A 72,089-nucleotide genomic window follows, 5' to 3' on the forward strand; every position below is an offset into this window, starting at 1 on the left:
CACTCTTAATCTTCCCTCAGTGAGTCAGCGGTTAGAGTGGCATTTTACTATTAATGACATTGAGGTAGCGAAAGGGTTTCTGATTTTCCCTTTGAAGATGAACATCCTTTTCCAAAGCAGCAGATTTCAATGTTCCAGTTCTACCACTGATTCCAATCTGTCCAACACGGTCTGCACAATTTCAAATTCAGAATCCCTGGGAGCTGCTATTCACACTGCCACACACTGCTGTTGGAAAAGCCCAGCTGCAGTTATCCATTCAAGTGGCCCACATTCTCCATGGATTTCTGTGGGGTGTTACAGTATCAGAACTCCATACAAATTGATACCAGACTGGGCTCCTCCACACTGTGCTGCAATAGCTCCCTAGCAGCCAAGCTTTGAGCAATTGGTGTTGCAGAGAAAGCATGTTATTTTTACAGATAATACTATATCCAAGCCCTTTTCATAAGCTAGTCCGCCAGTGAACTGATTCTCGGGCTGGCCAGTTCACTGACACTTGTTCCTGCTCACGTGCTTAGACCTCATAAACTGTGTGGGGTGTTGATATATGCGCTACTGCTCTGACAGGTGGGAATAGGTGACAATACATGTTCCACTCAGTGTGAGGGGCTGCAGGATACAAGAGTGCTGACAGACTGAGGAAAGACAGTAAGAAGTCTCACAGCACCAGGTTAAAGTCCAACAGGTTTATTTGGTAGCACAAGCCGAAAGCTAGTGGCTTTTGCTACCAAATAAACCTGTTGGACTTTAACTTGGTGTTGTGAGACTTCTTACTGTGTTTACCCCAGTCCAATGCCAGCATCTCCACATCAAGACTGAGGAAAGGGCAGAGACAAGGGATAAGTACGCAGTTGCCAGGATAAGCAGCAGAGGGACAGTGCAATGCACCATCTCCTTGACCTGTTGAGTCAATGAGTTCAATAAAAAAGAGAAAAAATATGGCAGCCTGCTGGGCCTTGCCTCCAACTCGCTGGGCCTTGCCTCCAGCTCGCTGGGCCTTGCCTCCAGCTCGCTGGGCCTTGCCTCCAGCCTGCTGGGCCTTGCCTCCAGCCTGCTGGGCCTTGCCTCCAGCCTGCTGGGCCTTGCCTCCAGCCCGCTGGGCCTTGCCTCCAGCTCGCTGGGCCTTGCCTCCAGCCTGCTGGGCCTTGCCTCCAGCCTGCTGGGCCTTGCCTCCAGCCTGCTGGGCCTTGCCTCCAGCTCGCTGGGCCTTGCCTCCAGCTCGCTGGGCCTTGCCTCCAGCTCAGTTACCTCACATTTTGCATGTTCTTTCCCTGTATGGATTATGTTCATGATGATTTCCTCCACCGATCTCAGAGTTTGATAAGCTGGAGACCTCCTCCTGTTAAGATGCCCCCCGCCACCCCCCACCCCCAGCACACCGTGTACCCTGTTTCCTTCTGACTCTCTTGCAGAAAAATGGAACTACATAAAATTTACAGAACAGAAACAGGCCATTCAGCCCAACTGATTGTTGCCGGTGTTTATGTTCAATGGGAAGCTCCCACACCTCTCTTCATCGAACCCTATCCTTCTATTCCTCTCTCCAATCGATGCTACTCAACTCTTTATCCCCTGTAAGAAGTCTCACAACACAGGTTAAAGTCCAACAGGATGCACAGAATCCTAGAATATTACAGTGCAGAAGAGGCCCTTCGGCCCATCGAGTCTGCACCGACGTGTGAAAGGTCCTGACCTGCCCACCTAATCCCACTTGCCAACACTTGGCCCATAGTCTTGAATATTATGGCGTGCCAAGTACTCATTTTATTTGGAATCATGAGCTTTTAGAGCGTTGCTCCTTCATCAGGTGAGTGGCGGTAGGTTCAGAAACATGGCATATATAGGCAACGACACAATTGCAAGATAATTACAGATTGTGAAGAATGGTTGGAATGCGAGTCTTCACAGGTACAGACAATGCGAGTGGAGAGAGGGATAGTCACAGGTTAAAGAGGTATGAATTGTCTCAAGCCAGGACAGTGAGTAGGATTTTGCAAACCCAGGCAATATGGTGAGGGTTACATATTGTGTGACATGAACCCAAAATCCCGGTTGAGGCCGTCCTCATGTGTGTGGAACTTGGCTATCAGTTTCTGCTCAGCGATGCTGCGCTGTCGTGTGTTGCGAAGGCCGCCTTGGAGAATGTTTATCCGATGATCGGAGGCTGAATGCCCGTGACTGAAGTGTTCCCTGACTGGAAGGGAACGCTCCTGTCTGGCAATTGTCACGTAGGGCTTACCCCTTGTGACAGTGAGATCCCTGTTAGTGGAGTAACACATGCCCTGTGAACACTTATTGAAGATGGAGGAAATGGATTAATGTAACATGCTTCATGACAGGATGTAGCAGCGAGTAGAACTGAGAGGAATAAATTGTTCTGAAAGCAGTGGGAGGTGGTACAGACAGGAAGGAGGTGCAGCAAAATGATTCTTGCTGACATGAGGAGAGGCATGTGAGACAGGAAATGGCAGTACTGATGGTGCTCTGGTTAGCGTGAGGTCTCACAGGGCTGTGTGATGGGTCCGAGAAATGTGAAGGTGAGTCCTGGTTAGTCTTGGTTAGGTTACAGTGCAGCCAAGTCCTAGGCACAATTACATAGAAACATAGAAACATAGAAACCCTACAGTGCAGAAGGAGGCCATTCGGCCCATCGAGTCTGCACCGACCACAATCCCACCCAAGCCCTACCCCCACATATTTACCCGCTAATCCCTCTAACCTACACATCCCAGGACTCTCAGGGGCAATTTTTAACCTGGCCAATCAACCAAGCATGTAAATACGGGTAGTATTTACATGCTCTGTCATGTTTCTCCATCCCCACGGTCAAATGTGGCAGCTGGTTGCCTGTTGAAGGTCTCATTCCTGTTGCTCACTGAATATGTGAGCACCTCATCACCTGTGGGCACAGGTGGAGGTTGTGTGGCCATCCACCACTGGGATAATGCACCTTTAAGGGTTTGCCTTTAAGCAACAGCTGTTCCACCAGATTTGCCAGCCTCCCAAACAGTGAGCGGCCAATTAGGTCCGGCCACAGCAATGGCACTAGGTCCGTGTGCTCGAGGGCTTAACCTCACCGCACGCTGCCCTCGAAGCGGCTGTGGGACTGATGAGACGGTCGTACACCTCCTTGTGGAATGTGCCTTTGCAAAGAAGGTCTGGAGTGAGATGCAGTGGTATTTGTCGCGGTTCGTCCCGGGCAGCTCGGTGACGCAGGACTCTGTGCTCTACGGGCTGTTTCCGGGAACGCACACCGAGACAAACATCAACTGCTGCTGGAGGGTCATCAACTCGGTGAAGGACGCACTTTGGTCCGCCCGAAACTTGCTGATTTTCCAGCTGAAAGATTTGTCCTCGACCGAGTGTTGCCGACTGGCACATTCCAAGGTCCAGGACTACGTGCTGAGGGACGCGCTCAAACTTGGGGCAGATGCTGCAAAGGCACAGTGGGGAAAGGCCACCGTGTAAAGCGTCTCAACCGAGGCAGACTGAGGGCCGGGTAACTGCAGAATACCCTCGACCTGCGTAACTGTGTGCCAATCTGAAAAATAACGGCACACAGAAAACTCTGATGTATGTACATAGTTTTAACTACTGAAATGTAATTAATGTAATGTCATGTAAATAAACATCATGTAGTACTGTAAAAATGACCTTTTTTTGCACTGTTTGTAGTTTTTGGATATGTCGTTTTACAATGGTTTATTTGAGAGTTTTTTTAAATGAATAAAGTATATTTTTGAAATTTTAAAAAATGCCATTAGCTCCGTGTTAATACCTTGACTTGGCGCAATGCAAACCTTGCCTACTCTGTCTGATCCATGTCGCAGTTGCAAATCAGGCTAGCTGTTGTTTTGGAGTTAAGTTGAAGCTGGAGGGACCAAGATCAAACGTTGATCTAAAGACGTTTCTTCTAAATCGTTTCTTTGTTTTGTTTCCTCCCAGGTTTCTGAAGTTAATGCACAGAAATAAACTGCGCTGCCAATGACTGTTAAGATGGGTCGTTTTGAGCGTGTCAAGTACCTGATGGTCACCCTTAATGTGTTGGTTTGTGTAAGTGTATCTGAAGGGATGTTAGCAGCAGTGTAATATCTCAGCGTGTGAGGGGAGCTGGAAACATAAACTATTTGCTTCAGTTAATCAATTCAGAATATGTTGGCTCCAGTCTGTGCAGAGTGTCTGTGTGCTGATAGATCCACCATCGACTGGCTAGCTCCAAACTATCAAATACCTTCAGTCACAATCAAATTCATGGGAGCTTTGCAAAGTCTATATTTAGCTCTGGTTAGAGGCTTGTGCTGCATGTGTTCCCCACAGGATTTTCGCTGATGCTCAGTAATAATCTGGGTGATGCACCATTGATTACGCAAAGACACGTTGTTGCAAAATAACAGGCTTTTATTTACGAAAGAACTGGAGCACACCCGAACCGATAGCTAATCCGAACTGAGGCAAAAGGGGCGGAGAGCAGTCGCCTTTATAACCAGAGAAGGGCGGAGCCCCGGATTGAGGCAGCAGGGGCGTGTCCAGGCATATCACACAAACAGACAATACTACAGTGGTTCACCACACTGGGTTAGATCTGTGTGATAATTATAGAATACTTGCAGTACAGAAGAGGCCATTCGGCCCATCGAATCTGCACCAACTCTCTGACAGGCCCACTCCCCCACCCTATTCCCATAATCCCACACATTTACCATAACTAATCCATCTAACCTACGCATCTTGAGACACTAAGGGTCAATTTAGTATGGCCAATACATCTCACCGAGACATCTTTGGAGTGTGAGAGGAAGCTGGAGCACCCGGAGGAAACCCACACAGACACGGAGGATATGCAACTCCACATAGACAGTCACCCAAGGCCAGAATTGAACCCAGGTTCCTATAATATAAAATGGCTGGTGGTCTCATTCACATTGAAATGATTGAATTAACAATGGATGAATGTGGAACAAGTTGCATTCACACATTGCACAGTCAAGATCTAGCCCTACGTTAATGGTAAGAGGTTTGGAGTGAACACGCTGCTTGATTCACTGGGATCTACTTTTGGTAAAAATCAGGCTCCCCTCACAGTAGTTAACCTGTTTGAGTTGTGTCAATGCAGCTTCACTCTGTGTCATGACTCTTTTCCTGTTTATTGCTTGCAAATGCCCCACAGAAGTGAGAATCCACAAAACCTTCATCCATTTAGACCTTTCTCAAGTAAATGCCTCCCTTGCACTTACACATGTGTTCTATTGCAGGAGCAACACCGCATGAGGCCGGGCTCGCAGGATTTGTCACATACCCCCCCTTGCTTTCCCCAACAGGCCACCCCGCCACCCCACACTGCGACCTCCACAAGCACCTTGGAGGAAACCACCAAGGAAAGCACTGACGAGGTGTCAAAGGCATCACCTGCACCACACCATGCACCATCGCAGAGACACACCCTGGTGGGTGAAATTAGCAGACAGGCTTTAGGGTCACTTAATGGTGAGCACCACACAGCTGCTGACACACATCAGATGGATGCTGCAACTTGAGGGATCAGCAGGCAAAGATCTCCCAGATCCAAGGATACAGCTGGACCCCAGCCAAATCCCTGGAATAGGTTCTCCAGAAGCTGCCGGAGATGCAGAAGCAAAGCCGAGGATTGCAGGAGAGGGTGTCAGCGACATTCCAGCAACTGCAAGGCTGCTTGGAGGAGTCCCATAGCCTTCAGTCACAGGTGGTAGTGTCGGCATTGCATGGTACCCAACACTGCAAAGGTGGCAACCGTTCATTCCAGCTTTCCCTCCATCCCACAGAGTGTCCCAGGGCCCTACGGGTGCCTCGTGGGAGGAGGAAGCACTGGAGCCCATGCCGGGGCCTTCCATCCAGGAAACCCTGGCCATCCCCTCCTTCTACATACCCCCCCCCCCCTTCCTGACACCAGTGCATTTCTTGGGCAGTGGGTAGAATGCGTTGGTACGGCTGCATCCATGACATCTGAAAGTCAGCTGGGGCCTCCCAGGCCCTGGCCCTCTGGGCGATGCCCGCCATGGGGTGTGGAACACTGTTGACCACCTCCATCTCTGATGTGCATCCTGGGGAGTCACCTCGACATAGTGCATGTCACATAAGATTAAGAAGTTGTAGGTTCACCAAAATGGCAGGCTCATCAAGATGGCATGGGTGAAAGCAGACACTAGTCAAGGATAGAGGAGTATGCACTGTAAATAATCACAATTATAGAGTATTGCATTCCAAAGCCATGACTCCTTGTTTGTGACCCATTTCCCACAGGGAGTTTCATACCCCAACAGCACCCCATAGAGGCATAGAGCATCATACACTCCGGAGAGGCAGTTCGGCCCATCAACTCTGCACTGACAATAACTACCACTGAGGTCATGTGAATCCCATCTCCCAGCACCTGTGCCATATCCCTGGGTGCCATGTTTCTCTCAGTGCTCAGCGGAGTTTATGGTAAGGGTTGTAGGGTTGCTGGCCCGCACTGCCATCCCAGGCAGTGCATTCCAGACCCCTGCCATCCGCTGGGTGCTAACTGTCCCTCACCCTCGTGATAGCGCTGCTCCCCCCCCCCACCCCCTGTCCACCCCCTTCCTCCCCCCACCCCCCCCAACCAAGGGGAACAGCCGCTCCATGCGCACCCTGACTATGTCCCCCACTCAGCCTCCTCTGTGCTACAGAAAACAGTCCAAGGCTGCCCCATCTCCCCTAACGGCACCAATGCTCCATCCCAGGCAAAATCCTGGAGACCCCTGCAGTAGCCCATCCACAGCAACCACACACTCCCTGTAGTGAGGTGACCAGAACTAAAAGTTTAAAGTTATTTATTAGTGTCACAAGTAGGTTTACATTAATACTGCAATGAAACTATTGTGAAAACATCCCAGTCGCCACACTCCGGCGCCTGTTCAGGTACACTGAGGGAGAATTTAGCGTGGCTAATGCATCTAACCAGCACGTGTTTCAGTGTAGGAGGAAACCGGAGCACTCGGAGGAAACTCGTGCAGACACAGGGAGAATGTGCAGACTCCACACAGACAGTGATCCAAGCCGGGAATCGAACCCGGGTCCCTGGCGATGTGAGGCAGCAGTGCTAACCACTGAACTGGACACAGTTGTCCAGCTGTGGCCTGACCACCATTCCATGCAGCACTGAAATGATCGTCCCGACCTTCGACCCTATACCAGGACTGATGTGACTGAGTGTCCCGTGTGCTCCTGCAACCACCCCTTCCATCTGCCAAACTGTTTCTCCATAATCGCCTATCAAAATCGCCAGGCATGACCTCCCAATGCCAAAGCCATATTTCCCATCCTGAATCAATCCACCCCCCGCTCCCCCCCACAATTTCTGCATCTTCGCCAACAGTCCCCTCATGGCAACACTGCCCCCACCTTACGACTCATCAGTCTGCAAACCTCTGGCTCATAGCACCCACCCCTCCCCCTCAACCCTCAGCCCTGGAACATTGGACCGCACCACAATGCCCCTGACCCTCACTCAGACATGGTACGTGTGTCTGTGTGCAGTCAGAGAACAGGCAAAAGTCAGACTTTGGCATCACCAGGGCAACATCACAGCTTGCCTCACAGCGAGTTGTCACCACTCTCCTGCCCAGTCATGTGACTCACTGGCATGGCCAACCCAGGTCAATTATCCTGGTGTGTTGTCAATGAAACCCTCTGGGGGAGGGGTAGAATGGAATGAGGACCTCCTTGATTCTCCTGGCATGCTGGACCATTGGCGCCACTGCCGGTCCAGCCCCCTCAGCCTCTTCCTCCTCAACATCCTGATCTGCCTCCTCTGCAGGGGGTGTCCGCCTGCCCTGCCTTGCCCCCCCCCGCCCCACCCCCCACCCTCCTCCAGAAATGTCACCCGGCTGCCGTGCAAGGTTGTGGAGCACACAGCAGATCACCAGAATGTGGGAGACCCCCTCTGGGGGCTGTACTGAAGAGCATAGCCAGAGCGGTCCAGGCAGCGGAACCGCATCTTGAGTAGGTCTTGCACCGCTCGATGACAGACCAGGTGGCAATGTGGGCCTCCTTGTAGTGGGTCACTACCTCGAGCTCAGGCCTCCGCACTGGCGTCATCAGCCAACCCCTTAGCGGGTAGCCTTTGACCCGCACGAGCCATCCTGGCAGGCTGGGGTGGTCCTCGAAGACTCCGGGATGTTGGAGTACCCCAGAGTGCAGCTGTCATGCACACTCCCTGGACAGTATGCACAGACCTCCAGAATGGTGGCAAGGTGGTCGCACACAATCTACACATTGAGAGAGTGGAACTCCTTCCTCTTTATAAAGGGCACTCTCTGTTTCCGTGGGGCCCTCAGGGCAATGTGCATGCCATCTATAGACCTCTGAACCAGCAGCATCCCAGTGGTGGTGGCAAAACCTGCAGCCTGGGCATTTTGTTGGGCATGACCCGGGTTAAAGTGGATATAGTGGCCTGCCCGGGTGAACAGAGCATCCATTACCTCATGGATGCATTTGTGTGCCGACAACTGGTAGATATCAGACAAGTCCCTGCTCGAGCCCTGGAATGATCTGGTGGTGAAAAGGTTGAGGGCCGCTGTGACATTCACAGTTACCGGGAGTGGGTGTCCTCCTCCACCACGGGATGCCAGGTCCATGAGGCAGAGCCTTCGGCAGCACACAGTGTTGTCCTAAAGTCCTCCTCCACCTTCTCCTGCCACCCTATCGGGCGATGTGTGGCCGAGTCCTGACCCAGATTGGTGGTCCCCTGATGTCCTGGTATGGCCTCCAGCCTGGGTTGTCCTTGCTGTCAACCACTGTGGAGAGGGGGCGGGGTGGGGGGAGTCCGTGAGGTTACCAATCCCGGGCTCCTCAATCCCCCCCCCCACTGACCTGAATGTTCACCACATGACCCCAACCGAGCAGCAACCCCCCCCCGACCTGAGGACCACCAGCCCAGGCCAAGACCTCACGCCTCTGATCAAAACTGCACTCAGTACTCCAGCTGTGGCTGAAGTATTTTATACAATTCCAGAATAACCTCTGAGCTCATTTATTCTATGACCCAGTTAATAAAGGTATCAGTATTTATATCACCTACAAACTTCTTCACCATGCCCATTCAAGTCTATATTGTTGATTGGTACCCCAAAAAACAAGTTACCCAGTACTAAGCCCTATGAAAAACCAATGGAAATAGCTATGCAGTCGCAAAAACACCACTGGATCATTACACATTACTTCCTGCCTCTCAACCAGTTTTCAATCAATCTTGCTACTTTGCCTTGGGATCCATGTGCTTTGATTTTTGAAACCAGTCTGCCAATCGAGACCTTATTAAAATTCATACAGATTCATACCTCATGTAGCCTTCTTGTTACCGCCTCAAAAAATTTAATCATGTTAGTCGGACACAACAGGCAGGATTTTATGACCTCACTCGGGCGAGACCGGAAATTCCCGCCTGAGGTCACGGAGATTTCTGCTGTCGGATTCTCACCCATGTCAATTCTGAGGTGGGCGAGGTGGTAGATTTCCGGACAACATTGCCTTTACAAACCCATACTGTCTTTGATTTATCTATACCTTTCAAAGTGAAGATTTATCCTGTCCCTCAGAATTTTTCCAATTATTTCCTCATTGCCAAGGTTGGGCTGACTGGTCTGTAATGACTTGGGCTGGGATTTTTCACTCCCATTCAGTGGAATGCAGTGGAAAATACCGTAAGAACTGCAAAGTTGCATTTTATATTGGCGTAAACACTTGACGCGATTGTCCCTTCCATCCATCAGTGATAGGTTGTGTTTCCCGACATTTAACATTGGCATCATTTGAATATGTTAACATATATAATTATTAGGCTTCTATGTCTGAATCGTTTCCCCCTGGAAGAATTTCCATTCACGCCTGTGTGAGTGCAGACCAGCATGCATCTCCATTGGTCTCCATGCACCTGGTGAGCTGACCTCCCAGAGGAGCTCAAGTGAGTGCAGTATTCGGCAGCGGGGGAGAGGGTCATGCCTGGGCACCGTCTCCTATGTTATAAAGCGGAGGTTTATTCTCCCCTCTAAGAACTAACGCTGAAATAAGGTGAGGTACCCAAAGAGGCGTACCTCACCTTATAATCTGTAAAAAGTGTGTGTGAGGTGGTGTGACCTCAGTAACTTCTAGTGGTTAAATACAAAATAAATCCCTGACATTCACTCTAAAATCAACACGTAACAATTTATTTATCTAACTAACAGTGAACAAATTAACTAAACTATTAACAAACTGAATAAATCCCTTCTATTAACTCTTCCCGAATAAAACACGATTCTAATAGAATGCTGTTCAAACAAATACAATTCCCACTCATTAACAAAAATAGAATTTTAGTCACTCTCTAAATTACAACCAGGTTTTGTGACTTCCGGAATATTCTGGCCCTTCTCTGTTGATTCTTCTGTCTGGAACCTCTTTCTTCTTTGGTATCTTTGCTATCTAGATAGTGTTTTCTCTAAGACATAGATGAAACTATGAGAGCCAGCGATTCTCTCTCTCTCTTTAGAGCTGTGAGCTGTTGGTAGTGGAAGTAGATACGATAGTGAGTTTTAAGGGGCACCTGGACAAATACATGAATAGGTTGGGAATCACGGGATATGGCCCCCGAAAGGGTACGGGGTTTTAGTTCAGTCGGGCAACATGGTCAGTGCAGGTTTGGAGGGCTGGAGGGCCTGTTCCTGTGCTGTAATTTTCTTTGTTCTTTGTTATCTTTGGCAAGTGGCAGTTGCTCTCTCTTTTTGTCCCACTTTTATACTCGTGATGACATATCAATATTTCCCACAATAGGATTGGTCCTCGGTTGTCAAAACCATCAGATTTAAATTTAATAGGTTCTTGGTATCTAAGTACCTGATTCCAATTGATTAGCTAAATTCAAAAGTCTGTTGCCTTGGTTAAAAACTGCTGCTTGGCCTTTCAATACAAATGTTTCAGTTTGGGCTCACTATGTACTTGCATCCTTTTCTAATTCTCTAAGCACAGAAAAAGCACCACCTTTTAAATGCTTTCCCCCCCAGCATTTTACAATTTTACAAACACCAATCTGCAATTACTCTACCCAACTTTGCAACAAATACCTTTTATCCAACTGAGCACCTTTTGTTCCTGGTCTAGCTTTGCCCTTTTCTGTAGCTATGCTAAACCTGACCGATGTAAGATCGCTTTCACCACAGTGCTCCCCACTTCCAGCTGTCCAGCTTCATTCTCTAAATCCAGAACCCTGTCCCCTAGATGATGTGTTACAGGATGGGGTGATGATGATTGTTTTATTGTGTTACAGCTGAGTGGATTTGCCCTGCTAACAGTTGCGTTCTTGCTATTGTTTCACCCGACTGAAATCAGATATGTTGTGTCACTGAATACGGTGATCTTCACTGGAGCAATGTATGCAGTTGTTCTGTCTGTTGTGCTGTTTATTCTTGGCATCATGGGAAGCATTGCAGCCTATCGGGAGAACAGAACTCTGCTGATGCTCGTAAGTCCACCTTCTTTTCTTTCATTTCTGTTTTCTTACACTCTTATAAATGCCCTGCCTTTAAGAATTAAGCATGATGACATATTGCACTGATGGATACTGCCGCTGCAGAATTCCTGACCCCAGTCCCGACATCCCAGGGGGCTGAGTGGCTGCTTGGGAATTGGTTGCTCTCCTGCTAATGGAGATCAGGGAGCTGAGGAAGAAAAGACACAAATGTTGCCCTTGTAACCAATCATTCCACTTCAAATCCATCAGATTTAAGGGAATGCGAGGCCTTGTCTGGGAAAGCAGGAAATAAATGGCACTGGCCAAGGCAGTGCAATAGAATTATATTGTTTAGCCTTAGATTAAAGGAGAAGATGAGATTGGGTTGTTGGCATGAAAGGGCAGAACTGGGTACTTTTATAACAGATAATTCTCTATTATAATTAGGGTACAGCCTCTTAACTCTAATTAGAGTTTGATAAGGTCCCCCATGGTCGGCTTATGATGAAAGTGAGGAGGTGTGGGATAGAGGGAAAGTTGGCCGATTGGATAGGTAACTGGCTGTCTGATCGAAGACAGAGGGTGGTGGTGGATGGAAAATTTTCAGATTGGAGGCAGGTTGCTAGCGGAGTGCCACAGGGATCAGTGCTCGGTCCTCTGCTCTTTGTGATTTTTATTAATGATTTAGAGGAGGGGGCTGAAGGGTGGATCAGTAAATTTGCTGATGACACCAAGATTGGTGGAGTAGTGGATGAGGTGGAGGGCTGTTGTAGGCTGCAAAGAGACATAGATAGGATGCAAAGCTGGGCTGAAAAATGGCAAATGGAGTTCAACCCTGATAAATGTGAGGTGATTCATTTTGGTAGGACTAATTTAAATGTGGATTACAGGGTCAAAGGTAGGGTTCTGAAGACTGTGGAGGAACAGAGAGATCTTGGGGTCCATATCCACAGATCTCTAAAGGTTGCCACTCAAGCGGATAGAGCTGTGAAGAAGGCCTATAGTGTGTTAGCTTTTATTAACAGGGGGTTGGAGTTTAAGAGCCGTGGGGTTATGCTGCAACTGTACAGGATCTTGGTGAGACCACATTTGGAATATTGTGTGCAGTTCTGGTCACCTCACTATAAGAAGGATGTGGAAGCGCTGGAAAGAGTGCAGAGGAGATTTACCAGGATGCTGCCTGGTTTGGAGGGTAGGTCTTATGAGGAAAGGTTGAGGGAGCTAGGGCTGTTCTCTCTGGAGCGGAGGAGGCTGAGGGGAGACTTAATAGAGGTTTATAAAATGATGAAGGGGATAGATAGAGTGAACGTTCAAAGACTATTTCCTCGGGTGTGGAATGGACTGCCTGCAGTGATAGTGGAGTCAGACACTTTAGGAACATTTAAGCGGTTATTGGATAGGCACATGGAGCACACCAGGATGATAGGGAGTGGGATAGCTTGATCTTGGTTTCAGATAAAGCTCGGCACAACATCGTGGGCCGAAGGGCCTGTTCTCTGCTGTACTGTTCTATGTTCTTTAGGGAAAGGAGGTGTGGTGATGACGGTTTCTGCCACCATTTATTCCAGAGGTATGTCCTTGGGAGTAGCTAGTTTAAGACCAGATTCCCTTCCCATTGAAGCTTGCACTGACACCTACCTGCTCACAAAGCCATTAAGCAAAACTGAGGATTTAAGAACATAAAAGGCAACTGATGGAGAGCAAGCAGTGATGTAGTTGGTCCTGTCAGGTGTGGCCTCCACTGGGCCCATAGGGGACAGCAGTCCCAGGGGAATAGCCCCATATACACACACTCAAAGCTCCCCAGCAATGGGATAGGTTAGCCCAATTCAACCCAGGGTGCAACCGGAAGTGAATCTGCCAAGTGGCAAAACACAACTATCCTGTTCTGCTGACTCTTCCTGAAGATTGCATGCCCATCCCCTACTCTTTGAATTTCCTGTTGTGATTTAATGAGTTTGTTACCTGTGGAGATGTACTCAGGATGTCTCATGGTGTGCTTTATGAATTGGGTGTATGCCAGAATAGTTGCATTCATTTGCAACCATGTCAAGATCAGCCTGGAGGCCATCATGGTACTTACTACCTGCAGATTGTTCCCAGCACGGTGAGGATGAAAGCTGGTTGGGAGATGTGGATTTATTATTTATTTCTGTTGATATGTTTAAAGTGACTGAAATATGGCCTCTCTTTTCTTGTTTCAGTTCTTAATGCTAATTCTGCTGATCTTTGTGGTTGAACTTTGTGCTGGAGTTGGTGCTTTTCTCTTCAAATTTCAAGTAAGTGCCCAACAGAATGAACACTGGGATCTCTGAAGCACATGTGAATGATGAGTAGGAGTAGGCCGCTCAGCCCCTCCAGCCTGCTTCACTATCAACACAATCATGGCTGAATATTGACCTCAACTCCACTTGATCTCCCATATCCCCTGATTCCATTTGAGTCCAAAAGTTCATCAATCTGAGCCTTGAACATACTCAAAGACTGAGCATTTACCCATTGGGGAGGGAATTCCTTAGATTCACCTCACTCCCTTTATCCTGACTTTATGTACCCAGCTCTTCATCTCAGTTGCCTGGACTCTAAGCCCTGGAATTCCATTCTCAAACCCCTCCACCTCGCTTTCTTCCTTTAACACATACCTTAAAATCTCCCTCTTTGACCAAACGTTTGCTCATCTCTCAACAAACATGGCTCAGTGTCAGACTCTGCTGTGGACCTGGTTTGCTTAGCCAGCTAGATTGCTAGCTTGTGGTTTAGAATAGCGCCAGTGATGTGGGTTCGATTCCTATCCCAGCTGAGGTAGATTTGGGAGCTGCCTGTGAGAGTAGAAGGCAACAGCAATGCACCAATGACAAATACAACACCATGAAAATGGCTCAGGATAAAACATCAGCAAGCAATGAGTCAAGGAGCTGCCAGTGGGCAGATCGCACATGACTGAGTGAATTAAGTGTCCTGTGAAACACTTTGGACTGTTTACTATTTCATCGCTGTTGTTGCTGTTGATTAAGAGGAACTATAGCTACCTGCTGCTGAACTACACTGATGACAATGAAGGAAATGATCCAGACTCAAGTCCATGTGTGTAAGTTACTGCATAAACTTACCTGTTGTCCTGCCTCGACCTTGTGCAACTCTACCCGAGTCAATCCTATCTCTGTTCCAACACAGCAGCTCAGACACTGTCAGCTGGAGAGTAGACAGTGGTACTGAGAGATTCCCAAAGCAAGAAAGGAGAGGGAACTGGGATGTGGATGAGAATGTGACACCTGCCCTTTGGAGGTTGAGGGGTCATGGGACCTGTCAAGAAGGTTGACACCATTGAACATTGCATTTTAATGAGGCATCGGCGATCAGGCTCCAAGGATGTGAGCTCACTAACATGTGACTTCACAGATCTCATTGTGATGATCTTGGGGATTCTGGACACTGAGACAGCATCTTGCAGTATTCTGTAATCTACAGCAGATTCCTATCAAAAAGTGACTGGAGACCAATCAGTGCTGCTTTGCCCATCAATGTACTGAGTGTAGCGACTAGGAGAGAGAATAGAGGAAATCTGTGTGGGAAGCCCCAGGGTAGGTTTGCTGTTTCAATCAGGGGTTTCAGAGCTGCTGTTAAAGCAGTGTGGTGCAGATCAGGATTGCAGTGAAATATGACTCAAGCCTGACAGTTATTTCAGGATTGCAGTACATGCCAAGCCATTCCCAGCTGCCCATTTCATCAGTAAATCATGGGAGGTGCCATCAGGCACCCGAGGAACCTGAAGGAGCTCTTCATGTATGTCCCAGTGCTTTTGCAGTGAGTGACAAATGATGGGAGTTAATCCTCTAACCAGGAGTCATAGGGACATAGGAAAAGCAGGGAACAAAACAGCTGGGCCATCAAATCGGCTCCACACATGAACAATTCCCCTCCAGACTCCCCTCCATTCCATCCCTTATCCTTCCCTCTCCACAGCTACATCTCCCCAGGGGTAAAACAAACCTAAAGCCAAGAGAGAAAGAAATAATGCTGGAAGAAATCCTCCCTAAACCCTTCAGGATATTGTGAACCAATCCAGGAGATCTCTTAGACCATAAAGATCTTTGTTATGGTCTGTTCTCTGCCTATCAAGAACTGGCCCAGCACACAGAGAGTTAACCTACACATTATACCAACTGGTAACATTTCCAAACTCGTTACTCTCTAACATGTGAATAATCCCCTGATGGTGAGTCTATACTTTTACACCATTTATTTACACTCCTGTGTCCTCAGTCTATCAGTATTCTGCCCTTGCATTATTTTATAGGAGTCAGCTTGAAGTCTACACTGCTCGAAGGTAAATAGATCTCAGTTGTTGAGCCTGAGAAGTTGTGTTTCTTTCAGCTGAGATTCATACTTGTAGCACTCCTCTGGACCTTTTCCAAGGCCAACATATTACACAACATATTACACAACATATTACCAACCTGATGTCCTTTTATTTATCATAGAATCATAGAATCCCTACAGTGTAGAAGGAGGCCCATCGAGTCTGCACCGACCACAATCCCACCCAGGCCCTATCCCCATAACCCCATACATTTACCCTAGCTAGTCCCCCGAACACTAAGGGGCAATTTAGCATGGCCAATCCACCTAACCCGCACATCTTTGGACTGTGGGAGGAAACTGAAGCACCCGGAGGAAACTCACGCGGACACGGGGAGAATGTGCAAACTCCACACAGATAATGGCCCAAGCTGGGAATCAAACCCGGGTCCCTGGTGCTGTGAGGTAGCAGTGCTAACCACTGTGCCAACGTTCCACCCTAATGTGCCACCGAGCCGCTCTTTATATTGAATGATTCTAACGTGCAGGTCAATTTTCTTTCTCAGCCACTTTCAGTATTATTCCCTACAAATGAAATGTGTATTCCATGTTGATCCTATCAATGCATAGGACGCAACATTTATCCAAATTAAACACCATTTTGCCACTGTGTAGCCCATTCCTTCCGCACTTACAGATGTGATTGTATTGATAAAGAGTGACTGCTGTTACAACCTCCATTTCTGTCATCCCTTTTGTTTTGCAGCTGACAAAGCCCTATTTTGAAGACGATTTGGTAAATTACTATAATGGAGACAATGTGACAAGTCCTTACTCAGCTAACAGCAATTCTATCATGATCTCAGTAAGTTTATCTCTCCTCACTAGCACGTTGGCAAGCCTCATCTTCGTTTCAAAGAGGGAATTGAATATCAAATGAAAGATTCTTGGATTTATTTATTTATTTTCAGTATTGCACTCTTTTCCCCAAATCTCAGCCTCACAAAGCAGCCAGATGTCCCTCTCCCATTTTATTTAACTCCGTGTTGGACATTCATTGCAAGGCAGAAGGTGGATTTGAACCTTAATCCAAGTCAGAGCCCATTGGTAAAGCTACATGTGTGGCACATGTGAGGTCTTGCGTTCAATCCATGAAAAAATAGAGTTGCACAATTGTTTCTGCCTCTTGGTGTGATTAAACAACACAGAATGATCTTTGATTTGATTTGATTTATTATTGTCACGTATTAATATACAGTGCAAAGTATTGTTTCTTGCGTGCTATACAGACAAAACATACTGTTGTTAGAGAAGGAAATGAGAGAGTGCAGAGTGTAGTGTTACAGTCATAGCTGGGGTGTAGAGAAAGATCAACTTAATGCAAGTTAAGTCCATTCAAAAGTCTGACAGCAGCAGGGAAGAAGCTGTTCTTGAGTCGGTTGGTACGTGAGCTCAGACTTTTGTATCTTTTTCTCGACGGAAGAAGATGGAAGAGAGAATGTCCGGAGTGCATGGGTCCTTAATTATGCTGGCAGTGGGAAATGTAAACAGAGTCAATGGATGGGAGGCTGGTTTGCGTGATGGATTGGGCTACATTCATGACCTTTTGTAATTCCTTGTGGTCTTGGGCAGAGCAGGAGACATACCAAGCTGTGATACAACCAGAAAGAATGCTTTCTATGGTGCATCTGCAAAAGTTGGTGAGTGTCATAGCTGACATGCCAAATTTCCTTTGTCTTCTGAGAAAGTAGAGGCATTGGTGGGCTTTCTTAACTATAGTGTCAGCATGGGGGGGACCAGGAAAGGTTGTTGGTGATCTGGACTTGAAGCTCTCGACCCTTTCTATTTTGTCCCTGTTGATTTAGACAGGGGCATGTTCTCCTTTACGCTTCCTGAAGTCGATGACAATCTCCTTTGTTTTGTTGACATTGAGGGAGAGATTATTGTTGCTACACCAGTTCACCAGATTCTCTATCTTATTCCTGTACTCTGTCTCATCATTGTTTGAGATCCGACCCACTACGGTGGTGTCGTCAGCAAATTTGAAAATCGAATTGGAGGGGAATTTGGCCACACAGTCATAGGTGTATAAGGAGTATAGTAGGGGGCTGAGAACACAGCCTTGTGGGGCACTGGTGTTGAGGATGATCATGGAGGAAGTGTTACATAAGAACATAAGGAATACGAGCAGGAGTAGGCCATCTAGCCCCTCGAGCCTGCCCCGCCATTCAATAAGATCATGGCTGATCTGAAGTGGATCAGTTCCACTGACCCGCCTGATCCCTATAACCCCTAATTCCCTTACCGATCAGGAATCTATCTATCCGTGATTTAAACATATTCAATGAGGTAGCCTCCACCACTTCAGTGGGCAGAGAATTCCAGAGATTCACCACCCTCTGAGAGAAGAAGTTCCTCCTCAACTCTGTCCTAAACTGACCCCCCTTTACTTTGAGGCTGTGCCCGCTAGTTCTAGCTTCCTTTTTAAATGGAAAGAATCTCTCCCCCTCTACCCTATCCAGCCCCTTCATTATCTTTATAGGTATCTATAAGATCTCCCCTCAGCCTTCTAAATTCCAACGAGTACAAACCCAATCTGCTCAGTCTCTCCTCATAATCAACACCCCTCATCTCCGGTATCAACCTGGTGAACCTTCTCTGCACTCCCTCCAAGGCCAATATATCCTTCTGCAAATAAGGGGACCAATACTGCACACAGTATTCCAGCTGCGACCTCACCAATGCCCTGTACAGATGCAGCAAGACATCTCTGCTTTTATATTCCATCCCCCTTGCGATATAGGCCAACATCCCATTTGCCTTCTTGATCACCTGTTGCACCTGCAGACTGGGTTTTTGCGTCTCATGCACAAGGACCCCCAGGTCCCTTTGCACAGTAGCATGTTGTAATTCTTTTCCATTTAGTTAATTGTTGCCTATCCTTACTGATTGTGGTCTGTGAGTTAGGAAGTTCAGGATCCAGTCGCAGAGGGAGGTGCCGAGGCCCAGGCCACAGAGTTGGGAGATGAATTTCATGGGAATAATAGTGTTGGAGGCTGAGCTGTAGTCAATAAATAGGAGTCTGACATAGGTGTCCTTGTTATCTAGGTGTTCCAGGGTTGAGTGCAGGGCCAAGGAAATGGCGTCTGCTGTGGACCTGGTGCGGTGGTAGGCAAACTGTAGTGGATCCAGATAGTCCGGGAGGCTGGAATTGATTCGTGCCATGACTAACCTTTTGAAGCACTTCATAATGATGGATGTCAGAGCGACCAGCCGATAGTCATTAAGGCACGCTGCTTGGCTTTTCTTAGGCACCAGGATGATGGTCGTCTTCTTGAAGCAGATAGCGACCTCAGATAGTTGTAAAATGAGGTTGAAGATGGCTGTGAATACCCCCTGATCCACGCAGGATCTGAGTATTCATCCGGGTATCCCATCCGGGCCTGTCGCTTTCCGTGGATTGACCTTCGAAAAGGCTGCTCTGACACCTGCAATTGTGACCCCAGATATAGATTCATCCAGGGTTCCAGGGTGGAGGGTGTGCTCTCGCTGACCTCTTGCTCAAAACGGGTGTAGAATGCATTGAGATCATCAGAGAGGAGTGCGTTGGAGCTAGCGACCTTGATCAGTGGCACAGTGGTTAGCACTGCTGCCTCACAGCGCCAGGGACTGGCTCAGGTGACTGTCTGTGTGGAGTTTGCAAATTCTCCCCGTGTCTATGTGAGTTTCCTCCGGGTGTTCTGGTTTCCTCCCACAGTCCAAAGATGTGCGGGTTAGATTGATTAGCCATGGTAAATGTGTGGAGTTATGGGGATAAGGCGGAGTGGAGGGCCTGGGTGGGATGCTCTTCGGAGAGTCAGTGTAGACTCAATGGATCAAATGACCTCCTTCTGCACTGTTAGGATTCTATGGTTTAATTTGAACAGAATCCTTGTTACCTTATTCTCAAATCTGCAGCATGGCCCCTTGTAATAGTTTATTGTATAAACTGGAAATTATAAGGAGCTGTTCTCTATGAAATGTGGGACTCCCTCACTTTCAGATATGATCCAATCAAACAAGTAGGATAAATTGTTGTCCACAAGGAATTGTAGAATCCCAACAGTGCATTCAGCCCATCAATACTGCACCAACAACAATCCTACCCAGGCCCTATCCCCAGAACCGTATGTATTTACCTTGCTAATCCCCCTGACACTAAGGGGAAATTTAGCATGGCCAATCAACCTAACCCACGCATCTTTGGACTGTGGGAAGAATTTTTAAAAAAATGTATTTATTAGTGTCACAAGGAGGCTTACATTAACACAATGAGGTTACTGTGAAAATCCCCTAGACACCACACTCCGGCGCCTGTTCGGGTACACTGAGGGAGAATTTAGCATGGCCAATGCACCTAAGCAATGCATCTTTCTGACTGTGGGAACAAACCGGAGCACCCGGAGGAAACCCACGCGGACACGGGGGAGTACATGCAAACTCGGCACAGACAGTGACCCAAGCCGGAATTGATCCCAGATCCCTGGAGCTGTGAGGCAGCAGTGCTAACCACTGTGCCATCGTGCTGCCCCATTTGAGGAAACAAAGGTATCAGTGGTAGGCTGGACTGGGCATCAAGTGTGGGCTGCAACAACATCATTCTGTAGAAGGGTCACCCAGACTCGAAACACTGGGGAGTATTCTCTGGGTCTGCTACTTCCTGGTAAATATCACAATGGTCCAGAAAATCGGGAGTTGGTGGAAAAACGGGTTCTGCACCAGTTGCCAAACCCGTTGCGATTATCCAAAGCCGGGCAGTAGGCTTGATTGGGTTCCGCTCATAGCAGGTGGGAACCTGATCCATATTTCGATTCAATATTGTAAAATTAATTAGTGAGCTTGAAGCCCGAGTCAAATGGCCTTCGCTATTCATCCACCTCCCAGCAGGATATGCACTGGATGGGCTTTCATTCAGGTCCTCACAAGCGAGGACCTGGCGTGTTGGACCCTGAGGGTCGAGAAAAAACCACCAAGAAATGGTTTGCAAAAGAAAAAGTTAAACGACAAGCTGCCAATCAGGATCAGACTCCGTCAACATTGCAGTTAGGACCAATGAGGTACTTGAGATGCATTCAACCATGAAGGAAAATAAAAACAGGCAGCTGGAAGATGATAGAAATCCATTGAGCTCACAGCTGAATCTTTTACAAGGCACTGCATGTTGAATTTGTTACAGATCAAAGTTTTCGTGTGCAAAGATGATTTCAACAATTTCAACATGATAAAAAGCCTCAGCAACTTCAAATCAAACTTGAGTGTATACACTGGGGCTGAATGCACAGCTGTGCAGAATAGAACCCCCAGCCCCAGGTGAGGGTGGTACGGTGGCACAGTAGTTAACACGGCTGCCTCACAGCGCCAGGGACCTGGGTTTGATTCCCGGCTTGGGTCACTGTCTGTGTGGAGTTTGCACGTTCTCTCTGTGTCTCCATAGGTTTCCTCTGGGTGCCCCGGTATTCTCTCACAGTCCAAAGGTGTGCCAGTTAGGTGAATTGGCAGTGCTAAGTTCTCCCTCTGTGTACATGAACAGGAGCCGGAGTGTGGTGACTAGGGGATTTTCACAGTGACTTCATTGCAGTGATTAATAAATAAACTTTTAAACTTTAAATTGACATCTCCTCTCTATCAGAGGACTTCAAAGGGGTCTGCTCATACCTGCAGCTTCTGAAATGGAGAAAGGAAAATCTGTGCTGCAGAATAGAGTGTTGCAATGATTTAAAAATCCTACCGGGGGCGAAGGGGTGGTGCGGGGGGTTGGGAGGGGGGGGTGGGGGGGAACGAGATTAGAGTGACCTTCAGAATTTTCATAGCTGACAGGCAAGAAAGCGGATGTTGATCAAAAGGCTGCCAAGGGTGGTCTTCAGGTATTCCAGGGCTAGAAAGGGCAGTCTAGCCACAACACCCCTATCCCAGCAAAGAGTGGAGAATTCAACCCCCAGGACCCTTGAGCAACCCTTGCTCTGCAGCAGCAGAGGGGCAAATAGCCACTAGACCTTACTCCTTGAACCCCCAAGGTGCTAGGTCAGGGTGTCAGTGCCAGGGTGCCAGGGATAGAGCACTGTCAGCACTACCAACTGAAGGCCTGAAGGGGGCTGAGTGGGGAAATCTGACGGTGAAGGGGATCTGAGTGCTGAGGGGGTCTGAGAGAAGAGGGGGCTGAGTGGGGTACCTGAGGCGGGGGAGGCGGGTGTGGGATCTGAGGGGGGCTGAGTGAAGGGGGTGAGGTCAGGTCAGGTCACCCTCATGCCTATGTGGTGTAGGGGGTTACCTATTGTGGGTGGGGTGGGGGGAGATGACCCTCTTTGGTAAGGGGTTGGTGCTGCTCCCCTGGTCAGTGTAGGGGCCTGTCTCCAAGCATGGAGATCAGACAGCCATTAAAAATTGCGGTCTGGTCTCACAGCAGCGGGGCTGGCCCACAGGTTGTTCAATATGAATAAATTAGCACCTATCCCAGCTGCGAATGACAGCTGAAACCCTCCAGGTGTGGGCACTTAGTCCCAATTCAGGAGAACAGCAGTCGTTAACTCTGTTTCTCTGTCCACAAGTGCCGATAAGTTTATCCAGCATTTTCCGTTTCACTGCATTTTGTAAAGGTTTTGTTAAGGTACCTGGAGGAAAAGTATTTTCGTTGGTCAGTGCGTCAGCAGCCAGGAAGCATAAATTTAAGAGCACCACCAAAAGGATGAAGGGAGTTTTTAAAAATGCTAGCACTTGACATGCCTATGAGGAACAATGGTGTGGGTTGTCTATAATAGCCTTTAAAGGGGCAATTGTGTGACATGGGTGGGTAGGAACAAGGGGGGATCTTTGCTCTTTTAATTCGTAAGTTGAGCAACATCATCATAATCATTGTTCCCTATCTTTACTCTAAAATTAATAGTGCAACATTTGTGTTCCTTATTCATCAAAAAGCACTTTATCACAATGAATTACTTTAAATGCTGTCACTCTGGTTGTGTGGCAACATTCGACAAGCAACTAAAGGATGAATAAGCAATCTGCTTTTGGGATTGACTGGGTGTAGGAGCTAACTGGGACACACAGATAATGGCTGGTTCCCAACAGCTGCATTGAACTTTAACCTCGGCAGAACAAGCAAGTAGAACCTTGTTGTAACAGATGACAGCATGGCAATTCTGAAATCCCACATTGTAACATCAACTCAACTCCTGGTGTGAGCTGTGAACTCTGACACCTGACCTTAAGGGAAGAGAGCTATTGTGGTGAACCATAGTTGGTTACCACTATGAGTGCTAAGCCATGGATGGCCAGCACTATGGGGTTTGTAGATATGTTACTGTTGTCACTGTTGGGGTTAGGGTTGGGCTGTTCTACCTGTTGATATTGTTCTGTGGTACACTCCAGTTGGCTCCGCCTACCTGGGGAAGTATAAAGGTCACTGCACTGCCTGGTGACCCTTTAGTCTGGGATTGTATTGTATATAGTGTGCTCCATTCTTGTTAGTAATAAAAGCCTTTATTTCCCGGGTACAATCTAGCCTCCCGGGTGATTTAATCGCGCATCAATTTTATTACTAACAAAATTTTGAAAAAAAAAACTATGGAGCAAATGTTGAAACCCGATCGGCTTACTTTAGATCCACGTGTGGCAGGAGCGTCGAACACTTTCGACCATTGGTTAAAGTGTTTTCAAGACTATATCGATGCCTCAACAGCCATTCAAAACGACGCTGATAGATTGCGGGTCCTCCACGCGAGGGTAAGCGACACTGTATATTAATCAATCCGCGATGCCCAAGACTACAAAGGGGCCATTGAACTACTTAAGAAACGGTACAGCAAACCGCCAAACGAGATCCATGCTCGACACCTTCTAGCCACTCGACGGCGGCAGCCCGGCGAAACGACAGAACAGTACCTGTGTGAACTTCAGCAGCTAGCCAGAGCCTGCAACTGCAAGCCAGTGTCGGCGGCCCAGTATACGAACGACTTGATCCGAGATGCGTTCGTGGCGGGAATCGGCTCGTCATATATTCGCCTTCGGCTGCTAGAGCAAGGTAATCTAGACCTCGCTAAGACAGTAGAATTGGCTGACGCTATGGAAACGGCCTCCAGAAGTCTAGAAACGTACCCCACCGACCACGTGGGAACATCGTGGCAAGTACAGCCACCGACTCAACTTTATTCAGCGGCTCCGGAAAACTGCGCGATTGTTTTTCCAACCTCGGACCTGATGACGGCGGCAGCTCCAGGAGGCCCGCGGTGTTACTTCTGTGGATTGGCGAAACACCCTCGGCAGCGATGTCCAGCTAGAACGGTATTGTGCTCCGCGCGTGGAAAGAAAGGGCATTATGCCAAAGTCTGCAGGACCAAACCACCCTCCAAGCATAGCAGCGCGGCGTGTGATCCTCCTGAGCCTGTCTCCTTGTCTCCAGCGTCTTCGAGGTCTTCCACCACGTGCGATTCCAGAGCGCCGCCATTCCTGACGACGGAGACGCAAGACACGTGCGACCTGCAGGGGCCGCCACTTTTAGCGCCACCAACCACGTGCGATCCATGGGCGCAGCCATTTTGGTCGGCATCGACCGCAGACGACCAGCAGGGGTCATCATCATCAACCATCTCAGCTGCCTGCAGTTGCACCCAAGACCCAACGGTGGCATCAATCATCCTGGACCAGGCCAAGCCTCGCAGACTCGACAAGTCCATGATGGGCATAGAGGTAAATGGATGCCAAATTCATTGTTTGTTTGACAGCGGGAGCACGGAGAGCTTCATTCACCCTGACACTGTGAAACGGTGCGGTCTCCGAGTATGGGCTGTCAGACAGACAATTTCGATGGCGTCGAGGTCCCGGTCTGTTACCGTGCTAGGGAGCTGCGTGGTCAACCTGACGGTGCAGGGCACAGTTTACGAGAACTTCAGGCTCCTTGTGTTACCGCACCTTTGTGCTCCGATACTCCTGGGACTAGACTTTATGGTCCACCTGAGGAGTGTAACCCTGCAGTACGATGGGCCACTCCCTCCACTTTCAGTGGGAGCACTGCAGCCTCCAAATTGCCCAGCGCGCTCCACGTGTAGCCTCTCGACACTCAGAATCACCCCATCTTTATTCAAGAATCTTGTGCCAGGCTGCAAGCCCATCGTAACCAAGAGCAGGCGTTACAGCGCTGAGTTTCGGATCTTTATTCGATCTGAAGTTCAGCGGCTCCTCAGGGAAGGGATCATCCAACCTAGCTCTAGTCCATGGAGAGCGCAAGTAGTGGTGGTTAAAACTGGAAACAAACCCCGGATGGTCATAGACTATAGTCAGACCATTAATAGATATACGCAGCTGGATGCGTATCCTCTCCCGTGCATATCTGACATGGTCAACCAGATTGCGCAGTACCGGGTGTTCTCCACCATTGACTTGAAGTCAGCTTACCACCAGCTCCCCATTCGCCCAGAGGACCGAAAATACATGGCCTTTGAGGCGGATGGTCGTCTTTATCACTTTTTAAGGGTTCCCTTTGGCGTCACGAATGGGGTCTCGGTCTTCCAGCGTGCAATGGACCGAATGGTGGACCAGAACGGGCTGCGGGCTACCTTCCCGTACCTGGATAACGTCACTATCTGCGGCCATGACCAGCAGTACCACGATGCCAACTTCCTTAGATTTTTACACACTGCGTCTCGCCTGAATCTGACCTACAACAGGGAGAAGTGCATATTTCGCAAGCGCCGCCTAGCAATTCTCGGATACGTGGTGGAAAACGGGGTCCTTGGCCCTGATCCAGACCGTATGCGTCCCCTCCTTGAACTTCCCTTGCCCACCAGCATCAAAGCACTGAGAAGATGCTTAGGCTTCTTTTCATACTATGCACAGTGGGTTCCCAATTATGCGGACAAAGCCCATCCGCTCATCAAGTCTGCCTCCTTTCCCCTAGCAACAGAGGCTCGCTTAGCCTTTGAAGGGATAAAAGCCGACATCGCGAAAGCCACGATGCACGCTGTTGATGAGTCCATCCCCTCTCAGGTGGAGAGTGATGCATCTGATTTCGCCCTGGCCGCCACACTTAACCAGGCGGGTAGGCCCGTCGCCTTTTTCTCTCTCACCCTCCAAGGCCCTGAAATTCGACATTCAGCGGTGGAAAAGGAGGCCCAGGCCATTGTGGAGGCCGTTCGGTATTGGCGCCATTACTTGGTGGGAAAACGATTCACCCTGCTCACGGACCAGCGGTCCGTGGCGTTCATGTTCAACAACACGTTACGGGGTAAGATCAAAAATGATAAAATCTTGAGGTGGAGAATCGAACTCTCCACCTACAACTATGATATCATGTACCATCCGGGGAAGCTCAATGAGCCCTCAGACGCCCTGTCGCGTGGAACATATGCAAGTGTGCAGGAGGATCGGTTACAGGCCCTCCACAATGATCTCTGCCATCCGGGGGTCACTCGGCTCTTCCATTTCGTAAAGGCCCGGAATCTACCCTACTCAGTGGAGGATGTCAGGTCCATAACCCGAAGCTGCCAGGTAAGTGCTGAATGCAAACCGCACTTCTACCGACCTGACAGGGCACACCTCATTAAGGCCACTCGCCCTTTTGAAAGACTGAGTGTGGACTTCAAGGGCCCCCTTCCGTCGACAGATTGGAACGTGTACTTCCTCAATGTGATTGACGAGTACTCACGATTCCCTTTTGTCATTCCCTGTTCTGATACGACCGCTGCCATGGTTATCAAAGCATTACGGGATCTTTTCACCCTGTTCGGTTACCCCAGCTATATCCACAGTGATAGGGGCTCGTCATTCATGAGTGACGACTTGAGGCAATACCTGCTCTCAAAAGGGATTGCCTCAAGTAGAACTACGAGTTACAACCCTCGGGGTAACGGACAGGTTGAACGAGAAAATGCTACAGTCTGGAAGGCTGTCTTACTGGCGTTGAGGTCTAAAGGTCTTCCAGTCTCCCGTTGGCAAGAGGTACTCTCTGATGCTCTCCATTCCATCCGCTCACTCCTGTGTACGGCAACCAACGCTACTCCACATGAGAGGATGTTTTCCTTCCCTAGGAAGCCTTCCTCTGGGACCTCATTACCGTCTTGGTTGATGTACCCAGGACCTGTCCTCCTGCGGCGGCATGTTAGGACCCGCAAGTCCGACCCTTTGGTTGAACAGGTCCATCTCCTCCACGCCAACCCTCAATATGCCTATGTGGCATATCCTGACGGGCGAGAGGACACGGTCTCTATTAGAGATCTGGCGCCTGCAGGGGACTTGAAAACTCCAGTCGCTCCCACACCCCTAGTTAGGGACCCCCTGACCCTTATCTCCCCTCCTGACACGGCGCGGGCAGTATCGGGACCACCACTTAATCCTCTTACTCCCGTGTACAGCTTGCCTGAGTCCAGGAGATTGTCACCACCTCGAGGCGTGCTCGAGTCCAGCAGATTGTCGCCACCTCGTGGTCCACCTGTTCGTGAGGAACTGGAGGAGTCACTGGACACCGCCTTGGAGAGAAGGTCACCACGGTTACCAGAACCGGCGTTACTGCCAGTGTTGAGGAGGTCGCAGAGACGGTGCGGTCCTCCAATACGACTGAACTTGTGAATATATGAACAGTTGTTCTGTTTTTTTTGCCCCGCCGGCCTTTGTTTTTAAAGGAGGGGTGAATGTGGTGAACCATAGTTGGTTACCACTATGAGTGCTGAGCCATGGATGGCCAGTACTATGGGTGTTTGTAGATATGTTACTGTTGTCACTGTTGGGGTTAGGGTTGGGCTGTTCTACCTATTGATGTTGTTCTGTGGTACACTCCAGTTGGCTCCGCCTACCTGGGGAAGTATAAAGGTCACTGCACTGCCTGGTGACCCTTTAGTCTGGGATTGTATTGTATATAGTGTGCTCCATTCTTGTTAGTAATAAAAGCCTTTATTTCCCGGGTACAATCTCGCCTCCCGAGTGATTTAATCGCGCATCAGTTCTCACATAGCAACCGGGTCAAAGTGCAGATCAAAACTCTTAATGAAAGCGTCATTAAAAACATTCAACCTCAGTTAGCAACTCTCGGTAACGGTAAAGTTGCCAGAGTCCCAGCTGACCATAGGCTGCTCTCCCTTTGAGGGGGAGAGCTGACTGGTGGTGTTTTAATCTGAGGGTCTCCACACCTCAGGCGAGGAGCAAGGTTGAGAAGGCGGGGCCTTCATGTATAACCACAGTCGATACGGGAATTGAACCCACGCTGTTGGCTTCACCCTGCATCACAAACCAACTATCCAGAAATAAACCAAGGTTAAATATTGCTTAAATGCTTTTAACAAAAGAATAACCAATGATAACATTTTGTGTCTTTGTGATTCAGTTTGAATGCTGCGGAGTGAGTGGTCCAAAGGATTTCTTGCGCACCTTGGAGTTCATTATATTAAACCCTCACCATGAGGTTCCAGAAGCTTGCTGCAAGAGGAACAAAGCAACACCAGATGGAGTTATAGTTAACTTAAAGGAATGCCTCTCTGGAAATGTTGACTTCATCCACAATCAGGTATAGAAGAATACATTAATATTTGGCACTGTTCGAGGTTTTGGAGTACTTTCCCATGAGTAATGTGTGTCATATTGCCCGATATCTAATGAAAAGGGAGCAGTGTAAACTTGCGTGTGATCTGAGCTGTGAGCAGTGTCTTCCACACGTCCCTTTTCTCAATCCTTCCAAAGCAGGGCTGAAGTGCTCAGTGAGACAAGGCCTGATAAATATCATTCAACTGCTTTATTTTACGCGAGCAAAAGTACATATAGAGCAACAGATTTAATCAAATCTTACCTCGATTCAACTTACTATGGAACAACAATCAAGGACAAGAAAATAATTTTTAAAATGCACTGTACTTCCCCTATTATCCATCACACTTGCTTAACATTGTCTGGGCAGCTATGAGATTCTGAGCAGCCCTGCCTCTTCTCACAAGATCTGTTCATCCCATATCCAGCTGGCTGCTCCAGATTCCCTTCATCCTTTTCTCTCAGTCATCCAGAAAATGAGACAGCTGCCTTTCTTGTCTTCTTCCCCTTTCTGTATTAGGCATCTTTCTTTCTCCCCTGGGGTGTGGGTTTGAGGCTATTGTCAAGATGTATGGTGGACACACTGTGTCCATGGGCCTGGGATGACGCAACTGACTCTCATTGTCTCAGGAAATAGGCTGCGAGCCATGAGATTGTTCAAACTGGTTTGTCGGCCTTTAATGTTCATCTTCAGTGCCTGATTCACTACCAAGCATAGACTTTGTCTCAGTGGTTTCCACCTGTGGCTTATTTTAAAGTTGTGTGAGACAATTTGTTTGAAAAAAAAAGCTCCTTCCCAAATCCTTGAAGAAATTGGTCGGTGGTACAGACACACAATGGCAGTCAGCAATTTGAAGGTCAGTGCATCAAGGGCTGAAGAGCAAACAGTGGCACTCACACCCATCAGTGATGCTTGAGTAGGCGTAATTGTGTGACTGTTTTGACTCCAGGCATGTCAATTGAATTCAAGTTGAAAAGTCTTATCTGCAATGAGGTGCTGATTATTGACATGTTTTTCAATTAACCTTGCACTCAACAACATCCCGCCTCCAGAAGCCACCACCTCCCCCCATCCCCCACCCTACCAAATTGAGTGGGACAGTCAGCCCATGATGACTCCCCACCCACCCCACCACACTGTACCCTAGACTCCCCTTCGCTCTGTGCAGCCTCTCCAAGAAGCCTATGTCCAAGGTTTCCTCTCCTCTTGAGCGGCCTTTCCAAGAAGCCTGTGGTCCGGCAACAGAAGGCATCCTCCAATACATTGCTTTCCGTATTTGCCTGTGAACTTCCACCCCCCCCATTATCCCTGACATGCACTCTACTCCTGCTCCCACATCTTATGGTGTCCACTAACTACCCCTCCCTCCCAACTCAATCCTTGTTTTCCCCAAGTCAACCCTCAAATTTCTCTCTTCTCTGAACACATGGAGCCACTGGGTGAGCACTGTGCTTATCTCTGAGCTCCGTTGGAGGTCTGCTCACCAGGTTCACACCTTTTGAAGCCAGTTGTGGTTTGCGCTGTTCTCACATCACGGCGCTGTGGATGGCTGCTTTTGATGTGGGGGTATGATTCTCATCTGTGGACTCGATAATAAGATGCAAATGCATTAAATGAGGTTCCCAAATTTCAATGGTGGGAAACATGGCCGCCATTGACAGGGGAGGGACCGAGTATGTCTATCTTGTTTTGTAAACCCTGGGAACTGTTGCCCTGCTGCTGTCCAACTTTCAAAGGTTAGAAGTACTGACTGAGGTGATCAATTATTATACAGCTTAACCAATAACATTGTCCAGAAAATATCTCTCAATTTCCACAATTATTTATGTGCCAATTTCTACAATTATTGAAGTTCCTCCTGGAGTCTTTGTGCAACAAAAGCCTCCAGAGATCTCACTGTCTCTCGACTGTTCTTGCCAAGTTCCTAAGCTGGGAATGAAACTCCTCCCAGGACTCATCATCGTGACCATCTCCACAGCGTCCATACGTCATCACTGCTCCTCAATTACAGGTCTTACAAAGACAGGGCCCTGAGATCAGTCAATCTTCTTCTAAAGGCAGTTAGCTCTTCCCTCCACCACCCCTACTTGGACACCACCCTTTCACCCATTCCCATGCCCTCACTGGCACCAGTGCTACCTACCCATGCTTGGCACATCATTCCACCTCTCACTGATCTGGCACAGTGAATCGAGGAGCACAAACAGCTCTCCATCAACCAGGCCCTCACCAAAGCCCCTAACCTGCTCTCATAGACACACACACCCTTTGGGACGCAAGAGATATCTTCTCTGATGTTTGACTATTAAGTGTCTTTGAACTAGCCTTTGGAATGTTCTCCCCCACACCCCCCGCCGCCGCTCCCCCCCCCCTCCCCCCATCTCCCCATCCTCCTCCTCCTTCAGGTGCCATGCTCAAAGAGAGTGTTGGTGATCATGGACTTCCATTGGATTGGTCCATGATTCTTCTTAGTAAAGTACTGTAGAGGTTCATCCGCCATTGTGCAGTATGGCTGACCAGGAAACATTCTCACTCTTACCGCCTGCCATAAGCATATTGAAATGATATACAGGCTGATGATACATAAATTAGGAGTAGGCCATTCAGTCCTTCAAAGCCTGCTCTGCCATTAAATAAGATCATGGCCGATCTGATTGTGGCCCCAACTCCAAATTCCTGCCCACCTCCAATAACCTTTGACTCCCTTGTTTGTTGAAAATCTATCTCCCGCTGCCTTAAAAATATTCAATGATGCTGCCTCCACTGCTCTACGGGGAAGAGAGACTCACGACCCCCTGAGAGAAAACATTTCGCCTCATCTTCATCTTGGATGAGAAGCCCCTTATTTTTAAACTGTGCCCCCAAGATCTCGCCTCTCCAGAGAAACATCCCGTTTGGCCACATTATGAATACCCCTTCTGTGGGCATTAGGTCCTGAAATAGATCTTGAACTGTAGTCTCTAGGGTCCCAGAGGCAGGGAAACCACCACTGCGCCACAAGCCCTGCACCCTTGCCTCCCCATAATTAAAAATAAATGATTTCCAACAGGGAATCCATTTCTAGGTTTCTCAACAGTACTTTGAGCAGATCAGAGGGAAGGGAGCAGTAAATGTCCTGACAGAAAAAAAATTAAAGTACTTTGTAGAATGGTGTGCAAGCAAGGGAATTCTGAGCCTCAGCCTATGCACATAAAATGGCCTCTTTCAAACTATACATGCCCCAAAGATACTTGTGACAGCATCTAGCATTACATTCCCAGTGAGTTTATTATTTTGGGTTTATGGAGGAGAGGGACTGTTGGCCATGACTCCCTTTATATGGGATGAGTCTTAAAGGAGACTGGCAGTTTTTTGACAGGGATGTACAGTGCAGTATTTCTGTGGGAGATTTGAGGTGGAGGTCTCCAAAGACTATTTCTGGTCTTTATAACACTCCAAATCCACCTTAACATTAAGTTAGAGGAAGATCTCCCCTCCCTGCACTCTTATAATTCTAGCTACTTTCAATTGATAGAATTTAGCCAGAGGTGAAATGCTGTTTCCTCATTTGAAGTCATTACAGTATAAAAACAATTCTGTCTTTTTCTGTCCCTTTTACAGGGCTGCTTCGAACTAATTATAGACAAATTGGAAGTTTATCTTTACGTGGTTGGAATAATGAATATTTGTATCCTAGTCATTGAGGTAATTCTTTCATTAATCTCAACAACATATGAAGACTGAAGACATGCAAGTCCATCAGAAATAACTGACCATCTCAACTTCCCATGACCTTCCTCCTCCAGTCTGTTGTATGTAAACCATTTATCTCAAGAGAAAGAGTTTCTGCTGACAGTGACTCCCCTTATCTACTCTGAGTCCTGTATAAGACAGAGATTCCCCTGGTCCTGTGCCTTTGCTGAGTCCTGTATTAAGATATGTCCCCTTGTAAGGCGTAATTTCCTTAGCCCTGTATTAAGCGAGATTATAGACCAGTGAGCCTAACGTCAGTACTGGGGAGGTTGCTCGAGTCCATTATCAAGGGTTTCATAACTCAGCATTTGGAAAGCAGTGGTATAATCAAACAAAGTCAGCATGGATTTACAAAGGGGAAATCATGCTTGACAAATCTATTGGAATTCTTTGAGAATGTAACTAGTAGAGTTGACTGAGGAGAACTGGTGGACATGGTTTGTTTAGACTTTCAGAAGACTTTCGACAAGGTCTCACATAACAGACTACTATATAAAATTAAAGCGCATGGGAATGCAGATAATGTCTTGAGATAGAAAGCTGGTTAGCAGATAGGAAGCAAAGAGTTGGCATAAATGGGTCTCTTTCCAATTGGCAGTCAGTGACTAGTGGGGTACTGCAGGGATCTGTGCTAGGACTCCAACTGTTCACATTATATATTAATAATTTGAAAGAGGGAGCTAAATGTATTATCTCCAAATCTGCAGATAATAAAAGATTGGGTGGGAGGGTGAGCTGTGAGGAGGATGCAGAGATGTTTCAGCGTGATTTGGACAGACTGAGTGAGTTGGAATATGCATGGCAGATGCAGTATAATGTGGATAAATGTGAATTTATCCATTTTGGTAGGAATAATAGATTATTATTCAAATGGATGTAAATTGAGAGAGAGAGATACTCAGCAAGACCTTGGTGTCCTCACCCATTAGTCACTGAAGGTAAGTGCACAGGTACAGCAGGCAGTAAAGAAGGCAAATGGTATATTGGCCTTCATAGTGAGAGGATTTGAGTGTAGGAATCAGGATGTTTTGCTGCAATTGTATAGAGCAATGATGAAGCCACACCTAGGGTATTGGGTGCAGTTTTCATGTCTTTATCTGAGGAAGGATGTCCTTGCTACAGAGGGAGTACAGCGAAGGTTTACCAGGCTGATTCCTGGGATGGCAGGTCTGTCATATGAGGACAGACTAAGTGGGTTAGGATTACATTCACTGGAGTTTAGAAGAGTGAGAGGGAATCTCATAAAAATTTATAAAATTCTAACAGGATTAGATAGAATAGATTCAGAAAGAATGTTCCTGATGTTGGGGGGAGTTCAGAACTAGGGGTCGTAGTTTGAGGATAACTGCTTTACTGTTCCCCCATTACTTTGACTGTTCATTCTCTAACATAATTCCATATGACCATTCTAAATGGGGCTAACTTGAAAGTTTATTAACATTAGTCCAGCCTATACAAAACTCCAAGAAATAATATACCATGATCAAAATCTTACAACGGGCTGCTTTATCAATGGAAACATAGAGGACAAAAGCCAGGAAATTACACTAGACCAGTGTAGAATACTGGTTTGGTTCCAACTATATTGTATCCGATTCTGGGTATCGTCCCTATAGGAAGGAGATGAAGATTTTGGAAAGATTTATTCAAATGGACTTGTCGGTGAGGAATAACAGTTGTGTGAATAGTCTGGAAGAGCTGGGATTGTTCTTCTTATAGCAGAGAAGGCTAACAGGAGATTTGAAAGAGGTTTCTTAAATCATGAAAACTTTATATTGGGTGAATAATGAGCAACAGTTTCCTAAGGCTGAAGTATTAATGATGTGCAGATGCCGGCGTTGGACTGGGGTAGGCACAGTAAGAAGTCTCACAACACCAGGTTAAAGTCCAACAGGTTTATTTGGTAGCAAATACCATAAGCTTTCGGAGCTTGCTGCTCCTTCGTCAGATGGAGTGGTCTCTGTTCTCCAACAGGGCACAGACACAGAAATCAAGTTACAGAATACTGATTAGAATGCGAATCTCTACAGCCAACCAGAGATTCACATTCTAATCAGTATTCTGTAACTTGATTTTGTGTCTCTGTGCCCTGTTTGAGAGCAGATATCCACTCCATCTGCCGAAGGAGCAGCGCTCCGAAAGCTAATGGCATTTGCTACAAATAAACCTGTTGGACTTTAACCTGGTGTTGTTAAAACTCTTACTGTGTTTACCCCAGTCCAACACCAGCATCTCCACCTCTAGAGTCTGCCAGTGGCTTCCACCCATTTATCTCCAGCAGCACTGGGTGGGAAGGATGGAGATATGAGGGGCTGAGCTATCCGTGTCTGACTCAGACTGTAACCGGGGGAGAAGTCAGACACCCCCAGTATCAGCAACATTCGGGGTCTGTTTAAAGGGCAAATTTAAAGCTGAAAATTCACAGAAAAAGAATGCAGTTTAGTGATGAGTTTCCCATCCCTCTGTGTTCCCCATAGATATCGACCTTGTCATATTCTACTGAGGTCTAAACTGGAGCTGATTTTGTATTCCTCTGTTTAAAAGACTGCAAAATAAGAGAATGAACAGCACACACTTCACCTCACTGGACTCTGTAAAAATACAAAGAAATAAAGAAGCAAATTAGATCAGCCCCATTCACCACCTCAGGCCATTCCACAGCAAGCTTTCACATACAACTAGATCATCTGTAATTAGTGATGTTGTCTGAGGGACGAATATTGGTCAGGACGCAGGGGACCACTTCCCTTTGGAATAGTGCTGTAGGAAACGTTTATATCCATCTGAGAGTCCAGGTAAATGTTCGATTGGAAAGGCTTCATCGCCCACAGTGTGGTACTCCCTCAGCGCTGCATCGGTGCGACAGCCTGGATTCCAACCAAGAACAGGCTGCAAAAACCAATCACTTCTCCCCTCTCTCTCTTACAGTTATGTGTGATGATCACTGCAATCTGGCTGTACCAACGAGCTTAGAAGTGATCTCCTTGGTCCATTCTGGTCAAAGCGAGCCTGGAGGGTGTGACAGTGTTTAATATTTACAGAGACAGGCAGCCTGGCTGCAACTGTACAAACTGGATCTGTGGGTGCAGCACTTCAATGGAATGGACTGGACGCTTCTATTTGTGAGATTATTCGCTGAAAGCAGGATCTGAGACAGAAGACTGGACCAGGAAGATCACCAGAGGCTGCAAACCCATCTGGGAGAGGAGAGGAGAGTGGAGCTGGGGGAGGGAACGATGATGATTGAATACACTCCTAATTGTGAACCTCTGAACCTACAAGAAAAATACAATGGTTCTTATCTCCAGAATTAACTCCTGGCATTGTCCGACTCTCTCTAATGGATGCAGCTTTGTGAAGCAATGTGAATAAATGATGGTTTGAGGCATTTATATCAAGTAATTCTCTGGGGACAGCTAATGTTACAGAGAGATGGGGAGACCGCACTGTTACTCACTGTCACTCCAGTAACCAACTCAAACACAGGCAGGTTAGGGAATCAGTTTATGTCCCAAGGAGATGGGGAACGAACAGTGTATCCCAGGGGTGGGGGTGAGGCGGATAGCGTATCCTTGGCCGGGGGCGGGGGGGGGGGGGGGGGGGGGGGAAGGGGGGCAGGGGATGGAGGGGAGAGACAGCGTATCCCGGGGTTTGGGGGGGAGGGGGGTGTTCTGTGAGGGGTGTTGAGGGATCGGTGCTGTTGTTGGGGTCAAGACTAAATGTGGGTGGGATGAGGGACAGGAGCTTTGTGGGCCAGGAATCTCCGATCTCGTTCGGTCCACCGGCGCGAATGGAGAATTTGGCGCTGAGCCAAGATTCCATTTCCTGCAGCAGGACTGGAGAATCCCAGCCTCAGGTAAGGTTGGAGAATTCTGGCCATGGGGTGTTGTTGCATGACTGAGCACATGGGAGGTGAAGTGAAGGTTTCCAAAGACAGTAGATGTCAGCTGCTCTGTGGTGGATGCTATAGAGTGTGACATGTAGGGTGAGGGTGCTATGGGGTAAAGGTGCTATAGCATAGGTGCTATAGGGTGCAAGTTGCAGGGTTGAGGTGCTGAAGGATGGATGCTATAGGGTGTGGGTTGCAGGGTGGGGGTGCTATAGAATGGGTGCTATAGGGCATGTGTGGCAAGGTGGATGTAGAAGAGTGTGGGTGCCATAGGATGTGGGTTGCCGGCTGTGCAGTGCTTTAGGATAGGTGCTATAGGGTGTGTGTTGCTGGGTGGGGGTGCTATAAGTTGGATACTATAGGTTTCAGGGTGGGGGAACTATAGAATGGGTGCTGTAGGGTGCAGATGGCAAGGTGGGGGCGCTATAGGATAGATGCTTAAGGTGTGGGTTCCAGGGTGGGGATGCTATAGGATGGGTGCTAAAGGGTGTGGATTGCAGGGTGGTGGTGCTATGGGATGGGTGCTATAGGGTGCAGGTGGTAAGGTGGGGTGCTATATGATAGATTCTATAAGGTGGGGGTGTTATGGAATGGGTGCTATGGGATGGGTGCTTTGGGTATGGGTTACAGCGTGGGGGTTGCTATCGGATGGATGATATTGGTTGCAGGGTTGGGGGAGCTATAGGATGGGTGCTATACGGTGCAGGTTGCAGGCTGGGGAACTGGAGGCCGGAATTCTCCCATCCTGCCCACCACTGGAGTTTTAGTGGACGGGTTGCGGAGAATGTGAAACCCCATTGAAAGTCGGGTGGGAATTTCTGGCTTTTGGACAGCCTGGCCGGAGAATTCCACCAATAGAATGGGTGCTATAGGGTGCAGGTTACAGGGTGAGGGTGCTATGGGATGGGTGCTATAAGGTGTGGGTTACAGGGTGAGGGTGCTATGGGATGGGTGCTATAAAGTGCAGGTTACAGGGTGAGGGTGCTATGGGATGGGTGCTATAGGGTGCAGGTTACAGGGTGAGAATGCTATAGGATGGGCGCTATAGGGTACATCAGGCAAGTTTGGCGTGCTATAGGATGGGTGCTATAGGGTGTGGGTTGCAGGGTGGGGTGCTATAGGGTGGATGCGATAGGTGCAGGGTGGGGGAACTATAGGATGGGTGCTATATGGTGCAGGGTGTGGGAGCTTTAGGATAGGCGCGATAGGGTGCAGGTGTCAAGGTGAAGGTGCTATAGGGTGGGCGCTATAGGTTGTGGGTTACAGGGTGGGGGTGCTATAGGGTGGATGCTATAGGTTTCAGGATGGGGGAACTACAGGATGGCGCTATAGGGTGCAGGTGGCAAGGTGAAGGTGTTATAGGGTGGGTGCTATAGGTTGTGGGTTACAGAGTGGGAGTGCTATAGGGTGTGTGTTGCTGGGTGGGCATGCAATAGGTTAGGTGCTATAAGGTGTGGGTTATAGGATGGGGTGTTATAGGGTGGGGGTTGCAGAATTGGGGTGCGATAGGGTGAGGGTGCTATAGGGTGTGTTTTGCTAGGTGGGCATGCTATAGGATTGGCGCTATAAGGTGATAAATTGTGGATTCTAGGGAGGGGGTGCTATAGGATGGGTGCTGTAGGTTGTGAATTACAGGGTGGGGGTGCTGTAGGATGGGGGTGCTATAAGGTGGGGGCTATAGGTTGCAGGGAGGGGTGCTATAGGGTGTGAGTTACAGGGAGGGGTGCTATAGGGTGTAGGTTGCAGGGAGGGGTGCTATAGGGTGTGAGTTGCAGGGAGGGTGCTATAGGGTGTAGGTTGCAGGGAGGGGTGCTATAGGGTGTGAGTTGCAGGGAGGGGTGCTATAGGGTGTGAGTTGCAGGGAGGGGTGCTATAGGGTGTGAGTTGCAGGGAGGGGTGCTATAGGGTGTATGTTGCAGGGTGGAGGGACTATAAGGTGTAGGTTGCAGGATGAGGTGCTGTAGGGTTGGGGTGCTGTAGGGCGTGGACTGCAGAGTGGGGGTGCTATAGGGTGTAGGTTGCAGGATGAGGGTACTATAGGATGGGAGCTATAGGGTGTGGGTGCTACAGGATGGGTGCTATAGGGTATGGGTTACAGGGTGGGGGTGCGAAAGGGTGTGTGTTGCTGGGTGGGCATGCTATAGGATAGGTGCTATAAGGTGTGGGTTACAGGGTGGGAGTGCTGTAGGATGGGGGTGCTATAGGGTGGGGGACTATATAGTGTAGGTTACAGGGTGGAGTGCTATATGATGTGGGTTGCGGGGTGGGGGAACTATAGGGTGTAGGTTGCAGGGTGGGGTGTTGTAGGGTGGGAGTGCTATACGATGGGTGCTATAGGGTGTGAGTTGCAGGATGAGGGTGCTATAGGATGGGTGCTATAAGGTGTGGGTGCTACAAGATAGCTGCTATAGGGTATGGGTTACAGGGTGAGGGTGCTATAGGATGTGGGTTGCAGGGTGGGGGTGCTATAGGATGTGGGTTGCAGGGTGGGGGTGCTATAGGATGTGGGTTGCAGGGTGGGGGTGCTATAGGGTGTGGGTTACAGGGTGTGTGCTGATTGGGACTGCGGGGTGAGTTATTTTATTCATTCATGGCAGGGCCAGCCTCATCCATAATTGCTCGTGGAGTGAGTGTCCTGCCAGGCCACTTCAGAGGGCAATTGACAGTCAACCACATTGCCATGGGTCACGTAGAGGCCAGACCAGGTAAGGACGGCAGATTTCTTTCCCTAAAGGACATTAGTGAACCAGATGGGTTTTTGCGTCATCATTAGATTTTTAATTCCAGGTTTTTTTTATTGAATTCAAATTTCACCATCTGCCATGGTGGGATTTGAACCCTGGTCCCCAAAGCATTACCCTGGATCGCTGGATTGCTAATCCAGTGACAATACGATGAAGCCACTCCCTCCCCAGGTGTAGCAGGTTGTACAGCAACAGGTGAAGAGTGTGTGTTACGGATCTTGTCTACATTTTACTCAGCCCCTATCCCGGGAGAGTTTTGTGCGAGTTAGATCCATGGTCCACACATTCTCTCTTCTGTTAACGCACAAATTCCCCAATTCCCTGATGGAGGCAGTGACTGTGAACTGTATGCTGCCATAAGCTCAGTCAATACAGGGTGATTCCAGGACTTGGTCCCCTTCTGTACTGTGTTGGGTGGGCAAATAGAAAGAGGAGGGGAGTGGAGTAATCCTGGTGAGGGTTCTGATGGGGGGATTCTCAATGGTGAGGGTTCTGATGGGGGGATTGTGGTGGGTCCTGCCTGAAGCTCTGCCTCGATGCCTGGTACAGTCCAATCTGTCAGAAAGCTTGGGATTTTCTTCAGTGATGTGCAAACCTAAATTATTTTGTATCCTTGAATTGTTTGGAAAGTGAAGTGCATCAAATTCTATAACATGGAGATTTGCAACAGTTTGAACACTGAGGTGGAAGTTAATGCAGCGAGCCTTTAAGGAAACAATGTATTTGAAAGTGAAATTGTTCTTCTTCTTGCTGTTTAATAACTTGTGGAATATTTGCAATAAAATGATGTATAGAAAGCCAGTGTGATCTATTGGCTGGAGACAGTCAGACTACCACTTTACCGTCACATGGCATTGCGACATATACGCTGTGCGAACATAAACGCTGTGCGAACATATTGATCGTACGAATATGAATGCTGTGTGAACATCGACACTGTGCAAACATAAACACTGTGTGAACATAAACACGGTGTGAACATAAACACTGTGTGAATATAAACACTGTGTGAACATAAACACTGTGTGAACATAAACATGATATCAACATAAACACTGTGAATATAAACACTGCGTGAACATAAACACTGTGTGAATATAAACACTGAGTGAACATAAACACTGTGTGAATATAAACATTGTGTGAACATAAACACTGTGTGAACATAAACACTGTGTGAACATAAACACTGTGTGAATATAAACATTGTGTGAACATAAACACTGTGTGAACATAAACACTGTGTGAATATAAACACTGTGTGAACATAAACACTGTGTGAACATAAACATGATATCAACATAAACACTGTGAATATAAACACTGCGTGACCATAAACACTGTGTGAATATAAACACTGAGTGAACATAAACACTGTGTGAATATAAACATTGTGTGAACATAAACACTGTGTGAACATAAACACTGTGTGAACATAAACACTGTGTGAATATAAACATTGTGTGAACATAAACACTATGTGAACATAAACACTGTGTGAACATAGACACTGTGTGAATATAAACATTGTGTGAACATAAACACTATGTGAACATAAACACTGTGTGAACATAGACACTGTGTGAATATAAACACTGTGTGAATATAAACACTGCGTGAACATAAACACTGTGTGAATATAAACACTGTGTGAACATAAACACTGTGTGAATATAAACACTGTGAACAAAAACACTGTGTGAACATAAACACTGTGTGAACATAAACACTGTGTGAATATAAACACTGTGAACAAAAACACTGTGTGAACATAAACACGGTGTGAACATAAACACTGTGTGAATATAAACACTGTGTGAACATAAACACCGTGTGAACATAAACACTGTGTGAATATAAACACTGTGTGAATATAAACACTGTGTGAACATAAAGACTGTGTGAATATAAACACTGTGTGAACATAAACACTGTGTGAATATAAACTCTGTGTGAACATAAACACTGTGTGAATATAAACACTGTGTGAACATAAACACTGTGTGAATAAAAAAAATGTGTGAACATAAACACTGTGAATATAAACTCTGTGTGAACATAAACACTGTGTGAATATAAACACTGTGTGAACATAAACACTATGTGAATATAAACACAGTGAACATTAACACTGTGTGAACATAAACACTGTGTGAACATAAACATTATGTCAACATAAACACCGTGAACATAAACACTGTGTGAACATAAACACTGTGTGAACATAAACACTGTGTCAACATAAACACTGTGAACATAAACACTGTGTGAACATAAACACTGTGTGAATATAAACACTGTGTGAACATAAACACTGTGTGAATATAAACACTGTGTGAACATAAACACTGTGTGAATATAAACACTGTGTGAATATAAACACTGTGTGAATATAAACACTGTGTGAACATAAACACTGTGCGAACATAAACACTGTGTGAATATAAACACTGTGTGAACATAAACACTGTGTGAACATAAACACTGTGTGAATATAAACACTGTGTGAACATAAACACTGTGTGAATATAAACACTGTGTGAATATAAACACTGTGTGAATATAAACACTGTGCGAACATAAACACTGTGTGAATATAAACACTGTGTGAATATAAACACATAAACACTGTGTGAACATAAACACTGTGTGAATATAAACACATAAACACTGTGTGAACATAAACAGTGTGTGAACATAAACACTGTGAATATAAACACTGTGTGAATATAAACACTGTGTGAACATAAACACTGTGTGAATATAAACACTGTGTGAATATAAACACTGTATGAATATAAACACTGTGTGAATATAAACACTGAGTGAATATAAACACTGTGTGAATATAAACACTGTGTGAATGTAAACACTGTGTGAATATAAACACTGTGCGAACATAAACACTGTGTGAACATAAACACTATGTGAATATAAACACTGTGTGAACATAAACACTGTGTGAATATAAACACTGTGTGAATATAAACACTGTATGAATATAAACACTATGTGAACATAAACACCGTGTGAATATAAACACATAAACACTGTGTGAACATAAACATTGTGAATACAAAACACTGTGTGAACATAAACACAGTGTGAATATAAACACATAAACACTGTGTGATCATAAACACTGTGAATACTAAACACTGTGTGAACATAAACACCGTGTGAATATAAACACATAAACACTGTGTGAACATAAACACTGTGTGAATATAAACACTGTGTGAATATAAACACTGTGTGAACATAAATACTGTGTGAATATAAACACTGTGTGAATATAAACACTGTGTGAATATAAACACTGTGCGAACATAAACACTGTGTGAACATAAACACTATGTGAATATAAACACTGTGTGAACATAAACACTGTGTGAATATAAACACTGTGTGAATATAAACACTGTATGAATATAAACACTATGTGAACATAAACACCGTGTGAATATAAACACATAAACACTGTGTGAACATAAACATTGTGAATACAAAACACTGTGTGAACATAAACACAGTGTGAATATAAACACATAAACACTGTGTGATCATAAACACTGTGAATACTAAACACTGTGTGAACATAAACACCGTGTGAATATAAACACATAAACACTGTGTGAACATAAACACTGTGTGAATATAAACACTGTGTGAATATAAACACTGTGTGAACATAAATACTGTGTGAACATAAACACAGTGTGAATATAAACACTGTGTGAACATAAACACCGTGTGAATATAAACACTGTGTGAACATAAACACTGTGTGAACATAAACACCGTGTGAATATAAACACATAAACACTGTGTGAACATAAACACTGTGAATACAAAACACAGTGTGAACATAAACACCGTGTGAATATAAACACTGTGTGAACATAAACACCGTGTGAATATAAACACATAAACACTGTGTGAACATAAACACTGTGAATACAAAACACAGTGTGAACATAAACACCGTGTGAATATAAACACTGTGTGAACATAAACACTGTGTGAATATAAACACTGTGTGAATATAAACACTGTATGAATATAAACACTATGTGAACATAAACACCGTGTGAATATAAACACATAAACACTGTGTGAACATAAACACTGTGAATACAAAACACTGTGTGAACATAAACACCGTGTGAATATAAACACATAAACACTGTGTGAACATAAACACAGTGTGAACATAAACACTGTGTGAATATAAACACTGTGTGAATATAAACACTGTGTGAATATAAACACTGTGTGAATATAAACACATAAACACTGTGTGAACATAAACACCGTGTGAATATAAACACATAAACACTGTGTGAACATAAACACCGTGTGAACATAAACACTGTGTGAATATAAACACCGTGTGAATATAAACACATAAACACTGTGTGAACATAAACACAGTGTGAACATAAACACCGTGTGAATATAAACACATAAACACTGTGTGAACATAAACACTGTGTGAACATAAACACTGTGTGAATATAAACACTGTGTGAACATAAACACTGTGTGAATATAAACACTGTGTGAACATAAACACCGTGTGAATATAAACACTGTGTGAACATAAACACTGTGTGAATATAAACACATAAACACTGTGTGAACATAAACACTGTGAATACAAAACACAGTGTGAACATAAACACCGTGTGAATATAAACACATAAACACTGTGTGAACATAAACACTGTGAATACAAAACACTGTGTGGACATAAACACCGTGTGAATATAAACACATAAACACTGTGTGAACATAAACACTGTGAATACAAAACACTGTGTGAACATAAACACCGTGTGAATATAAACACTGTGTGAATATAAACACATAAACACCGTGTGAACATAAACACTGTGAATACAAAACACTGTGTGAACATAAACACCGTGTGAATATAAACACTGTGTGAATATAAACACTGTGTGAATATAAACACTGTATGAATATAAACACTATGTGAACATAAACACTGTGTGAATATAAACACTGTGTGAATATAAACACTGTATGAATATAAACACTATGTGAACATAAACACTGTGTGAATATAAACACTGTGTGAATATAAACACTGTATGAATATAAACACTATGTGAACATAAACACCGTGTGAATATAAACACTGTGTGAACATAAACACTGTGTGAATATGAACACTGTGTGAATATAAACACTGCGTGAACATAAACACGATGTGAATATAAACACTGTGTGAATATAAACACATAAACACTGTGTGAACATAAACACTGCGTGAATATAAACACTGTGTGAATATAAACACATAAACACTGTGTGAACGTAAACAGTGTGTGAACATAAACACTGTGAGTATAAACACTGTGTGAATATAAACACTGTGTGAACATAAACACTGTGTGAATATAAACACTGTGTGAAAATAAACACTGTGCGAACATAAACACTGTGTGAATATAAACACTGTGTGAATATAAACACTGTATGAATATAAACACTGTGTGAATAAAAACACTGTATGAAAATAAACACTGTATGAATATAAACACTGTGTGAATATAAACACTGTATGAATATAAACACTGTGTGAACATAAACAGTGTGTGAACATAAACACTGTGAATATAAACACTGTGTGAATATAAACACTGTGTGAACATAAACACTGTGTGAATATAAACACTGTGTGAACATAAACACTGTGTGAACATAAACACTATGTGAATATAAACACTGTGTGAACATAAACACTGTGTGAATATAAACACTGTGTGAATATAAACACTGTGTGAATATAAACACATAAACACTGTGTGAACATAAACACCGTGTGAACATAAACACTGTGTGAATATAAACACATAAACACTGTGTGATCATAAACACTGTGAATACTAAACACTGTGTGAGCATAAACACCGTGTGAATATAAACACATAAACACTGTGTGAACATAAACACTGTGTGAACATAAACACTGTGTGAATATAAACACTGTGTGAATATAAACACTGTGTGAACATAAACACTGTGTGAACATAAACACCGTGTGAATATAAACACATAAACACTGTGTGAACATAAACACCGTGTGAACATAAACACTGTGTGAACATAAACACTGTGTGAATATAAACACCGTGTGAATATAAACACATAAACACTGTGTGAACATAAACACAGTGTGAACATAAACACCGTGTGAATATAAACACATAAACACTGTGTGAACATAAACACTGTGTGAACATAAACACTGTGTGAATATAAACACTGTGTGAACATAAACACTGTGTGAATATAAACACTGTGTGAACATAAACACCGTGTGAATATAAACACTGTGTGAACATAAACACTGTGTGAATATAAACACATAAACACTGTGTGAACATAAACACTGTGAATACAAAACACAGTGTGAACATAAACACCGTGTGAATATAAACACATAAACACTGTGTGAACATAAACACTGTGAATACAAAACACTGTGTGGACATAAACACCGTGTGAATATAAACACATAAACACCGTGTGAACATAAACACTGTGAATACAAAACACTGTGTGAACATAAACACCGTGTGAATATAAACACTGTGTGAATATAAACACTGTGTGAATATAAACACTGTATGAATATAAACACTATGTGAACATAAACACTGTGTGAATATAAACACTGTGTGAATATAAACACTGTATGAATATAAACACTATGTGAACATAAACACTGTGTGAATATAAACACTGTGTGAATATAAACACTGTATGAATATAAACACTATGTGAACATAAACACCGTGTGAATATAAACACTGTGTGAACATAAACACTGTGTGAATATAAACACTGTGTGAATATAAACACTGCGTGAACATAAACACGATGTGAATATAAACACTGTGTGAATATAAACACATAAACACTGTGTGAACATAAACACTGCGTGAATATAAACACTGTGTGAATATAAGCACATAAACACTGTGTGAACATAAACAGTGTGTGAACATAAACACTGTGAGTATAAACACTGTGTGAATATAAACACTGTGTGAACATAAACACTGTGTGAATATAAACACTGTGTGAAAATAAACACTGTGCGAACATAAACACTGTGTGAATATAAACACTGTGTGAATATAAACACTGTATGAATATAAACACTGGGTGAATATAAACACTGTATGAAAATAAACACTGTATGAATATAAACACTGTGTGAATATAAACACTGTATGAATATAAACACTGTGTGAACATAAACAGTGTGTGAACATAAACACTGTGAATATAAACACTGTGTGAATATAAACACTGTGTGAACATAAACACTGTGTGAATATAAACACTGTGTGAACATAAACACTGTGTGAACATAAACACTATGTGAATATAAACACTGTGTGAACATAAACACTGTGTGAATATAAACACTGTGTGAATATAAACACTGTGTGAATATAAACACTGTATGAATATAAACACTATGTGAACATAAACACCGTGTGAATATAAACACATCAACACTGTGTGAACATCAACACTGTGAATACAAAACACTGTGTGAACATAAACACCGTGTGAATATAAACACATAAACACTATGTGAACATAAACACAGTGTGAATATAAACACATAAACACTGTGTGATCATAAACACTGTGAATACTAAACACTGTGTGATCATAAACACTGTGAATAATAAACACTGTGTGAGCATAAACACCGTGTGAATATAAACACATAAACACTGTGTGAACATAAACACTGTGTGAACATAAACACTGTGTGAATATAAACACTGTGTGAATATAAACACTGTGTGAACATAAACACTGTGTGAACATAAACACCGTGTGAATATAAACACATAAACACTGTGTGAACATAAACACCGTGTGAACATAAACACTGTGTGAATATAAACACCGTGTGAATATAAACACATAAACACTGTGTGAACATAAACACAGTGTGAACATAAACACCGTGTGAATATAAACACATAAACACTGTGTGAACATAAACACTGTGTGAACATAAACACTGTGTGAATATAAACACTGTGTGAACATAAACACTGTGTGAATATAAACACTGTGTGAACATAAACACCGTGTGAATATAAACACTGTGTGAACATAAACACTGTGTGAATATAAACACATAAACACTGTGTGAACATAAACACTGTGAATACAAAACACAGTGTGAACATAAACACCGTGTGAATATAAACACATAAACACTGTGTGAACATAAACACTGTGAATACAAAACACTGTGTGGACATAAACACCGTGTGAATATAAACACATAAACACCGTGTGAACATAAACACTGTGAATACAAAACACTGTGTGAACATAAACACCGTGTGAATATAAACACTGTGTGAATATAAACACTGTGTGAATATAAACACTGTATGAATATAAACACTATGTGAACATAAACACTGTGTGAATATAAACACTGTGTGAATATAAACACTGTATGAATATAAACACTATGTGAACATAAACACTGTGTGAATATAAACACTGTGTGAATATAAACACTGTATGAATATAAACACTATGTGAACATAAACACCGTGTGAATATAAACACTGTGTGAACATAAACACTGTGTGAATATAAACACTGTGTGAATATAAACACTGCGTGAACATAAACACGATGTGAATATAAACACTGTGTGAATATAAACACATAAACACTGTGTGAACATAAACACTGCGTGAATATAAACACTGTGTGAATATAAACACATAAACACTGTGTGAACATAAACAGTGTGTGAACATAAACACTGTGAGTATAAACACTGTGTGAATATAAACACTGTGTGAACATAAACACTGTGTGAATATAAACACTGTGTGAAAATAAACACTGTGCGAACATAAACACTGTGTGAATATAAACACTGTGTGAATATAAACACTGTATGAATATAAACACTGTGTGAATATAAACACTGTATGAAAATAAACACTGTATGAATATAAACACTGTGTGAATATAAACACTGTATGAATATAAACACTGTGTGAACATAAACAGTGTGTGAACATAAACACTGTGAATATAAACACTGTGTGAATATAAACACTGTGTGAACATAAACACTGTGTGAATATAAACACTGTGTGAACATAAACACTGTGTGAACATGAACACTATGTGAATATAAACACTGTGTGAACATAAACACTGTGTGAATATAAACACTGTGTGAATATAAACACTGTGTGAATATAAACACTGTATGAATATAAACACTATGTGAACATAAACACCGTGTGAATATAAACACATCAACACTGTGTGAACATAAACACTGTGAATACAAAACACTGTGTGAACATAAACACCGTGTGAATATAAACACATAAACACTATGTGAACATAAACACAGTGTGAATATAAACACTGTGTGAACATAAACACTGTGTGAACATAAACACTGTGTGAATATAAACACTGTGTGAACATAAACACCGTGTGAATATAAACACTGTGTGAACATAAACACTGTGTGAATATAAACACTGTGTGAACATAAACACCGTGTGAATATAAACACTGTGTGAATATAAACACTGTATGAATATAAACACTATGTGAACATAAACAACGTGTGAATATAAACACATAAACACTGTGTGAACATAAACACTGTGTGAACATAAACACTGTGTGAATATAAACACTGTGTGAATGTAAACACATAAACACTGTGTGAACATAAACACTGTGTGAACATAAACACGATGTGAATATAAACACTGTGTGAATATAAACACATAAACACTGTGTGAACATAAACACTGTGTGAATATAAACAGTGTGAATATAAACACTGTGTGAACATAAACATTGTGTGAACATAAACACGACGTGAATATAAACACTGTGTGAACATAAAGACTGTGTGAACATAAACACTATGTGAATATAAACACTGTGAACAAAAACACTGTGTGAACATAAATACTATGTGAATATAAACACATAAACACTGTGTGAATATAAACACTGTGTGAATATAAACACTGTGTGAACATAAACACGATGTGAATATAAACACTGTGTGAATATAAACACATAAACACTGTGTGAACATAAACACTGTGTGAATATAAACACTGTGTGAATATAAATACATAAAAACTGTGTGAACATAAACACTGTGTGAATATAAACACATAAACACTGTGTGAATATAAACACTGTGTGAATATAAACACTGTGTGAATAAAAACACTGTGTGAATATAAACACTGTGTGAATATAAATACATAAACACTGTGTGAACATAAACACTGTGTGAATATAAACACATAAACACTGTGTGAACATAAACACTGTTTGAATATAAACACTGTGTGAATATAAACACTGTGTGAACATAAACACTGTGTGAATAAAAACTGTGTGAACATAAACACTGTGTGAACATAAACACTGAGTGAATATAAACACTGTGTGAACATAAACACTGTGTGAACATAAACACTGTGTGAACATAAACACTGTGTGAATATAAACACATAAACACTGTGTAAACATAAACACTGTGTGAACATAAAGACTGTGTGAATATAAACACTGTGTGAATATAAACACTGTGTGAACATAAACACTGTGTGAACATAAACACTGTGTGAACATAAACACTGTTTGAATATAAACACTATGAACATAAACACTGTGTGAATATAAACACTGTGTGAATATAAACACTGTGTGAACATAAACACTGCGTCAATATAAACACTGTGAACATAAACACTGTGTGAATATAAACACTGTGTGAACATAAACACTGTGTGAACATAAACACTGTGTGAACATAAACATTATGTCAACATAAACACTGCGTGAACATAAACACTGTGTGAACATAAACACCGTGTGAACATAAATACTGTGTGAACATAAACACTGTGTGAACATAAACACTGTGTGAACATAAACACTGTGTGAACATAAACACTGTGTGAATATAAACACTGTGTGAACATAAACACTGTGTGAACATAAACACTGTGTGAACATAAACACTGTGTGAATATAAACACATAAACACTGTGTAAACATAAACACTGTGTGAACATAAAGACTGTGTGAATATAAACACTGTGTGAATATAAACACTGTGTGAATATAAACACTGTGTGAATATAAACACTGTGTGAACAAAAACACTGTGCGAATATAAACACTGTGTGAACATAAACACTGCGTGAATATAAACACTGTGTGAATATAAACACTGTGTGAATATAAACACTGTGTGAACATAAACACTGTGCGAACATAAACACTGTGTGAATATAAACACTGTGTGAATATAAACACATAAACACTGTGTGAACATAAACACTGTGTGAATATAAACACATAAACACTGTGTGAACATAAACAGTGTGTGAACATAAACACTGTGAATATAAACACTGTGTGAATATAAACACTGTGTGAACATAAACACTGTGTGAATATAAACACTGTGTGAATATAAACACTGTGTGAACATAAACACTGTGTGAATATAAACACTGTGTGAATATAAACACTGTGTGAATATAAACACTGTGCGAACATAAACACTGTGTGAACATAAACACTATGTGAATATAAACACTGTGTGAACATAAACACTGTGTGAATATAAACACTGTGTGAATATAAACACTGTATGAATATAAACACTATGTGAACATAAACACCGTGTGAATATAAACACATAAACACTGTGTGAACATAAACATTGTGAATACAAAACACTGTGTGAACATAAACACAGTGTGAATATAAACACATAAACACTGTGTGATCATAAACACTGTGAATACTAAACACTGTGTGAACATAAACACCGTGTGAATATAAACACATAAACACTGTGTGAACATAAACACTGTGTGAATATAAACACTGTGTGAATATAAACACTGTGTGAACATAAATACTGTGTGAACATAAACACAGTGTGAATATAAACACTGTGTGAACATAAACACCGTGTGAATATAAACACTGTGTGAACATAAACACTGTGTGAACATAAACACCGTGTGAATATAAACACATAAACACTGTGTGAACATAAACACTGTGAATACAAAACACAGTGTGAACATAAACACCGTGTGAATATAAACACTGTGTGAACATAAACACCGTGTGAATATAAACACATAAACACTGTGTGAACATAAACACTGTGAATACAAAACACAGTGTGAACATAAACACCGTGTGAATATAAACACTGTGTGAACATAAACACTGTGTGAATATAAACACTGTGTGAATATAAACACTGTATGAATATAAACACTATGTGAACATAAACACCGTGTGAATATAAACACATAAACACTGTGTGAACATAAACACTGTGAATACAAAACACTGTGTGAACATAAACACAGTGTGAATATAAACACATAAACACTGTGTGATCATAAACACTGTGAATACTAAACACTGTGTGAGCATAAACACCGTGTGAATATAAACACATAAACACTGTGTGAACATAAACACAGTGTGAACATAAACACTGTGTGAATATAAACACTGTGTGAATATAAACACTGTGTGAACATAAACACTGTGTGAACATAAACACCGTGTGAATATAAACACATAAACACTGTGTGAACATAAACACCGTGTGAACATAAACACTGTGTGAATATAAACACCGTGTGAATATAAACACATAAACACTGTGTGAACATAAACACAGTGTGAACATAAACACCGTGTGAATATAAACACATAAACACTGTGTGAACATAAACACTGTGTGAACATAAACACTGTGTGAATATAAACACTGTGTGAACATAAACACTGTGTGAATATAAACACTGTGTGAACATAAACACCGTGTGAATATAAACACTGTGTGAACATAAACACTGTGTGAATATAAACACATAAACACTGTGTGAACATAAACACTGTGAATACAAAACACAGTGTGAACATAAACACCGTGTGAATATAAACACATAAACACTGTGTGAACATAAACACTGTGAATACAAAACACTGTGTGGACATAAACACCGTGTGAATATAAACACATAAACACCGTGTGAACATAAACACTGTGAATACAAAACACTGTGTGAACATAAACACCGTGTGAATATAAACACATAAACACTGTGTGAACATAAACACTGTGTGAACATAAACACTGTGTGAACATAAACACCGTGTGAATATAAACACTGTGTGAATATAAACACTGTGTGAATATAAACACTGTATGAATATAAACACTATGTGAACATAAACACTGTGTGAATATAAACACTGTGTGAATATAAACACTGTATGAATATAAACACTATGTGAACATAAACACTGTGTGAATATAAACACTGTGTGAATATAAACACTGTATGAATATAAACACTATGTGAACATAAACACCGTGTGAACATAAACACTGTGTGAACATAAACACTGTGTGAATATAAACACTGTGTGAATATAAACACTGCGTGAACATAAACACGATGTGAATATAAACACTGTGTGAATATAAACACATAAACACTGTGTGAACATAAACACTGCGTGAATATAAACACTGTGTGAATATAAACACATAAACACTGTGTGAACATAAACAGTGTGTGAACATAAACACTGTGAGTATAAACACTGTGTGAATATTAGCACTGTGTGAACATAAACACTGTGTGAATATAAACACTGTGTGAAAATAAACACTGTGCGAACATAAACACTGTGTGAATATAAACACTGTGTGAATATAAACACTGTATGAATATAAACACTGTGTGAATATAAACACTGTATGAAAATAAACACTGTATGAATATAAACACTGTGTGAATATAAACACTGTATGAATATAAACACTGTGTGAACATAAACAGTGTGTGAACATAAACACTGTGAATATAAACACTGTGTGAATATAAACACTGTGTGAACATAAACACTGTGTGAATATAAACGCTGTGTGAACATAAACACTGTGTGAACATAAACACTATGTGAATATAAACACTGTGTGAACATAAACACTGTGTGAATATAAACACTGTGTGAATATAAACACTGTGTGAATATAAACACATAAACACTGTGTGAACATAAACACCGTGTGAACATAAACACTGTGTGAATATAAACACATAAACACTGTGTGATCATAAACACTGTGAATACTAAACACTGTGTGAGCATAAACACCGTGTGAATATAAACACATAAACACTGTGTGAACATAAACACTGTGTGAACATAAACACTGTGTGAATATAAACACTGTGTGAATATAAACACTGTGTGAACATAAACACTGTGTGAACATAAACACCGTGTGAATATAAACACATAAACACTGTGTGAACATAAACACCGTGTGAACATAAACACTGTGTGAATATAAACACCGTGTGAATATAAACACATAAACACTGTGTGAACATAAACACAGTGTGAATATAAACACATAAACACTGTGTGAACATAAACACTATGTGAACATAAACACCGTGTGAATATAAACACATAAACACTGTGTGAACATAAACACTGTGTGAACATAAACACTGTGTGAATATAAACACTGTGTGAACATAAACACTGTGTGAATATAAACACTGTGTGAACATAAACACCGTGTGAATATAAACACTGTGTGAACATAAACACTGTGTGAATATAAACACATAAACACTGTGTGAACATAAACACTGTGAATACAAAACACAGTGTGAACATAAACACCGTGTGAATATAAACACATAAACACTGTGTGAACATAAACACTGTGAATACAAAACACTGTGTGGACATAAACACCGTGTGAATATAAACACATAAACACCGTGTGAACATAAACACTGTGAATACAAAACACTGTGTGAACATATACACCGTGTGAATATAAACACTGTGTGAATATAAACACTGTGTGAATATAAACACTGTATGAATATAAACACTATGTGAACATAAACACTGTGTGAATATAAACACTGTGTGAATATAAACCCTGTATGAATATAAACACTATGTGAACATAAACACTGTGTGAATATAAACACTGTGTGAATATAAACACTGTATGAATATAAACACTATGTGAACATAAACACCGTGTGAATATAAACACTGTGTGAACATAAACACTGTGTGAATATAAACACTGTGTGAATATAAACACTGCGTGAACATAAACACGATGTGAATATAAACACTGTGTGAATATAAACACATAAACACTGTGTGAACATAAACACTGCGTGAATATAAACACTGTGTGAATATAAACACATAAACACTGTGTGAACATAAACAGTGTGTGAACATAAACACTGTGAGTATAAACACTGTGTGAATATAAACACTGTGTGAACATAAACACTGTGTGAATATAAACACTGTGTGAAAATAAACACTGTGCGAACATAAACACTGTGTGAATATAAACACTGTGTGAATATAAACACTGTATGAATATAAACACTGTGTGAATATAAACACTGTATGAAAATAAACACTGTATGAATATAAACACTGTGTGAATATAAACACTGTATGAATATAAACACTGTGTGAACATAAACAGTGTGTGAACATAAACACTGTGAATATAAACACAGTGTGAATATAAACACTGTGTGAACATAAACACTGTGTGAATATAAACACTGTGTGAACATAAACACTGTGTGAACATAAACACTATGTGAATATAAACACTGTGTGAACAGAAACACTGTGAATATAAACACTGTGTGAATATAAACACTGTGTGAATATAAACACTGTATGAATATAAACACTATGTGAACATAAACACCGTGTGAATATAAACACATCAACACTGTGTGAACATAAACACTGTGAATACAAAACACTGTGTGAACATAAACACCGTGTGAATATAAACACATAAACACTATGTGAACATAAACACAGTGTGAATATAAACACATAAACACTGTGTGATCATAAACACTGTGAATACTAAACACTGTGTGAACATAAACACTGTGTGAATATAAACACTGTGTGAATATAAACACTGTGTGAACATAAACACTGTGTGAATATAAACACTGTGTGAACATAAACACTGTGTGAACATAAACACTGTGTGAATATAAACACTGTGTGAACATAAACACCGTGTGAATATAAACACTGTGTGAACATAAACACTGTGTGAACATAAACACCGTGTGAATATAAACACTGTGTGAACATAAACACTGTGTGAACATAAACACTGTGTGAATATAAACACTGTGTGAATATAAACACTGTATGAATATAAACACTATGTGAACATAAACAACGTGTGAATATAAACACATAAACACTGTGTGAACATAAACACTGTGTGAACATAAACACTGTGTGAATATAAACACTGTGTGAATGTAAACACATAAACACTGTGTGAACATAAACACTGTGTGAACATAAACACGATGTGAATATAAACACTGTGTGAATATAAACACATAAGCACTGTGTGAACATAAACACTGTGTGAATATAAACAGTGTGAATATAAACACTGTGTGAACATAAACATTGTGTGAACATAAACACTGTGTGAATATAAACACTGTGTGAACATAAAGACTGTGTGAACATAAACACTATGTGAACATAAACACTGTGAACAAAAACACTGTGTGAACATAAATACTATGTGAATATAAACACATAAACACTGTGTGAATATAAACACTGTGTGAATATAAACACTGTGTGAACATAAACACGATGTGAATATAAACACTGTGTGAATATAAACACATAAACACTGTGTGAACATAAACACTGTGTGAATATAAACACTGTGTGAATATAAATACATAAAAACTGTGTGAACATAAACACTGTGTGAATATAAACACATAAACACTGTGTGAATATAAACACTGTGTGAATATAAACACTGTGTGAATAAAAACACTGTGTGAATATAAACACTGTGTGAATATAAATACATAAACACTGTGTGAACATAAACACTGTGTGAATATAAACACATAAACACTGTGTGAACATAAACACTGTGTGAATATAAACACTGTGTGAATATAAACACTGTGTGAACATAAACACTGTGTGAATAAAAACTGTGTGAACATAAACACTGTGTGAACATAAACACTGTGTGAACATAAACACTGTGTGAACATAAACACTGTGTGAATATAAACACTGTGTGAACATAAACACTGTGTGAACATAAACACTGTGTGAACATAAACACTCTGTGAATATAAACACATAAACACTGTGTAAACATGAACACTGTGTGAACATAAAGACTGTGTGAATATAAACACTGTGTGAATATAAACACTGTGTGAACATAAACACTGTGTGAACATAAACACTGTGTGAACATAAACACTGTTTGAATATAAACACTATGAACATAAACACTGTGTGAATATAAACACTGTGTGAATATAAACACTGTGTGAACATAAACACTGCGTCAATATAAACACTGTGAACATAAACACTGTGTGAATATAAACACTGTGTGAACATAAACACTGTGTGAACATAAACACTGTGTGAACATAAACACTGTGTGAACATAAACACTGCGTCAATATAAACACTGTGAACATAAACACTGTGTGAATATAAACACTGTGTGAACATAAACACTGTGTGAATATAAACACTGTGTGAACATAAACACTGTGTGAACATAAACACTGTGTGAACATAAACATTATGTCAACATAAACACTGCGTGAACATAAACACTGTGTGAACATAAACACCGTGTGAACATAAACACTGTGTGAACATAAACACTGTGTGAACATAAACACTGTGTGAACATAAACACTGTGTGAACATAAACACTGAGTGAATATAAACACTGTGTGAACATAAACACTGTGTGAACATAAACACTGTGTGAACATAAACACTGTGTGAATATAAACACATAAACACTGTGTAAACATAAACACTGTGTGAACATAAAGACTGTGTGAATATAAACACTGTGTGAATATAAACACTGTGTGAATATAAACACTGTGTGAATATAAACACTGTGTGAACAAAAACACTGTGCGAATATAAACACTGTGTGAACATAAACACTGCGTGAATATAAACACTGTGTGAATATAAACACTGTGTGAATATAAACACTGTGTGAACATAAACACTGTGCGAACATAAACACTGTGTGAATATAAACACTGTGTGAATATAAACACATAAACACTGTGTGAACATAAACACTGTGTGAATATAAACACATAAACACTGTGTGAACATAAACAGTGTGTGAACATAAACACTGTGAATATAAACACTGTGTGAATATAAACACTGTGTGAACATAAACACTGTGTGAATATAAACACTGTGTGAATATAAACACTGTGTGAACATAAACACTGTGTGAATATAAACACTGTGTGAATATAAACACTGTGTGAATATAAACACTGTGCGAACATAAACACTGTGTGAACATAAACACTATGTGAATATAAACACTGTGTGAACATAAACACTGTGTGAATATAAACACTGTGTGAATATAAACACTGTATGAATATAAACACTATGTGAACATAAACACCGTGTGAATATAAACACATAAACACTGTGTGAACATAAACATTGTGAATACAAAACACTGTGTGAACATAAACACAGTGTGAATATAAACACATAAACACTGTGTGATCATAAACACTGTGAATACTAAACACTGTGTGAACATAAACACCGTGTGAATATAAACACATAAACACTGTGTGAATATAAACACTGTGTGAATATAAACACTGTGTGAACATAAACACTGTGTGAACATAAACACTGTGTGAACATAAACACTGTGTGAACATAAACACAGTGTGAATATAAACACTGTGTGAACATAAACACCGTGTGAATATAAACACTGTGTGAACATAAACACTGTGTGAACATAAACACAGTGTGAATATAAACACTGTGTGAACATAAACACTGTGTGAACATAAACACCGTGTGAATATAAACACATAAACACTGTGTGAACATAAACACTGTGAATACAAAACACAGTGTGAACATAAACACCGTGTGAATATAAACACTGTGTGAACATAAACACCGTGTGAATATAAACACATAAACACTGTGTGAACATAAACACTGTGAATACAAAACACAGTGTGAACATAAACACCGTGTGAATATAAACACTGTGTGAACATAAACACTGTGTGAATATAAACACTGTGTGAATATAAACACTGTATGAATATAAACACTATGTGAACATAAACACCGTGTGAATATAAACACATAAACACTGTGTGAACATAAACACTGTGAATACAAAACACTGTGTGAACATAAACACAGTGTGAATATAAACACATAAACACTGTGTGATCATAAACACTGTGAATACTAAACACTGTGTGAGCATAAACACCGTGTGAATATAAACACATAAACACTGTGTGAACATAAACACAGTGTGAACATAAACACTGTGTGAATATAAACACTGTGTGAATATAAACACTGTGTGAACATAAACACTGTGTGAACATAAACACCGTGTGAATATAAACACATAAACACTGTGTGAACATAAACACCGTGTGAACATAAACACTGTGTGAATATAAACACTGTGTGAACATAAACACTGTGTGAATATAAACACTGTGTGAACATAAACACCGTGTGAATATAAACACTGTGTGAACATAAACACTGTGTGAATATAAACACATAAACACTGTGTGAACATAAACACTGTGAATACAAAACACAGTGTGAACATAAACACCGTGTGAATATAAACACATAAACACTGTGTGAACATAAACACTGTGAATACAAAACACTGTGTGAACATAAACACCGTGTGAATATAAACACATAAACACTGTGTGAACATAAACACTGTGAATACAAAACACAGTGTGAACATAAACACCGTGTGAATATAAACACATAAACACCGTGTGAACATAAACACTGTGAATACAAAACACTGTGTGAACATAAACACCGTGTGAATATAAACACTGTGTGAATATAAACACTGTGTGAATATAAACACTGTATGAATATAAACACTATGTGAACATAAACACTGTGTGAATATAAACACTGTGTGAATATAAACACTGTATGAATATAAACACTATGTGAACATAAACACTGTGTGAATATAAACACTGTGTGAATATAAACACTGTAAGAATATAAACACTATGTGAACATAAACACCGTGTGAATATAAACACTGTGTGAACATAAACACTGTGTGAATATAAACACTGTGTGAATATAAACACTGCGTGAACATAAACACGATGTGAATATAAACACTGTGTGAATATAAACACATAAACACTGTGTGAACATAAACACTGCGTGAATATAAACACTGTGTGAATATAAACACATAAACACTGTGTGAACATAAACAGTGTGTGAACATAAACACTGTGAGTATAAACACTGTGTGAATATAAACACTGTGTGAACATAAACACTGTGTGAATATAAACACTGTGTGAAAATAAACACTGTGCGAACATAAACACTGTGTGAATATAAACACTGTGTGAATATAAACACTGTATGAATATAAACACTGTGTGAATATAAACACTGTATGAAAATAAACACTGTATGAATATAAACACTGTGTGAATATAAACACTGTATGAATATAAACACTGTGTGAACATAAACAGTGTGTGAACATAAACACTGTGAATATAAACACTGTGTGAATATAAACACTGTGTGAACATAAACACTGTGTGAATATAAACGCTGTGTGAACATAAACACTGTGTGAACATAAACACTATGTGAATATAAACACTGTGTGAACATAAACACTGTGTGAATATAAACACTGTGTGAATATAAACACTGTGTGAATATAAACACATAAACACTGTGTGAACATAAACACCGTGTGAACATAAACACTGTGTGAATATAAACACATAAACACTGTGTGATCATAAACACTGTGAATACTAAACACTGTGTGAGCATAAACACCGTGTGAATATAAACACATAAACACTGTGTGAACATAAACACTGTGTGAACATAAACACTGTGTGAATATAAACACTGTGTGAATATAAACACTGTGTGAACATAAACACTGTGTGAACATAAACACCGTGTGAATATAAACACATAAACACTGTGTGAACATAAACACCGTGTGAACATAAACACTGTGTGAATATAAACACCGTGTGAATATAAACACATAAACACTGTGTGAACATAAACACAGTGTGAACATAAACACCGTGTGAATATAAACACATAAACACTGTGTGAACATAAACACTGTGTGAACATAAACACTGTGTGAATATAAACACTGTGTGAACATAAACACTGTGTGAATATAAACACTGTGTGAACATAAACACCGTGTGAATATAAACACTGTGTGAACATAAACACTGTGTGAATATAAACACATAAACACTGTGTGAACATAAACACTGTGAATACAAAACACAGTGTGAACATAAACACCGTGTGAATATAAACACATAAACACTGTGTGAACATAAACACTGTGAATACAAAACACTGTGTGGACATAAACACCGTGTGAATATAAACACATAAACACCGTGTGAACATAAACACTGTGAATACAAAACACTGTGTGAACATAAACACCGTGTGAATATAAACACTGTGTGAATATAAACACTGTGTGAATATAAACACTGTATGAATATAAACACTATGTGAACATAAACACTGTGTGAATATAAACACTGTGTGAATATAAACACTGTATGAATATAAACACTATGTGAACATAAACACTGTGTGAATATAAACACTGTGTGAATATAAACACTGTATGAATATAAACACTATGTGAACATAAACACCGTGTGAATATAAACACTGTGTGAACATAAACACTGTGTGAATATAAACACTGTGTGAATATAAACACTGCGTGAACATAAACACGATGTGAATATAAACACTGTGTGAATATAAACACATAAACACTGTGTGAACATAAACACTGCGTGAATATAAACACTGTGTGAATATAAACACATAAACACTGTGTGAACATAAACAGTGTGTGAACATAAACACTGTGAGTATAAACACTGTGTGAATATAAACACTGTGTGAACATAAACACTGTGTGAATATAAACACTGTGTGAAAATAAACACTGTGCGAACATAAACACTGTGTGAATATAAACACTGTGTGAATATAAACACGGTATGAATATAAACACTGTGTGAATATAAACACTGTATGAAAATAAACACTGTATGAATATAAACACTGTGTGAATATAAACACTGTATGAATATAAACACTGTGTGAACATAAACAGTGTGTGAACATAAACACTGTGAATATAAACACTGTGTGAATATAAACACTGTGTGAACATAAACACTGTGTGAATATAAACACTGTGTGAACATAAACACTGTGTGAACATAAACACTATGTGAATATAAACACTGTGTGAACATAAACACTGTGTGAATATAAACACTGTGTGAATATAAACACTGTGTGAATATAAACACTGTATGAATATAAACACTATGTGAACATAAACACCGTGTGAATATAAACACATCAACACTGTGTGAACATAAACACTGTGAATACAAAACACTGTGTGAACATAAACACCGTGTGAATATAAACACATAAACACTATGTGAACATAAACACAGTGTGAATATAAACACATAAACACTGTGTGATCATAAACACTGTGAATACTAAACACTGTGTGAACATAAACACTGTGTGAATATAAACACTGTGTGAATATAAACACTGTGTGAACATAAACACTGTGTGAACATAAACACTGTGTGAATATAAACACTGTGTGAACATAAACACCGTGTGAATATAAACACTGTGTGAACATAAACACTGTGTGAACATAAACACCGTGTGAATATAAACACTGTGTGAACATAAACACTGTGTGAACATAAACACTGTGTGAATATAAACACTGTGTGAATATAAACACTGTATGAATATAAACACTATGTGAACATAAACAACGTGTGAATATAAACACATAAACACTGTGTGAACATAAACACTGTGTGAACATAAACACTGTGTGAATATAAACACTGTGTGAATGTAAACACATAAACACTGTGTGAACATAAACACTGTGTGAACATAAACACGATGTGAATATAAACACTGTGTGAATATAAACACATAAACACTGTGTGAACATAAACACTGTGTGAATATAAACAGTGTGAATATAAACACTGTGTGAACATAAACATTGTGTGAACATAAACACTGTGTGAATAGAAACACTGTGTGAACATAAAGACTGTGTGAACATAAACACTATGTGAATATAAACACTGTGAACAAAAACACTGTGTGAACATAAATACTATGTGAATATAAACACATAAACACTGTGTGAATATAAACACTGTGTGAATATAAACACTGTGTGAACATAAACACGATGTGAATATAAACACTGTGTGAATATAAACACATAAACACTGTGTGAACATAAACACTGTGTGAATATAAACACTGTGTGAATATAAATACATAAAAACTGTGTGAACATAAACACTGTGTGAATATAAACACATAAACACTGTGTGAATATAAACACTGTGTGAATATAAACACTGTGTGAATAAAAACACTGTGTGAATATAAACACTGTGTGAATATAAATACATAAACACTGTGTGAACATAAACACTGTGTGAATATAAACACATAAACACTGTGTGAACATAAACACTGTGTGAATATAAACACTGTGTGAATATAAACACTGTGTGAACATAAACACTGTGTGAATAAAAACTGTGTGAACATAAACACTGTGTGAACAATAACACTGAGTGAATATAAACACTGTGTGAACATAAACACTGTGTGAACATAAACACTGTGTGAACATAAACACTGTGTGAATATAAACACATAAACACTGTGTAAACATAAACACTGTGTGAACATAAAGACTGTGTGAATATAAACACTGTGTGAATATAAACACTGTGTGAACATAAACACTGTGTGAACATAAACACTGTGTGAACATAAACACTGTTTGAATATAAACACTATGAACATAAACACTGTGTGAATATAAACACTGTGTGAATATAAACACTGTGTGAACATAAACACTGCGTCAATATAAACACTGTGAACATAAACACTGTGTGAATATAAACACTGTGTGAACATAAACACTGTGTGAACATAAACACTGTGTGAACATAAACATTATGTCAACATAAACACTGCGTGAACATAAACAGTGTGAACATAAACACCGTGTGAACATAAACACTGTGTGAACATAAACACTGTGAACAAAAACACTGTGTGAACATAAATACTATGTGAATATAAACACATAAACACTGTGTGAATATAAACACTGTGTGAATATAAACACTGTGTGAACATAAACACGATGTGAATATAAACACTGTGTGAATATAAACACATAAACACTGTGTGAACATAAACACTGTGTGAATATAAACACTGTGTGAATATAAATACATAAAAACTGTGTGAACATAAACACTGTGTGAATATAAACACATAAACACTGTGTGAATATAAACACTGTGTGAATATAAACACTGTGTGAATAAAAACACTGTGTGAATATAAACACTGTGTGAATATAAATACATAAACACTGTGTGAACATAAACACTGTGTGAATATAAACACATAAACACTGTGTGAACATAAACACTGTGTGAATATAAACACTGTGTGAATATAAACACTGTGTGAACATAAACACTGTGTGAATAAAAACTGTGTGAACATAAACACTGTGTGAACAATAACACTGAGTGAATATAAACACTGTGTGAACATAAACACTGTGTGAACATAAACACTGTGTGAACATAAACACTGTGTGAATATAAACACATAAACACTGTGTAAACATAAACACTGTGTGAACATAAAGACTGTGTGAATATAAACACTGTGTGAATATAAACACTGTGTGAACATAAACACTGTGTGAACATAAACACTGTGTGAACATAAACACTGTTTGAATATAAACACTATGAACATAAACACTGTGTGAATATAAACACTGTGTGAATATAAACACTGTGTGAACATAAACACTGCGTCAATATAAACACTGTGAACATAAACACTGTGTGAATATAAACACTGTGTGAACATAAACACTGTGTGAACATAAACACTGTGTGAACATAAACATTATGTCAACATAAACACTGCGTGAACATAAACACTGTGTGAACATAAACACCGTGTGAACATAAACACTGTGTGAACATAAACACTGTGTGAACATAAACACTGTGTGAACATAAACACTGTGTGAACATAAACACTGAGTGAATATAAACACTGTGTGAACATAAACACTGTGTGAACATAAACACTGTGTGAACATAAACACTGTGTGAATATAAACACATAAACACTGTGTAAACATAAACACTGTGTGAACATAAAGACTGTGTGAATATAAACACTGTGTGAATATAAACACTGTGTGAACATAAACACTGTGTGAATATAAACACTGTGTGAACATAAACACTGTTTGAATATAAACACTGTGAACATAAACACTGTGTGAACATAAACACTGTGTAAATATAAACACTGTGAACAAAAACACTGTGTGAATATAAACACTGTGTGAACATAAACACTGCGTGAATATAAACACTGTGAACATAAACACTGTGTGAATATAAACACTGTGTGAACATAAACACTGTGTGAATATAAACACTGTGTGAACATAAACACCGTGTGAATATAAACACTGTGTGAACATAAACACTGTGTGAACATAAACACTGTGTGAACATAAACACTGTGTGAACATAAACACTGTTTGAATATAAACACTGTGTGAACATAAACACCGTGTGAATATAAACACTGTGTGAACATAAACACCGTGTGAATATAAACACTGTGTGAACATAAACACTGTGTGAACATAAACACTGTGTGAACATAAACACTGTGTGAACATAAACACTGTGTGAACATAAACACTGTGTGAACATAAACACTGTGTGAACATAAACACTGTTTGAATATAAACACTGTGTGAACATAAACACCGTGTGAATATAAACACTGTGTGAACATAAACACTGTGTGAACATAAACACTGTGTGAACATAAACACCGTGTGAATATAAACACTGTGTGAACATAAACACTGTGTGAACATAAACACTGTGTGAACATAAACACCGTGTGAATATAAACACTGTGTGAACATAAACACTGTGTGAATATAAACACTGTGTGAATATAAACACTGTATGAATATAAACACTATGTGAACATAAACACTGTGTGAATATAAACACTGTGTGAATATAAACACTGTGTGAATATAAACACTGTATGAATATAAACACTATGTGAACATAAACACTGTGTGAACATAAACACCGTGTGAATATAAACACTGTGTGAACATAAACACTGTGTGAATATAAACACATAAACACTGTGTGAACATAAACACTGTGAATACAAAACACAGTGTGAACATAAACACCGTGTGAATATAAACACATAAACACTGTGTGAACATAAACACTGTGAATACAAAACACTGTGTGGACATAAACACCGTGTGAATATAAACACATAAACACCGTGTGAACATAAACACTGTGAATACAAAACACTGTGTGAACATAAACACCGTGTGAATATAAACACTGTGTGAATATAAACACTGTGTGAATATAAACACTGTATGAATATAAACACTATGTGAACATAAACACTGTGTGAATATAAACACTGTGTGAATATAAACACTGTATGAATATAAACACTATGTGAACATAAACACTGTGTGAATATAAACACTGTGTGAATATAAACACTGTATGAATATAAACACTATGTGAACTTAAACACCGTGTGAATATAAACACTGTGTGAACATAAACACTGTGTGAATATAAACACTGTGTGAATATAAACACTGCGTGAACATAAACACGATGTGAATATAAACACTGTGTGAATATAAACACATAAACACTGTGTGAACATAAACACTGCGTGAATATAAACACTGTGTGAATATAAACACATAAACACTGTGTGAACATAAACAGTGTGTGAACATAAACACTGTGAGTATAAACACTGTGTGAATATAAACACTGTGTGAACATAAACACTGTGTGAATATAAACACTGTGTGAAAATAAACACTGTGCGAACATAAACACTGTGTGAATATAAACACTGTGTGAATATAAACACTGTATGAATATAAACACTGTGTGAATATAAACACTGTATGAATATAAACACTGTATGAATATAAACACTGTGTGAATATAAACACTGTGTGAACATAAACACTGTGTGAACATAAACACTATGTGAATATAAACACTGTGTGAACATAAACACTGTGTGAATATAAACACTGTGTGAATATAAACACTGTGTGAATATAAACACTGTATGAATATAAACACTATGTGAACATAAACACCGTGTGAATATAAACACATCAACACTGTGTGAACATAAACACTGTGAATACAAAACACTGTGTGAACATAAACACCGTGTGAATATAAACACATAAACACTGTGTGAATATAAACACTGTGTGAATATAAACACTGTATGAATATAAACACTGTGTGAATATAAACACTGTATGAATATAAACACTGTATGAATATAAACACTGTGTGAATATAAACACTGTATGAATATAAACACTGTGTGAACATAAACACTGTGTGAACATAAACACTATGTGAATATAAACACTGTGTGAACATAAACACTGTTTGAATATAAACACTGTGTGAATATAAACACTGTGTGAATATAAACACTGTATGAATATAAACACTATGTGAACATAAACACCGTGTGAATATAAACACATCAACACTGTGTGAACATAAACACTGTGAATACAAAACACTGTGTGAACATAAACACCGTGTGAATATAAACACATAAACACTATGTGAACATAAACACAGTGTGAATATAAACACATAAACACTGTGTGATCATAAACACTGTGAATACTAAACACTGTGTGAACATAAACACTGTGTGAATATAAACACTGTGTGAATATAAACACTGTGTGAACATAAACACTGTGTGAACATAAACACTGTGTGAATATAAACACTGTGTGAACATAAACACCGTGTGAATATAAACACTGTGTGAACATAAACACTGTGTGAACATAAACACCGTGTGAATATAAACACTGTGTGAACATAAACACTGTGTGAACATAAACACTGTGTGAATATAAACACTGTGTGAATATAAACACTGTATGAATATAAACACTATGTGAACATAAACAACGTGTGAATATAAACACATAAACACTGTGTGAACATAAACACTGTGTGAACATAAACACTGTGTGAATATAAACACTGTGTGAATATAAACACATAAACACTGTGTGAACATAAACACTGTGTGAACATAAACACGATGTGAATATAAACACTGTGTGAATATAAACACATAAACACCGTGTGAACATAAACACTGTGTGAATATAAACAGTGTGAATATAAACACTGTGTGAACATAAACATTGTGTGAACATAAACACTGTGTGAATATAAACACTGTGTGAACATAAAGACTGTGTGAACATAAACACTATGTGAATATAAACACTGTGAACAAAAACACTGTGTGAACATAAATACTATGTGAATATAAACACATAAACACTGTGTGAATATAAACACTGTGTGAATATAAACACTGTGTGAACATAAACACGATGTGAATATAAACACTGTGTGAATATAAACACATAAACACTGTGTGAACATAAACACTGTGTGAATATAAACACTGTGTGAATATAAACACTGTGTGAATATAAACACTGTGTGAATATAAACAGTGTGAATATAAATACATAAAAACTGTGTGAACATAAACACTGTGTGAATATAAACACATAAACACTGTGTGAATATAAACACTGTGTGAATATAAACACTGTGTGAATATAAACACTGTGTGAATATAAACACTGTGTGAATATAAATACATAAACACTGTGTGAACATAAACACTGTGTGAATATAAACACATAAACACTGTGTGAACATAAACACTGTGTGAATATAAACACTGTGTGAATATAAACACTGTGTGAACATAAACACTGTGTGAATAAAAACTGTGTGAACATAAACACTGTGTGAACATAAACACTGAGTGAATATAAACACTGTGTGAACATAAACACTGTGTGAACATAAACACTGTGTGAAAATAAACACTGTGTGAATAGAAACACATAAACACTGTGTAAACATAAACACTGTTTGAATATAAACACTATGAACATAAACACTGTGTGAATATAAACACTGTGTGAATATAAACACTGTGAACAAAAACAATGTGTGAATATAAACACTGTGTGAACGTAAACACTGCGTCAATATAAACACTGTGAACATAAACACTGTGTGAATATAAACACTGTGTGAACATAAACACTGTGTGAACATAAACACTGTGTGAACATAAACATTATGTCAACATAAACACTGTGTGAACATAAACACTGTGTGAACATAAACACCGTGTGAACATCAACACTGTGTGAACATAAACACTGTGTGAACATAAACACTGTGTGAACATAAACACTGTGTGAACATAAACACTGAGTGAATATAAACACTGTGTGAACATAAACACTGTGTGAACATAAACACTGTGTAAACATAAACACTGTGTGAACATAAAGATTGTGTGAATATAAACACTGTGTGAATATAAACACTGTGTGAACATAAACACTGTGTGAATATAAACACTTTGTGAATATAAACACTGTGTGAATATACACACTGTATGAATATAAACACTATGTGAACATAAACACCGTGTGAATATAAACACATCAACACTGTGTGAACATAAACACTGTGAATACAAAACACTGTGTGAACATAAACACCGTGTGAATATAAACACATAAACACTATGTGAACATAAACACAGTGTGAATATAAACACATAAACACTGTGTGATCATAAACACTGTGAATACTAAACACTGTGTGAACATAAACACTGTGTGAATATAAACACTGTGTGAATATAAACACTGTATGAATATAAACACTGTGTGAATATAAACACTGTATGAATATAAACACTGTATGAATATAAACACTGTGTGAATATAAACACTGTATGAATATAAACACTGTGTGAACATAAACACTGTGTGAACATAAACACTATGTGAATATAAACACTGTGTGAACATAAACACTGTGTGAATATAAACACTGTGTGAATATAAACACTGTGTGAATATAAACACTGTATGAATATAAACACTATGTGAACATAAACACCGTGTGAATATAAACACATCAACACTGTGTGAACATAAACACTGTGAATACAAAACACTGTGTGAACATAAACACCGTGTGAATATAAACACATAAACATTATGTGAACATAAACACAGTGTGAATATAAACACATAAACACTGTGTGATCATAAACACTGTGAATACTAAACACTGTGTGAACATAAACACTGTGTGAATATAAACACTGTGTGAATATAAACACTGTGTGAACATAAACACTGTGTGAACATAAACACTGTGTGAATATAAACACTGTGTGAACATAAACACCGTGTGAATATAAACACTGTGTGAACATAAACACTGTGTGAACATAAACACCGTGTGAATATAAACACTGTGTGAACATAAACACTGTGTGAACATAAACACTGTGTGAATATAAACACTGTGTGAATATAAACACTGTATGAATATAAACACTATGTGAACATAAACAACGTGTGAATATAAACACATAAACACTGTGTGAACATAAACACTGTGTGAACATAAACACTGTGTGAATATAAACACTGTGTGAATATAAACACATAAACACTGTGTGAACATAAACACTGTGTGAACATAAACACGATGTGAATATAAACACTGTGTGAATATAAACACATAAACACTGTGTGAACATAAACACTGTGTGAATATAAACAGTGTGAATATAAACACTGTGTGAACATAAACATTGTGTGAACATAAACACTGTGTGAATATAAACACTGTGTGAACATAAAGACTGTGTGAAGATAAACACTATGTGAATATAAACACTGTGAACAAAAACACTGTGTGAACATAAATACTATGTGAATATAAACACATAAACACTGTGTGAATATAAACACTGTGTGAATATAAACACTGTGTGAACATAAACACGATGTGAATATAAACACTGTGTGAATAAAAACACATAAACACTGTGTGAACATAAACACTGTGTGAATATAAACACTGTGTGAATATAAACACTGTGTGAATATAAACACTGTGTGAATATAAACACTGTGTGAATATAAATACATAAAAACTGTGTGAACATAAACACTGTGTGAATATAAACACATAAACACTGTGTGAATATAAACACTGTGTGAATATAAACACTGTGTGAATATAAACACTGTGTGAATATAAATACATAAACACTGTGTGAACATAAACACTGTGTGAATATAAACACATAAACACTGTGTGAACATAAACACTGTGTGAATATAAACACTGTGTGAATATAAACACTGTGTGAACATAAACACTGTGTGAACATAAACACTGTGTGAATATAAACACATAAACACTGTGTAAACATAAACACTGTTTGAATATAAACACTATGAACATAAACACTGTGTGAACATAAACACTGTGTGAATAAAAACTGTGTGAACATAAACACTGTGTGAACATAAACACTGAGTGAATATAAACACTGTGTGAACATAAACACTGTGTGAACATAAACACTGTGTGAACATAAACACTGTGTGAATATAAACACATAAACACTGTGTAAACATAAACACTGTTTGAATATAAACACTATGAACATAAACACTGTGTGAATATAAACACTGTGTGAATATAAACACTGTGAACAAAAACAATGTGTGACTATAAACACTGTGTGAACATAAACACTGCGTCAATATAAACACTGTGAACATAAACACTGTGTGAATATAAACACTGTGTGAAAATAAACACTGTGTGAACATAAACACTGTGTGAACATAAACATTATGTCAACATAAACACTGTGTGAACATAAACACTGTGTGAACATAAACACCGTGTGAACATCAACACTGTGTGAACATAAACACTGTGTGAACATAAACACTGTGTGAACATAAACACTGTGTGAACATAAACACTGAGTGAATATAAACACTGTGTGAACATAAACACTGTGTCAACATAAACACTGTGTGAACATAAACACTGTGTGAATATAAACACATAAACACTGTGTAAACATAAACACTGTGTGAACATAAACACTGTGTGAATATAAACACTTTGTGAACATAAACACTGAGTGAATATAAACACTGTGTGAACATAAACACTGTGTCAACATAAACACTGTGTGAACATAAACACTGTGTGAATATAAACACATAAACACTGTGTAAACATAAACACTGTGTGAACATAAACACTGTGTGAATATAAACACTTTGTGAACATAAACACTGTTTGAATATAAACACTGTGAACATAAACACTGTGTGAACATAAACACTGTGTGAATATAAACACTGTGAACAAAAACACTGCGTGAATATAAACACTGTGAACATAAACACTGTGTGAATATAAACACTGTGTGAACATAAACACTGTGTGAACATAAACACTGCGTGAATATAAACACTGTGAACATAAACACTGTGTGAATATAAACACTGTGTGAACATAAACACTGTGTGAACATAAACACTGTGTGAACATAAACATTATGTCAACATAAACACTGTGTGAACATAAACACTGTGTGAACGTAAACACCGTGTGAACATAAACACTGTGTGAACATAAACACTGTGTGAACATAAACATTATGTCAACATAAACACCGTGAACATAAACACTGTGTGAATATAAACATTATGTCAACATAAACACTGTGTGAACATAAACATTATGTCAACATAAACACCGTGAACATAAACACTGTGTGAATATAAACACTGTGTGAATATAAACACTGTGTGAACATAAACACTGTGTGAATATAAACACTGTATGAACATCAACACTGTGTGAATATAAACTCTGTGTGAAC

The 72,089-nt window shown here is 40.8% G+C and overlaps 1 protein-coding gene across 1 annotated transcript; it reads left to right on the forward strand.

Annotated features, from left to right (window-relative positions):
* The first annotated feature begins 2,385 nt into the window (after positions 1–2,385).
* On the forward strand, positions 2,386–35,451 carry LOC144486825 (tetraspanin-18-like). Its single transcript, XM_078204839.1, has 8 exons — positions 2,386–2,540; positions 3,949–4,056; positions 11,303–11,497; positions 13,690–13,764; positions 16,551–16,649; positions 28,131–28,310; positions 31,929–32,012; positions 34,989–35,451. Exons 2-8 carry the CDS (start codon positions 3,988–3,990, stop codon positions 35,031–35,033), a joined length of 747 nt encoding a protein of 248 aa, XP_078060965.1. The 5' UTR covers positions 2,386–2,540; positions 3,949–3,987; the 3' UTR covers positions 35,034–35,451.
* Positions 35,452–72,089: the final 36,638 nt, after the last annotated feature.

This window comes from Mustelus asterias, unplaced genomic scaffold (assembly GCF_964213995.1).
Source record: "Mustelus asterias unplaced genomic scaffold, sMusAst1.hap1.1 HAP1_SCAFFOLD_476, whole genome shotgun sequence".
Lineage (NCBI taxonomy): Eukaryota > Metazoa > Chordata > Chondrichthyes > Carcharhiniformes > Triakidae > Mustelus > Mustelus asterias.

Excerpts from the sequence above, each read along its gene's own strand:
- LOC144486825 (XM_078204839.1), top strand. The coding sequence starts at position 3,988 with ATGACTGTTAAGATGGGTCGTTTTGAGCGTGTCAAGTACCTGATGGTC. Across the intron at positions 11,498-13,689 it reads ACAGAACTCTGCTGATGCTC|TTCTTAATGCTAATTCTGCT; the intron begins GTAAGTCCACCT and ends TTCTTGTTTCAG. Across the intron at positions 13,765-16,550 it reads CTTTTCTCTTCAAATTTCAA|CTGACAAAGCCCTATTTTGA; the intron begins GTAAGTGCCCAA and ends TTTGTTTTGCAG.